A 72,089-nucleotide genomic window follows, 5' to 3' on the forward strand; every position below is an offset into this window, starting at 1 on the left:
TGCAGATTAAGACAGGGAAAGAAAAGGCTTCTGACATCGTTTCAGAGTTGCAAGAGATTAAAGATTTACTGGCAAAGCCGCGTGCATCAAACTTGGCTACCGTTCAATCATCTTTTTCTACTTTGTGTGCAGAGGCCGATATTGTCACCAGAAAAATTGCAGAATGTATAAAGATGGATTGTGATGAGGATCAAAGGCGTTTAAGTATGTGCTTTCATGAGCTTGCTGCCCCGTTGCAGCCGCTCCCGTAGGAAATTGCAAGTTCTTGATTTACCTTGTACTTACAAAGAGGTCTTGATTGCCAACTCTTGGTGCCATACTGTTCTTAAGTTTGGTGACATTGCATTGCTTGTATTGGTTTTTCATTAATCAATTTAGTTTTTGCTCTTCTGTTTAAGTGAGGTTATGTTCAAGCAATTGAAAGTGTCATCAAACTTTCTTGTTGTTTGAAATCAGTGTCAAGGTTTTTTTATTGATTTGGTTTACAAATTTTGACACATGATATAAAAACTCTCTTTTACTTTTATTACTTCGCATGATGGAACTCAAATCTCAAACTGTGACAACCCTCACTAAACCAGGTATCCGTACGACTTAATTAATAATTAATTACTGCTTGATTACTGTGCTTAACTGAATTTACTGATGAACTGCTACTTGATTCCTGATATTTGTACATATCTGCATCATACTTTGATTTCCGTCACTACATTATTTACATACTGAACTCTAGTGACAAACATGATCCACAAAAGCACATTAGCACTATGAACGGATAACCTATTGAACATGCTGATAAAGCCAGCATCAGGCAGATAATGCCTCTAAGGCCTGTATGAGCCAAAAAGATTTTACTACACCCATAGTGAGTGTAGGGATACAAGGGTTGTAGAACTGCGTCTCTAGGAATAAGTTACAATGACTGGATGTGCCTAAAACGTACACTAAGCACAAAAACACAGCACTTTAATGAACAATTCAGCCTCTGGCTAGCTAATAAAGTGCCAAAATGATGTGTGTAAAATGCAACATATAAAACACATCAATTAAGGCATAAAACTAACCCTTTTTAAGTACTAATGTTGGAAAAAGAGTGTTTTTGTCTTCCTTTTGTATTTTCAGGATGAAATGAGCTCAAAATCACAAAAGAAGCAAAAAGACCACTAATTCTACCATAAATACAAGAAAAGGAACAAAAGAAAACTGCCCGGACCCTCAACGGCACCTCCCAAGACAAAGAGAAGAGAACAGAGCCTGAACACGCCCCGTGTCCAGTGAACACGGGGGCGTGCCCAGGAAGCAGCAGAAAAGACAAACCAGTAGAAGCTTCCATTGCTCACCACGGGGCCGTGCCCAGCGGACACGGGGGCGTGTTGAAAGTACAGCAGGCGCATTAATTGTAATTCGCAATTACAATTAATGAAGAGAGAGAATGTCAGACGGACACGGGGCCGTGTCCAGCGGACACGGGGCCGTGTCCAGCGTTCTGTCCAGCCTATAAATAGAGGAGCTTGGCTTCATTCTCTCTCATCCCTTGGCACACCACCTCTCTCACACTTCATCCACCACCCACCACCACCATAACACCATCATCCACCACCATCATCCATTGTCCATCATAGAGTGTGTGAGTCGTCTCGGGATCCAAGATTGATCGTAAGAGTTCTTGACAATCAAGGCCATGTTTGCCTAAGTCTCTTACATCACTTGGTGAAGACAAGTGTTTAGTATAATACTTTTTATTTTTAATCTTTTGCACTTTTTATTTGGTTTTGTATTAATGACTTTAATAACTAGTTACTTATGTTGAAGGTGATCTTTCCTTATCGTTTGTCCGTGGTGTCTTGGCATTATTTTACTGTCTATATAAAATAAAAGATTTTCACCATTCATATCTCCACGGTCTATATGGAGGTATGTTGGCTACCTGGTCGGGGGTTAAGGGAACGGTTTGGTAAAGGTCTTGCCCTTGTTCAGCGTTTAGAGGTCCTGCTTGGGACCTGGGTCAAATTTAGTAGGATCTCCTTCAATGCCCATAGGTATTGGATGGCGGGGATCCAAACTCTTTGACCCCCTCATAAGCTAACTACTATTAATACTATAACCCGGCTATTTAGGACTGTATCCCTGCTGACTCAGACTACTTAGCCGAGGGTAACGTCACCGCCAAAAGCGGGGCCTACCATAATTTGCATTAATAACTTAATTCATTATCTTTCAATAATCCGACCCTTTAGGATTGTATCCTTGCTGACTCAAACTACTGGGTTGAGGGTAACGTCGCCTTCGAAAAAGGGGCCTACTACAATAACTAAGATAATCTCTTAAACAAGTGCAAAAGTGCGAAAATAATCAAAGGTTATACTAATACACGTGTCGGATCCAAGTGATTCATCTTGTCTATCTGTTTTTATTTTATTTTTATTTTTCAGCATTTAGTTAGTTTTTATTTTTCTTAGTTTAAAACATTTTTCTAACTTTCTGATTTGATTAGACGTTGAGGATAAACCGGTATTAAAAGCTCTTGTGTCCTTGGACGACCTCGGTATCTTACCAACACTATACTACGTCCACGATGGGTGCACTTGCCCATATGTGTGTTTAGTGTTAGTAAATATCGTGTTTTATAAATTTAAAACTTGGCTAAAAGTGTAAAAAGGGCTTAAATATATATCTAAAAATATAACACACTTCACGCACATCAAGTTTTTGGCGCCGTTGCCGGGGACACAAGGATTTTAAGAAAGTTAGGAATCAACGGCCTAATCATCTTTTTTATTTTTCTTTAATTTTTAGGATTTTTTAGATTTTTTTCAGCTTCTGCAGAGCTCAGCACGGGGCCGTGCCTGGTCGGACACGGGCCGTGCTCAGCAACGTCACTGGCAGTTTTTGTTTTTCAAGTTAACAGGAGGCTGACCACGGGGCCGTGTCGGTGCAACACGGGGTCGTGTCCAACTTCCAGTAACTGGGATCTGAAAAACAACCACTGTATCTCCGACCACGGGGCCGTGTTCGCTCGACACGGGGCCGTGGTGAACCTTCTGACCAACATTCTTTTCTGTTTTTATTGCAGGACTTGGAACCCGACGCCAACCTCGCGTAGTGTATGAGCTCCAGTTCCAATAAAGACATAAAGGAACCATTAGAAGAACCCGAACGCTTTCTCAGAAAAAGGTTAAAAGCCAAAAACCAAGAGAAAGTTTCGGGTGACCCAACCCCAATGGCGGACCAACGTACCCTTATGGATTACTTACGGCCCACCGTAGGTAATCTCGGCGCCGCTATCAATGCCCCGAATGTCGAAGCCAATAACTTCGAACTTCGACCGCACCTGATACAAATGCTCCAAAACTCCGCAACCTTTCACGGGCTCGCGGACGAGGATCCCCATCTACATATAACTAATTTCTTAGAAATATGTGATACATTTCGGATCAATGGAGCATCAAACGACGCCATCCGCCTTCGTATGTTTCCATTCTCACTAAAAGACCGAGCGAAAGCTTGGCTCAACACCCTCCCAGCTGGATCGGTAAACACCTGGGATGAACTAGCCCAAAAATTTCTATATAAGTATTTCCCTCCTTCTAAAACTGCTAAATTAATGGCTGAAATTAACACATACTCACAAGAGGACGGGGAATCCTTATATGAAACTTGGGAAAGGTTCAAGGAGCTATTACGCAAATGTCCCCATCACGGCCTCGCAATATGGCAACAAGTATCCACTTTCTACAATGGGTTGTTGCCACATACTAGGCAGACACTTGATTCTAGCTCCGGGGGACTTTTAGGTAATCGACGCCCACACGAAATATATAATCAAATTGAGGAAATTGCTCAAACCAATTTTCAATGGCACACTCCCCGGGGAAATAAAACTATCGCCCCGGGCGCCCATAAGGTAGACGAAAGCACCTCTTTACAAGCCCAAATCGAGGCCCTTTCTTCAAAAATAAAAAAATTAGAAATGACAAAAACAGTCTCGGTTATGGCTTGTGAGGGGTGTGGTGGGTCACATGAAAATTGGAGTTGCATGAAAGAAACGGACGATCAACAAGAAATGGTAAACTACATTGATAATAGACCTAGGCCGTCGGGTCCTCCAACGGGGACCTTCAACCAAGGATGGCGAAACCACCCAAACCTTGGTTGGAGGGAGCCCGGCAATAGTAGTAACCAACAACCACAACGAACAAACTTTCAGCAATCAAGAAATGAGTCACAAAATTTCACTCAACAACAAAGTGGAAGAGAAAGGCTCGAAGATACTATATCTCGCCTCGTCTCTGACACTGACAAGAAAAATTCGGAAAGATTCCTACAATTAGAATCTAACTTTAGGAATCAACAGGCTAGCATTCAAAACATAGAAAAACAAATAAATCAACTAGCTCAAAATTTTTCCGAAAGACCACAAGGCGCATTACCCAGCAATACCGAAACCAACCCGAAGGCGCAAGTTCACCTCATCACGCTACGAAACCGGACCGTAGGGCCTGCAGAAGTACCTCCAGCCGCGGAAGAATCAACACCAACAAATCTGCAAGAGAAGGACCCTCCCCCATCAACAGAGCCTACCAAGGCTCCTCGGGTTCCGTACCCCGGTAGGTTAATTCGTCAGAAAACCAACGAGCAATTCGCAAAATTCGAAAGTCTGCTAAAACAATTGCATGTCAATATTCCTTTTATCGAAGTCCTAACCCAAATGCCCAAATACTCTAGATTTATGAGGGACTTCCTTACACATAAAAAGAAAATTGAAAATTTGCAATTAGTTAATTTAGGCGAAGAATGCTCTGCCCTCGTACTCAATAAACTACCCCAAAAAAAGATCGATCCCGGAAGTTTCACAATTCCGTGCTCAATAGGGGAATCTCCCGTTCGCAATGCCTTGGCCGACCTAGGAGCTAGCATTAATCTCATGCCCTCTTCAATGTTCAAAAGGCTTGGCTTGGGAACCACAAGCCCCACAAAAATAAGCATACAACTCGCGGATCGATCGGTCAAGTTCCCGCAAGGTGTCATCGAAAATGTCTTGGTAAGGGTAAGCAGATTCGTTTATCCTGTTGACTTTGTCATACTCGACATGGAGGAAGACACCGAGGTCCCTCTTATTCTAGGGAGACCTTTCCTTGCCACCGCACAAGCAGTAGTGGACATGAATGACGGGACACTAACTTTGAGATATGGGGACGATGAGGTAAAGTTCGGAGTTGGGAAAAGAATAGAGGATGGCGACCCGGTCCACTACATGAAGGTTATCGACTCAAGCTTGGATGCCGCTCTCCGACGGTGTAACTTGGGAGGCAAGGCACCCCAATCAAAGGACGTGTAACCGGGAATTGGGTCTAGCCAAGGACCCTTATAAACGTGGCGCACCACGGAGGCATTCCGCGGACCTATCCTTAGTTTAGTTTAATCTTTTAGTTTTTGCAGAATAAAACACACTCATGGTGGTAATGGATGAAAAAGGGAACGAGAAAAAATGGAACCATGCAGAAGAACAGAACAAACCGACAAAAATCTCCATAACAGAAGGCTCCACACGGGCCGTGCCCAACCAACACGGCCCCGTGCTGAGCCCCCTGCAAGAAATCACCCAGTTCAGGTAACTGGACACGGGCCGTGTTCAGCGAACACGCCCCCGTGTCCAGGCTTCTGTTTCAATTCTATAATTTTTGTTACTGGCACTTGACCACGGGGCCGTGCCCGGTCAACACGGGGCCGTGTCCAGAGCGCCAGTAACACAAATCTTTGTTTTTAAACACGATTTTACATATTCAAATCAACCAAAAACTTTATTTTTGGACACATTGAGGACAATGTGTAATTTAAGTGTGGGGGGGATGCTAAAACCTTGGAATTTTGCAAAATCCTAAAACAAGCCTTACACAAAACTCTATTGGAACCGCTAAACACCCCAAATTTTTTCAAAAACTTTTTCAATTTTTTTTTTATTTACTTGTCTTAGTTTAAGTTGGGAATAACAAGTTATAAAAGGGTTATATTTTTACAAACTTACAACCGATAGCGTCGTGATAAAAAGAACTAACATAAGAAAATTATGAAACGGTATAACAAGTCTAGCTAAAATTCGATTATATATGCTTGGTCACATTAAAAACCCATTCCCACAAAAAGTGAGTTTTGAGCCTTTATTGAGCATAAAAATACACATATCTAGATTAAATGCTCATTTTTCGTTTCTTGTGTGAATAGCCGCTCGGTCTTTACAAATCTAGAACTTGCCACGACGATACATTCCCGGTCCTTACCAACTTAAACCCAAGTAAGTAAATGATGGAGGCATTAGGACTAACTATTTTTCTTTCAAACCATTATTTTCAATTTTTTTACCTACCCAAAATCCCCCTAGAAAACCCCTTTGAGCCTAAAACTTTCATTTCATTACCCCCAAAACAATTTTTTTTACCCACCAAAAACTTTTTTCATTTTTTCACCTTTATTTTAGTAACAAACTCGGTTTTTCATAAACATACCCTTTACGTGACGAAAAAAAAAAAAAAAAAAAATGAAGTCAAAAACAAACATAAGCTACAAAAAGCTTGTTTGGAGAAATACTTCAAAAATAAATGTCACCAAAAATAAGGTATTTCACGAAAACCGACACTTGTTACGATTTTCGCCCTTTTTACTAACCACTAACCAACCACCCACCTTTAAACCCAAGCCTTCAACCCAAAAGACCTCTTAATATTTACAAAGGTAAAAAGTTAAAAAGGAGGAGGATTGATCGCTTGGCAAGCATATGGAGAATGTAAATCCGTGCCGCTCTCGAGCGATTCACTTAAATATACACCCTCGGCCGAGTGATTGAGTGATCTCCCGTGAGGTATGTGAACTTGTATATAAATGGAATTTTAATAAGGCATGCTATGCCAAATTAAGTAGTTTATCTTATGAAAAGTTCAAAATAAACCATGACGAATAAGATTGTAAATAAGGTAAAAATAGAACCTATACAAACCTTGGATTCCCGACACTCTAGGACAAGTTAAAAAAACTTCTCTTCTACCTATTCCATTTGGGAGTGTAAGCCACATTAAAAGAGTTTTGCTTGAGGACAAGCAAAAGTTCAAGTGTGGGGGTATTTGATGTGTGTAAAATGCAACATATAAAACACATCAATTAAGGCATAAAACTAACCCTTTTTAAGTACTAATGTTGGAAAAAGAGTGTTTTTGTCTTCCTTTTGTATTTTCAGGATGAAATGAGCTCAAAATCACAAAAGAAGCAAAAAGACCACTAATTCTACCATAAATACAAGAAAAGGAACAAAAGAAAACTGCCCGGACCCTCAACGGCACCTCCCAAGACAAAGAGAAGAGAACAGAGCCTGAACACGCCCCGTGTCCAGTGAACACGGGGGCGTGCCCAGGAAGCAGCAGAAAAGACAAACCAGTAGAAGCTTCCATTGCTCACCACGGGGCCGTGCCCAGCGGACACGGGGGCGTGTTGAAAGTACAGCAGGCGCATTAATTGTAATTCGCAATTACAATTAATGAAGAGAGAGAATGTCAGACGGACACGGGGCCGTGTCCAGCGGACACGGGGCCGTGTCCAGCGTTCTGTTCAGCCTATAAATAGAGGAGCTTGGCTTCATTCTCTCTCATCCCTTGGCACACCACCTCTCTCACACTTCATCCACCACCCACCACCACCATAACACCATCATCCACCACCATCATCCATTGTCCATCATAGAGTGTGTGAGTCGTCTCGGGATCCAAGATTGATCGTAAGAGTTCTTGACAATCAAGGCCATGTTTGCCTAAGTCTCTTACATCACTTGGTGAAGACAAGTGTTTAGTATAATACTTTTTATTTTTAATCTTTTGCACTTTTTATTTGGTTTTGTATTAATGACTTTAATAACTAGTTACTTATGTTGAAGGTGATCTTTCCTTATCGTTTGTCCGTGGTGTCTTGGCATTATTTTACTGTCTATATAAAATAAAAGATTTTCACCATTCATATCTCCACGGTCTATATGGAGGTATGTTGGCTACCTGGTCGGGGGTTAAGGGAACGGTTTGGTAAAGGTCTTGCCCTTGTTCAGCGTTTAGAGGTCCTGCTTGGGACCTGGGTCAAATTTAGTAGGATCTCCTTCAATGCCCATAGGTATTGGATGGCGGGGATCCAAACTCTTTGACCCCCTCATAAGCTAACTACTATTAATACTATAACCCGGCTATTTAGGACTGTATCCCTGCTGACTCAGACTACTTAGCCGAGGGTAACGTCACCGCCAAAAGCGGGGCCTACCATAATTTGCATTAATAACTTAATTCATTATCTTTCAATAATCCGACCCTTTAGGATTGTATCCTTGCTGACTCAAACTACTGGGTTGAGGGTAACGTCGCCTTCGAAAAAGGGGCCTACTACAATAACTAAGATAATCTCTTAAACAAGTGCAAAAGTGCGAAAATAATCAAAGGTTATACTAATACACGTGTCGGATCCAAGTGATTCATCTTGTCTATCTGTTTTTATTTTATTTTTATTTTTCAGCATTTAGTTAGTTTTTATTTTTCTTAGTTTAAAACATTTTTCTAACTTTCTGATTTGATTAGACGTTGAGGATAAACCGGTATTAAAAGCTCTTGTGTCCTTGGACGACCTCGGTATCTTACCAACACTATACTACGTCCACGATGGGTGCACTTGCCCATATGTGTGTTTAGTGTTAGTAAATATCGTGTTTTATAAATTTAAAACTTGGCTAAAAGTGTAAAAAGGGCTTAAATATATATCTAAAAATATAACACACTTCACGCACATCACAAAACGTGAGAAAAATATTACTAGACACTTTCCAAAGTGTCGGGAATAAGTTGTGTCACTAAAAATGGTATTAACGACACTTAAAAGCTTTGTTAAGCGCTTTAACGGATTACTATCCAACCGAACAACCGGACTATACCCGGAACATGAAAATATTGCCATTATCAGTATTGATCTTTTTCTGAGCCAGTTAGGGTCCCTGAATACCCTAACACCCGCCCTAAAACACTACACACAACTAACCGAGTTAATACTTAACTTAACTATATTAACCTAACTTTATCTAACTAAGTTGGTTGAAAATGAACTAGAAACCCCCCCCCCCCTTGGGCCGATTTCGGTCACTATGTGACCAAGACTTGTACCATTTTTGAATTTTAAATTCTTGTGTGTCCCATATCAAGGTGACACAAGAACTCTTGGACATTAAGCACACCTTTGTCTATAAATACTTGACCTTTACACACAAGATCATACATCACTAAACTCTCAACAAATTACTCTCTCTTTCCCTCTCTATATCTCGGCCGAACACCCCCCTCCCCCTACATCCATTGTTCGAGTTTGATCATCCAATTCCAAGCATACACAAGTGTTAAGGATCTCGTATTAGGAAGCTTGGTGCAAACGGAAGGCGAAGGACCTCTTTCTCTAGCTTTTATCCACCTCATTTGCGCTTAGATTCTTCCCTAGCCTCGAGCTAGTGGTATGTCACTTAATACACCTTCTTGAACTAATCTAGAGTGGTTAATATGATGTGTAACGATTAAAACTCGAAATCTTGCAATTTGAAGCTTTAAAGTCTACTAAAAAGCATGTAAAAGATGGATAAAAGATCATGTAATGTGTAAAAGTTGTAGTAATTGAAATTTGTGATTATTTAGACCCGATCTATGTTGTGGTAGCTCGGATCATCATTTAACCCGGGTTGGTCATGATCACGAATCATGACATAAGGTTCTTTTGAATGGAACAAGGGTTAAAAAGTGAAACTCTACCACACACGAATCATGAACTTGTGTAAAAGTGTTTTACTTGTGAAATAGTATTTAAAACTAGCAGATCTACGTATCTGCAGGTGGTATTTTCAAAGAACCACGCATCACAGAAATCATGTTTTCTAAAAACGGATCTTACACTTACAAGTATGATTTTTAGAACACACAAGTGTGTAAGCACTTGTGTAACACAAAAGTTTCGACAAAATAACAATTTTTGTAAAAATGACGAGAAGTTGTAAAGACGGATTTTCTCTAAAAACGAGGTTTTTACGAGATCGAATTACTTTATATGAAGATCCACTAAATATAAGGGGATCTACACTATAATTTTAGAAAACTACAAGTTCATGAAATTTCTACAAATTACATACTTGGTAACTAGTTTGTTGCGTTGAAAATTGTTTTGATCGAATGAAGAAGTTGTTGAATTGTTTTGTAAAAAAAAAAATGATACGCTTGAAAGCGTGGCCACCTCCAGTTACAGAGGAAACTCTGGCGAAATTTTTCCAAAAACCTAACACTTAGAAATATTTTCACTACAAGTGTTAGAAATACTTTTTGACATGTGTTCGAAATATAAGTTTCGCCACGACTTTATTTACAAATATCGGAGGTGCGATTTTCACAAAATTAAACGTGATAAATATATATTTATTTAGTAAATATATTTTCTCACAACATTATTTGTCACTATTTTGTGAAGTGTATAAATATTATTTTTAGAGTAAAAATAATATTTACGAACGTTAACGAATCCAAAATAATACGAACGCTTTCACAATAAATATATAAGTTACATCGGTAATTATTATTACCACTCGATCGTTAAAACGTAACTTACGCATTTTACGGAAATATTTATGAGCGCGTATTTTGTCAACGTATTATTTTTGGGGAAAAATTATGTGAGATGAAAATATAATATTTTTGAGAAAAATATTTATATTTTGGAATTAGAAGTAAATATATATTAAGTAAGACTTAATATATTTCGTACACACATGTATTAAATCCCCCATCCTTGGGAAGGAAAATAATTACCAAGTATATACGGAATGTAAACACGAAATAGTTGTCTAACTATTTCCCAAAAACTTAAACCCTAAAGCTAAGGCACGGCCGTCCGTCTAATAGAGTTAGTACATGTAGGTCGTTGCACAGCTGCTTGATTTGGAGTATACTTGGTAGAGACGCACCGGCTGTGGGTTCATATCCCCCTTTTCTCTTAACTGTTTTCAGTTTTCTAAACTGCGGGGGTGAAATACATGTTACTTTGATTATGAATACTTTATACATGGTATGGTTAGCGTAAGGAGGGTTACTATTTAGATCATGTGAATGGGTAGGCGGAAACTTGAGGTCATTAATCCTCAGGGTAGGACCGAGGGGCAGGAGCGATAGATCTATTTGGGTGTAGCGAGCCCAGTCCCAGGCCCAGCATAACGGACCTCGGGATGACTTTGTACCCGGCGCATAAATCTGCTAGGTTTGAGCCTTCCTACTTGCATTTCACACATATCAATGGCCTTGCAAACCATTGGTGATCTCTTTTTCCTTATTTGCTACATACCAGGATTTTGATAAATACAAAGGTTTATTTACTCACTTACACATGAACTCGCTCAACATTATTGTTGATTTTTCAACTTACATGTATTTCAGGGAATTAAAGGATCTGGCATGGTATGGCACGTTTTCCCGCTGCACTAGTACGAGGTCATCCGGGTTTAGGGAATGTGACTCTTTCCTGGACAAGTCACAGTCCTTAAACTGTGTTTATGTTATTATTGTTGTTGAACAATGTTTATGTTTTAGGGTGTGTTCCCGCTGATACAATGTTATTGTACTTGGTTTTTAAAACTAAATTAATGGATGATCTTGCATGGTTTTTAAATTCATATAGCTTGTTATGGTTAAGCTATGGTATTAAGAAGTCACACCAAATTAACCACGGTTCCGCAAAGCCAGGGTGTGACACAAACATGATATATACAAGAATATCAAATGAAGATATTCAAGGTGAGATACGGTCTGGTTTATGGTTTACCTTGAAAGAGCTTGAAATACGGTCTGGTTCATGTAGAATATTATGCTTGAGACCAGGGAAAAGTAGAGGGAACAATAAACCGGTTTGGGAATCGGAACCGGTTTTTAACCCATATAGAAACCGATAGTGAAACTGCTTCGGAACTAACCCGGACGGTGGATTGCAAACCTATATGTTGAAACCGGTCAAACCCGAACTAAACTATTTCAAAAGAGATATTTACGAAAATGGCCATTGACCAATATCATTTTCCAAAATAGCCAGCTCATGCGTCATTGAAACAGTGCATCACCCCTCTTATGCGTCCTTCTTTCTTAAATGGACACGTGTATGGATCCAACCAAAATTATGTGAAACATGTGGAACCCTACTGATTAAAGTACATCTTGGAAAGAAACATGAGGACCCACCATCTATCACCCCACCCTAGCCCCTACACCCCCATGCTCACACTTATGTGAATTTCCATAAAAACAACAAATCTCAATGGATGAAGCAGCAACTTCTTCATCTTTCACACTCACACACATCTGTAACACTGAGACACAGAGAGAGAAGCGAGAGAAGGCGGAGATGGAGGGTGGCTGGTCGACCGACCACGTCGGTGGCACGACGGATCTCCACTACCATGAACGACCACCATGTTTTCCGGCTGTCATTGTGTCCATCCGTTCAGGTTACCGGGAAAACGATCCACAGATCTCCACCCTCAAATCCCAACCGCCGCCATGGTTGCCGGAGACGGAGTTGGAGGCGTCTGCAACTCGCCGGAGATGGAGCCGGAGGCGTCTGCAACTCGCCAGAGATGGAGCCGGAGATGACTGCAACTTTCAAACGCATCCCGGTACTTTCAGACGCCTCCCGACACTTCCAGACGCATCCCGGTACGAGACACGGACGCATGGGATGAGTCACGGACGCATGGGATGATGAGACACGTGTCACTTCTGCATTGACGGAAGCATGAATGAGCCCTACAGACGCAAAAGGTGTCTCGTAATCGGTGATGCGCTTCTCCACAGACGCATGAGATGACCATTTTCGTAAGTCAACAATATTTCTGGTCATTTTCGTAAATTTCTCATTTCAAAAACCGCTAATTGACCAATCTAAACCGGTTTGGGCTTAGAACCCGATGATTGATTTGTGTTGAACAAGGAATATTTAAGAAAAAACAAATGCGGACCGGAACATTAGGGCTTATTAGTTATTTCATTTATATCTCTTCTATAAGCATTAGATCGCCTCCGTCCGTCTGGCCTTCGATTTGCTGGTAATTTGAGGTGAGGGAGCATCTCATACATAAATTGTTGTTCCTTGTAGTTTTCTTACTATAATAATCCTTTCTTGGTTTGTTTCATGGTTGATTTTTTCTTTTTTAATTTCATCAAGAATCGTTTTTTTTTAGGCATAAAACCTAGTAAAGATTGAAATATTGTATGCAAAAATATCACCAGCCAGATATACCCATTTGGTTTCAATCTTTTTATCAAGTGACAATCACTGATCCAGGTCTTTTTTAAATGAAAAGTCATCACTTTAATGCTTGAAGCTTAATTAGCTTGCATTGAGGTCTTGTAAATCTCTTCCTTTGCATGCATGCACAGTGGCGGACCTAGGAATTTCTTTTCATGGGGGCGGAAATTCTTAGGGTTTCATGAGGAATGTTTTTTTTTTTTTTTTTTCAAGGGGTGCGCCCGCCCACCCTGAGATGGTAGTAGGTCCGCCCCTGTGCATGCATGCACAAGTAATCTTGTTGTCTTTGTGTCATGTTGGGTTGTTATTTTGTTAAAGATTAGCTATGCGTGATATCATAAAAACTTATTTGTTGTGTCTATCTAGTTTCTTGCAACACCAGTAAAAAGTCAAGGCATGCCCTTTTAAAGTATTTATTGAAACACGCCAGACCCAATTGGGCAAGAGGCAATACTTACAAACGCGCCCCAAACGGGCAAAAGCCAAAAATTTACAACATATACAAAGCTGAATTTTTAACATCTTTTAAATGATATAGATTTCTCTACGGAAAATCGACCTGGTTTGGGGGCTTTCTTGCTAATTACTATTAACCTTTGTTGGCGTTTTTATGTAACCACTTGTATCAATAGTATTTTAACAATGGTGGATTCTATCATATTGAAGCTTTTGGAGAAGTCATGATGATTATGATGGTTTACTAAACATGCATGTGAATGTAACAGAAAAGGATCTAGCTTATATATGAATGCATATTTGTATCAAGGTAGAGAATGGATTCTAGCAATGGGAAAAAGAATGTAGAAGAAGATAGACTAAGCAGCTTGCCGGATGATCTTATCTACAAAATCCTCGCTTTTATTGGCATAGAATATGTTGTTCAAACGAGTGTTTTGTCATCTAGATGGAGGTTTATTTGGACTTCAATGCCTTATCTCAATTTCTCAAGGGAAAAAATCTATCACCCGCACAAGTTCTCCAAATTTATCACACATTTTTTCTCTAGCCGCAATAATCAAACAAAAGTGTCTTCTGTCAAACTTAGTTTTCATGGAGAGGATAATCAGGATGTCGATGTGTTTGTCCAACAGATTATGGAGTATGCATTCTCTCACAATATTCAACAATTGAATGTTGCATGCTTGTTTGACAAATATGGTGTTGAATTCCCTCATTTTCTCTCTAGTTCTCAGTCTCTTAAACATCTTAGTGTGACAAAGGAACACGTCTCAGCTACACCGTACCTTAGAACATATGTGGTTAAAGCACCATCTACTTGGGAGTTCCCAGCCTTAACAACTTTGTACCTCCATGATGTTCATTTGTGTTGTGATGAAACAACTGATAAGTGCATTGATCTTTTCTCCAAGTGTCCCAACTTAAAGAGTCTCACCATAAAAAGCTGCTATATGGGAGTCAAGGTTTTAAGTATTTGTCTTCCTCTACTCTCTAATCTTACACTTGAAAGTATTCGTGGGGGTGTAAAGGTCTTCAATATTGTTTCACCTCAACTCAAAAATCTCACTATGAAAAGCGACTCTCAGTATTATCCAAGGTATGCACGCGACCGTCAATATCGGATATCTGCACCTGACCTTGTGTTCTTGCTTTATAGAGGATATGATCACTTGCAACTTTATACAAATGGTTTCCTTTCTTTGGAGAAGGCAGATATTTGCGTATCCAGTCCAAAAGATGCTCATGAAGTTCTACATCTGCTTCCACAACTTCACAATGTCAAGTCTCTTACACTTAACTTGGAAATTGTTGAGGTAATTGGTAGTATTTATCTTGTGCATCTTATAATGGTTTTCAATCTAAGAAATATTTTAGTGTTTATTTTGTTCTGTCCAATGTTATGATGGTTCTCTAAATAAGTAAATTTGACTTATTAGCAGAAATTGGGATCCCTATTTTTTGTATGTACACATTTTACGTTAAAAATTTTTGTGCAGCAACTTTCTTCATCCGTGGAATTAATGTCACATCCACCTTCTCCATTTGCGAACTTAAGGAGTTTAAAGATATATCCAACAAGTGAACATTCGAGGGTGGAAAAACACAAAAGCGGAAAGATGTCTGCAGAACTCAAACGCTATCTCTTAGATGCTTCTCCAAGTGCCATCGTCACAATGATTTCACGTGAGGTATTTTATTACACTATGAACTCTGTTGTTATTTACCATGCATCATACTTGTTGCTCTATCGTATTAATTAAAAAGATGTAGCAAGCGATTTTATATATTTGTTTTAACAGTTTGTTTGTAAGTTGAATTTTGTAGTAGAAACTTTTATACACCTATCTTTCAGTTGAGAAACTTGCCATGCCTTCAGGTGTATGGATTTTTAAGAAAACAATACATTTCTATATGATATCAAATTTGGATATTTATGGCACAAACTGTGAGTATTGTATTGTTATGGTTTCATGAAAACACTGCAGGATGTTAGAACTATGAAAAACACCAGGTTGGCACAAAATCTTACTACAAGGTTAATGGCGTTGCTACAGCGGGTGAGATCTGACATAGAGACCATAATGGCAAAGATTTATGAACAAAGGAAGGCGCAAGTTGATAAAGTTATCGTTGCCGATTGGAATGTCCATTGGTGTTGGCAAATTTTGAGCGAGCGGATTGAGAAAAGGGAAGAAAAGCCTTCTGGCGTCATTTCAAAGTTGAACGAGATTTTAAAATTACTGAGAACGTTGCCTGCATCGAACAGGGCTACCATTCAACCATCAATTTCTACTTTGTGGGCAGAGGCTGACATTGTTATGAATCTAATGACTGATTTAATGAAGATGTATTTTGACGAGAAGCGAAGACATTTAAGTGTGTGCTGCCATGAACTTGCTACAACATTGTAGCTATCGTCTTAGGAGATCGTAAGTTCTTAATTAACCTTTTGAGTACACAAGTGATGACTATATTCTAATTGCTATTGCTCTTTTGTTTGGATATGTTTGCTTGCATAACTGAGATGCTGAAGTAATTTTGATTGTAAACATTATAAAAATGAAGCTTTCAATGACTTGATTTAAAAATTTAGATTTTAGAAACGGAGGGCAAAACACTACAATCCCAATAAACTATTTAGTTGGGTCACATATGCTAAGTTTTCGGCTCTAAAATATTAATGACTAAACCAAAAGCAATGAAACTTTATAGCAAGTTATATACACTAAAGTCTAAGAGGACCCGGGGCGCCCGACCCATTCTTCATGTGTTTTCCGTAGTGAAACACCGCCGCCAGCTCCAATGTTCACGCGTCGAGATGATGACGCTTGGTCATCATCACGCGTTGAATTTCAATATTTGACCGTTTGTTTTTTTATTTTGTTACATATATATACCAAACAATACAAGTGATGCGCATTCCCACTAAAATCCATCACTAGTGATGGAATGAAGTACGATGACGTGGCGGAACTTGATTGGATGTTGTGGGTGATGGAATTCCATCACTAGTGGAGCGCCCCTACCCCCTAAGGGGGGTGGGGGTGGTCACTAGTGATAGAATTACATCACTCACAAGCACTCAATCAAGTTCCGCCATGTCATCAACCATTTTCCATCACTCACAACCTTTTTTGATGGCAATGGTCATCACTCACAACACCCAACAATAAACCCCCACACCCCCTCACACCCATTTATCATGCTAACCCCATAACGCGTTGATTTTATCACGGAATCTACAATATCACGCGTGAAAAACTTGGTGACGGTGGGAATTTTTGTTTTCCACGCGTTGAAAACGGGTATCACGCAACTATAACGTTGCCACCCCCACCTCCTTAATAATTGGTAGAGTTTAATAGCAACTTATTTTAAACTTTATTCATGTATAGTTCTTATTGCCCCGCTTGTGGTGTGCGCATATAATGTATATATGTGTGGGTGGGCGCTCACGGGACAAAAGTGAAATGGTACTAAGTTTAACGTTATTTTACTAATTTCGTGAAAATAATGTTAAAAGCGGCGATGGTTAATCATGCATCATGTGGTGGCATTACTAAAAGACACGGGGGTACATGCACCAATCAGTCTCTGTCCCGATTGTTTGAGTGTTATGTGTCTTAGGTCCAAGGCTTGATACAAAACTACAATCGAACCGGGGGTTTCACTGGAATCAACCTCTCTATTCCTACGGGGTAGAGGTAAGGCTGTCTACATCTACCCTCCTGAAACCTTGCCTTAGCTTTGTTATCGGTGGGATTTACTAAGTATGATGATTGATTCATTCATTTAAAGTTCAATTGCCTAACCTATTTTTTTATTGATCCATATATTTTCATTGATGAATATTTGTTATTATTGTTAAATAAATGACACTTAACACTTCAAGTCACACATTAAATAGAATTATATGTTATAAACATATGTGTGGTGTCTATAGAATTATGCCTGCGAGCATGTACATTGATGAAAAAAAAGAGTAAACTTTTAAGGTTTAACCCATTATTAACCAATTTTAGTATCTTACAAGTTTTCGATAACTTTTTCCCTTCCATTGTATAGTGGCTTGGCGCCACATCCAGGGGCGGACTTACCTTGTAACAAGGGGTTACCCCCATTGCCCCTTAACGCTTTGAAAGTACTATAAATTTTGAAAAAAAAAATTGACTTTTTTTTTATTTCGTTACTTTTTTTTTCTTTTTAAACGTTGCTTCTATAAAAAACTTTTACACACATCACCCCAAGGGTAGGCTAAAACACAATACATCAGGAGTTCGGTTATAACGGTTTGAGTGTCGTAATGAAAAAGGGTGGCATAGACTTAAAGTTGAATGAATTTAATTTGAGTGTGTTTAACTGGTTTGGGGTCAAAAAACGTTGACTGAAAATTCCACAAGCAACAACGTCAAACAGGTTTTATCAATATTTTCAATTTTATATGATTAGTGTAGGCCGTAGGGGCGCTCATCACTCACAACATCTAATCAATTTCTGCCATGCCATCGAGCATTATTCCATCACTAGTGATGTGATGGATTTTAGTGGAAATGTCCATCACTCATCACACACTATCAAAATCATTCAAAAAAAAATTGAATTGCATCAAGTTTTCAACACATGAAACGTTCAACGTGTTTTATGATCCACGCGTGATCATCACCGGCAACGACGGTGTTCCACGCTTATAACACATGATCGATCACCCCATAACGGGACGTCACGTCCCCCCTTACTATTTATCTAAGACAATTGTTTTTATGTATCCTATATTTAATCCAGATGTGTCTTTATCGCGAACTGATTTTAAATTTTAAACTATTAATTAATAAACACATCTATCAATTTTTGAGTTTCGATAACTAAAGTTTATTTTAATTGTGTAATTCAAAACTACTAGTTTAAGTTTTTACGTTTTAAAATAACCACTTTATTAAAAAAAAAAAAAAAAAAAAACCTTTCATGAGACTACTAAAATCTTTATTTTAAATTCCTATAATTTTTGTACCACATCGGTTTTAAGAACTTTTTCAATTTCCTTGATTTGCTTGCGTTTCTGTTTCTTCTCCCGTTCTTTCACAAGACGGGGATCTTGTTTCGGAGAAACTGATCGCTTTTGGTAATTTTGCTCACGGGGAATATCAACTTTAGCTTTTAACTTATGAAGATACGGACAATTTCGAATTACATGTCCAATTTCACCACACTCGAAACATGATCTTCGTTCAACAAACCCCGAAGTATCATGTTGATGTCTTGTTGATGAACTTTGTGATTTTGAAGTACTTGGTCCTAAATTGCTTTGACCATCTCTTTGCAAAATTTTAACTTGCTTAACATAATCTATGTTAGATTTGTTTTCAAATGTTTCAGTTTTATCAGTTCCCTTCGACTTCACAAAGTTCACCTTCTTGTTCTTTCTTTGGTTTTGTTCCTTTCGACCCTGAGCTGTTGATTTTCCCTTTGGTTTGGTGTGATTTTGCTAAAATTTCTCTGTTGGTAATTTTTGATTGCCATATTGTTTTCGAATTTCAGCTTTTGGAATCGGAGGACATTGTGTTACCACAACTCGTGAACTCGACTTTCCCAAAAACTTACTTGTCGAATCTTCAAAAACTTTACAGATTAGTGATTGATTGACATTTTTAATCGGAAAATCTTTGTTTGAATAAACTTTATCATCACCAACCAGAGTGTATAGCAAATTCACACTCTCAGATTCTCATGCAGAAGTGGACTCAACCTGAACAGTCTTAGCCGGTTTTGCAGGAGGATCACACAGAATGTGATTCTCGAGAGGTGTGTCCTCTTCTTTGATAACTGCTTCAGACTGTGCAGAGTCAGTATCATCGACTGGAGGATCCTGATTTTGTTCAGCAGTTGAAACTTTCGTATCTGCTGACCCATCCGAATCTGATGACACTTCCTTTGTGGAACCAAGTCCAGCTGCAAATTCCTCAACACTTAAAGGAACAGATGGCTCAAATTGGGGTTTATCTTCCTCATCAGGCATGGCAGTGTAATTGTGTCTAACAGGTGGAGGACACTTCTTATAACCAATGCACGTGACATCCCTTTTCTCCTTCTGTATGTCAATGATGTGATCCAGTACATACCTAGAGTTTGAGTAACTATTTAACCTAAGCTGGATCGCCTCATTTTCACATTTGACACAGGCCAACTCCTTTTGCGCTTCCTCGAGCCTAGTGATGTAATTGTTTATAGTAGTTTGTTTTCTTGAAACTGTTTTTACTAGCTCGGTTTTATCTTCCTTTAATGTGTCAATTACTTTCTTAAATTCTTTTTCATGATTTTTATGGAACAAGTTGGCCTCTGTGCATTTCGCGAGATCCACAATCAAACTTTGATTGTGGATAAATGTCACGTCATACTTGCTTTGCAAATCATCATATTTTCTTTGCAAATCAGACAATTTCCCACCCAAATCAATACAATTATCACATTTATCAGATTTAGATTCATCGACACATACCTGACTTGACGAACTGCCAACATTAGCCATAAAGGCTGAATGATGAGAAGACAAAGAAGAAGAATAAGCAGCTTGATCCACCAGAATAGATCTTCTGTCATTTCCTGCTTTAGCTTCCCTTAAGAGCTCCTCAACATCTGCATCAATGGACTCAGGTGACACTTCATCCGTGTCGTCTTCTCCTGAACTTAAGGTTTCCTCATCTGAGCTTCCACTATAACCAGAACTGTCTTCATCAGAAGATTCTCCACCACACGCGTGTTTTAGATCCTTTACAACTTCAGCAAAACAGGCTGTACCACCCTGATCACCACCACCCAGTTGAATCGACCAGTCACAACCTTCATCAACTTGCACCACAAGAGCTCGGTTGTTGTTTGATGGACCTGCTTGATGAGTATTGTTTGCAGGCATTAAGGCACACTCATTATTCCTGGTTTGAGTCTGATTCTGTTGATTGCCTTGATTTCTAAACGGATTCTGGTTCCCATGCTGAGCTGGCTTCGTACATTCCCGTTTGAAATGACCCCGTTCACCACAATTGAAACACTTGACCGCTTGTTTATTGAACCCATACTTGGTGTCCTTCTTGCTTTCCAAGCTGGTTCTACCAGTTCTTTCCATGAAGTCTTTTGCTCGCCTCACAGCACTAGCAAATGCCCACTTGATATCCATCAAATCCATTTCATCCTTGTCTATCTGTTGATAATCTTCCTGAGTCAAATTGATGTTCCTAATTTGCCCTGCTACCAACCCACAGTAGGCACTCACCAAAGTGTTTAACAGCTCCATATGTTCCTTTGCCACCTCAACACTCACTTTCGAGAAACTTGAAGTGTCTAGCCGAACTGTGTTTGAATTAGTTGGTTGACCAGCGTTGACTGTTGATGAAGCGTTTCCATAGCAGGCTTGTTGTTGACTTTTGTAGTTTAGATCAAGAAATGATGGTACTCCAGTAGACTGATAGCTTTGCTCTGGGGCAGCTGGTTTTGGTGTTCCATTCATATCGGTGCTCGAGACAAAAGCCGTTTGAAGTTGAGCATGTTGAGCAGGTTTTGTAACTGTGTTGGTCCCTCCACAGTTTCCATAGTACATCTCGGGATTTTGTGGAACCGGCACTCTTTTTGCCTTCCTGATTTCCTCTTGATCTTTGTTCTCCAAGAGTTGAATGAAATCATGGATGTTGGTTGTAGCCAACGTGCCATTATACTTCAAAATCTCCAAGAAACCATTCCATTGAACTGGCAATGCGTCGGCAAACTTAGTGACAACCTCTTCCGGTGTTACCACTACCCCAAAATTACCCATTTCACTCAGAAGATGATAATATCGACTTGTAAGGTCTCCCAGCGACTCCCTTTCCATACACGTGAAGCCGTCGAATTCCTTTTTGAGCAGATCATGCCTCAGTTTGCGCGACGATGCATTTCCGTGACCTCTCGCCTTCAATCCATCCCATAGACCTTTTGTCGTTTTGAATCTCACAAACTGATGATAAATATCTTTGTTTAAGGCTTGAGTTAGAATTGAATATGATTTCTTTTCTAAATCATATGCCTTTTTATCTTCGGCAGAAAGATCTCCAAACGTTGCAGCATTTGAACCGGCTTCTTCAAGTGCTTGATCGAATTCCGTAGTGAAAGATAACCATAACTCCGTGTTTTGCCCAAGACCATACGTATGAAATCTTTCTTCCCAACCGGGATACTCGTTCATATGCATTAGTTTCGGTGGACGATTGTTACTACCGGTTTCATTTTCGCTCAAAAGAAGACTTTGTATACTTTGATTCTGGTTGGTAACCAATGCCCATTGATTTTGTAATGCCCATAAATTTAAAATCATTATTCTAGAAATAAAAAAGAATAATAGTAATTATAAACCACTAGAAAACCCAGATTAAGATCCCCAGGTGATTCTACACTAACCCTAAAATTTTCGAAACAATCGGAATCAGGATCAGGGCCCCTAAAACTCAAGGGGGTTAAACCCTAGTGGATATTTATCTTCTAATTTTGCTGTAGAATTGGAAATTATTCGTACATTTACTCAGCAAAGCTATGTAGGACACGAAACAACCTAGGCTAGGAAGTAGACCCGTCGCGCCACGCGACGGGTACACATATCTCTTTCGCATGGCGCGAGGGGGAGCATTTTCCAGCTATAAATAGGGGGCAGTGGCACTTGAATTTTGGTATTACTTCGACGGAAAAATTCACAATATTCACTGAGATATAATTCGATTACTACACAACACACACTAATCATCTCGAAACGCTGCCGCAATCAGGGTAATAACTCGATCGCTATTACGATTCAACGTCCGATCGATTATAACTATCCAACGATTGTCCGAGTGCTGCTCAAATTGAGCTTGTACTTTGATTATTCGTCGTGATTGCAACTTCAATATTTGAGTGCTGTTCGAATTCGGACTATGCTCTGTTATTCGTTGTGAATCCGATTGAATTGTTAAGTATTGCACTTGTTAATCATTGTGAGGGTTTAATCTCGTGAATTGACGTAAATGCTGTATTAAGTTACTAACCTAGTTTGTGTGCATGTTATTTAAATTAGGTTAAAAGATTAATCAGTAGTCTAAACTCTACCCGTATAAATCTAAAATATTAGTACAAGGTAGCTTCACTTTGGAGTTATTAAGGTACGGATCCTTACCCCACTCTTTATTGTTTCATGTTCAAGTTGTTATAAACCACTAAATTACTATATCTGTTAAAAACTCCTCACGTCTTTGATTATCGATTCATTTGACAGTCCGTTCGATTCCTATCCTAATCATTTGATTTAGCTTTCATGTCATGCGATAGTATTATGTTATACTCATTATCGCATGTTCCAATATATGTTCCGTTTTGTTATGAAAATAAGTTTTATAAGTTATGTGAATAAGACCATTTGTACTCTGATACCCTGAGTATCGCTTCTCGTGGAGTGTCCCACGAGCATGTTGTTGTGGCATCAACATCATGTGCTCCATCCGTGACGGAAAGATCAATTCACGGCGTCTCTTAAGTACAAGTGTGGTACATAAGGCTATTAGGAGGCGTATGGATCGATCCTAGGATTTAAGTATAAGGAGGTGGATAACGGGTATGCCAATTCGCTATCTCATGTGATAATTATGTAGGAGTAGCTACCTGTGTATTATCACGTTTTAAGTTTGCTCATGGGTACATCCGTAAGATATGATTATGAAATTATGTTCTTGCATCATATCATTTTCGCATAAAGTTCCATCCGGATAAGATTTCATATAAAGCATTATCTGTTATTTGAGCCTAAAATTCCGTACTGAGCATTCGGCTCATTCCGTAAACTTTTTGTATATACAGGTCCGCAGGTTACTTTGGGAGGGGAAAAAAGAGAAGAATAAAGCCTAGGAATAAATCTGAAGATGTTAGTTAATTAAGATGAATGTCTCCGCTCGTATATTAATCTTAATTTTTAATAGTCGTGTGGTTGTATCCTTATCAAATAAATAAATGGAATTATGACTTTTGTTTATGTTACCGTTATTGTGACACGTCAGCCCTTCCGGGTTGGGGTGTTACAGCTATGGTATCAGAGCAAAGGCTCTTTCCTGTAGAAAACTTAAAGATAGTAATTAAGACCTGTGAGGAATGGGTAGATATCTATGATAGGATTCAACTTGATCTCTTATTTGGTTTAACTCCTATGTCTATTCTTATAGATGCCTCCTCATCGTCCGCCACGTAGGAATACTCGTACTAACCATGAACGTAACAACACTTCTTCGAATGAGACTCCAGTTGATCCAAACATAATTAATGCTATCAACCAGGCTGTTGCTGGGTTGCTTCCAAACCTTGTTGCCCAAACAGCTGAGGCCGTTATTCAACAAACTCGTCATCCAGAACGCACTAATCCAACCTCTGGTGGTGAAACTCGTGAGAATACCACCAACAATATTACTTATAGTATAGACATATGGATTAGTAAATTCCAAAAACAAAAGCCGAAATCCTTTAGTCACGGTACTAATCCAGTCGAAGCAAGAAACTGGATAGCTCATGTTGAAAAGATCTTCGGAGTTCTTGGAGTTCCGGAGCAATACAAAGTTAGACTGGCTACCTACAAATTTGAAGATGACGCACAAACTTGGTGGGAAGGATATAAGCAAGTCAAAGGAGGAGATGATTTTGACGCTAATCTTTCATGGGTCGACTTTCGTAATATCTTTTACGACAAGTATTTTTCGACCGCTGATAAATTAGCTTATATCAGGGAGTATGCAATAATTCGACAGGGGAGTGATGAACCAGCCTCTGAGTTCATTACTCGATTTTCAAGGTTGGCTAGTATTGTAGGAGATGTTGCAGGATCAGCAGAAGTCCAGGCAGAAAAATGCAAGTGGGCAGTTAATGATCGGATTCGGAAATCGATCATGTATATGAAATTTAAGGATATCACCGAAGTTGCTGATGCAATCAAAACTTTTGAATTCGAAAGGAAAGAATTCCTATCTCGAACTGGGGATAATAAGAAGAGAAATAGGGAAGGCCAATTTAAACAAGAAATCGGCCAATCATCCACTACGCCACAGCATCAAGATCGTAAAGTGCAAGGAAATCAAAACTCTGGAAATCAAGCACGTCCATGGCAACCTAGACTTCAAAACCCGAGGCCTGCTCAAAACCAGATTCAGTTGTATGCAGAACCTATTAGAGCTCAACCACTGAATCAACAAGTAAACCCGAATCAGATTACATATCCTCTATGTAATATTTGTGGTAAGAGACATCAGGGCGTATGTCACCGAAGTACAGGAGCATGCTTTAGATGTGGCCAAACTGGACACATGATCAAGGAATGTCCTAAGAAAGATACTAAGAAGAATAATCAACCCAATGTTGGAGGAAGAGTTTTCGCACTTTCTGCTACTGATGCTGCTAATGTTCCAGGTACTGTATCTGGAACCCTTCAGATTGGTAAACGTAGTATCTATGTGTTATTCGATACAGGAGCGACCCATTCTTTAGTATCCCACTCATTTACTAAGTATCTTCCGATAAGACCAACTCTCTTAGATCATACTTTAACCATTTCCACTCCCATGGAAACTTCATCCGTAATCACTTACGTATATAAAGATTGTCCGATCTGTCTTGAATCTATTGTGTGTAAGGCAGACCTATTTCCAATACATATGTGTGACTTTGATGTTATTCTAGGAATAGATTGGTTATCTCGACACCACGTAACTATAGATTGTCATTCTCGCCGTGTTATTTCGGTGATCTTCATCATCCTGATATTATATATCAGGGAACTCAAGCTCATAAATCTCTTAAAATTATCTCTGCGCTCAAGGCTCGAAAATCCATATCAAACGGCTGTGCTGGATTCCTAGCATCGATTAAGGATACTTCTGCTAGTATTAAGAGTATCGATAGCCACTCCGTTGTTCGTGAGTATCCTGATGTATTTCCGGATGAACTCCCGGGATTACCACCCGACCGTCAGTTAGAATTCACCATCGACTTGATCCCTGGTGTCGAACCTATTTCTAAAGCTCCATACCGTATGGCCCCGATGGAACTGAAGTAGTTGAAGGAACAATTGCAAGAATTGTTAGATTTAGGATTCATAAGACCCAGTGTTTCACCTTGGGGTGCTCCGGTCTTATTTGTGAAGAAGAAAGACGGTAGTATGCGTTTATGTATTGACTACCGAGAGCTGAACAAGATTACTATTCGTAATCAGTATCCTCTGCCTCGCATTGATGATCTCTTTGATCAACTTCAGGGGGCTCAGTTCTTCTCAAAAATCGACCTGAGGTCTGGGTACCATCAGCTAAAGGTCAAGAATGATGATGTTCCCAAGACCGCTTTTCGTACTCGATATGGTCATTACGAATTTTTGGTTATGCCCTTTGGGCTAACTAATGCACCCGCAGTCTTCATGGATTTGATGAATCGCGTATTTCACCAATTCCTAGACAAATTCGTTATTGTCTTTATCGATGACATTCTGGTGTATTCTAAAAGTCGCGAAGAGCATGAAGTACATCTACATATAGTACTTGGAACCTTGCGGCATGAGAAGTTGTACGCGAAGTTTTCCAAATGTGACTTTTGGCTTAGCCAAGTGTCATTTCTAGGTCATGTCATATCAGCAGAGGGAATTATGGTAGACCCAACAAAGGTTGAAGCTATTACAAAATGGCCAAGACCCACTTCTGTTACCGAAATACGAAGTTTCTTGGGTCTTGCTGGCTATTACCGAAGATTTGTTGAAAGATTCTCGGTAATTGCTTTACCACTCACAAAACTCCTAAGGAAATGGGTGAAGTACTCATGGAATGAGGAACAAGAGAGAAGCTTTGAAGAATTAAAGAAACAACTCGTATCCTCTCCGATACTCGCTCTCCCTTCTGGATCAGGAGGTTACCAAGTCTACAGTGATGCCTCAAAGAAAGGATTAGGTTGTGTGCTAATGCAACATGGGAAGGTTATCGCTTATGCCTCCCGTCAGTTGAAGCCTTATGAAGTTAACTATCCTACACATGATTTAGAACTAGCCGCAGTCGTCTTTGCACTTAAGATTTGGCGACATTGTCTGTATGGTGAAAGTTGTGACATCTTTACCGACCACAAGAGCCTCAAGTATATATTTACGCAGAAGGAGCTAAATATGAGGCAAAGAAGGTGGTTAGAACTTTTAAAAGATTATGACGCAAATATTCAATACCATCCAGGCAAAGCCAATGTTGTAGCTGACGCATTAAGCCGAAAGAATTCCGGGACTATATCTTGCCTACAAATTCAACCTCATATTAGGAGGGATCTTGAAAGGATGAACATTTGGCTTCAGTTTAGTAAATCTGATGGATATCTAGCTAGAATGCAGATTGAACCCGACCTCATATCCCGGATCAAAGATGCACAAAAGCAAGATGGAGAACTTTGGGCAATTGTGCAAAATCTCGAGGTGGGTAAGCAATCTGAATTTAGTATAGACCATCAGGGGGTGATTTAGTGCGGCAAAAGACTTTGTGTACCCGATGACTCCACCCTTCGTGAGTCATTGTTAGCCGAAGCTCACACCTCACCATTTTCGATTCACCCAGGATCTACCAAGATGTATAGAGATTTAAGACAGAACTTCTGGTGGAATGGCATGAAGGAAGACGTTGCTCGATACGTAAGTAAATGCCTCACTTGCCAACAAGTGAAAATTGAACACAAACGAGCAAGCGGTCTGTTGCAGCCATTGGATATTCCCATATGGAAGTGGGATGAGATCACAATGGATTTTGTTACTGGTTTACCTAAGACATTCAAGAAGAATGATGTTGTATGGGTTGTTGTCGATAGATTATCAAAGTCAGCACATTTTCTACCAATTCAGCAAGGATTTTCGGTTAATAAGTTATCCGAAATAATTCTTCAAGAAATTATTCGACTCCATGGCACACCATCTTCCATTGTTTCCGATAGAGACCCACGTTTCACCTCACGATTTTGGAAAGGTTTTCAGGCAGCTTGGGGGACACGACTAAAGTTTAGTACGGCTTTCCATCCACATACAGATGGGCAGTCAGAACGTACGATTCAGACCTTGGAAGACATGCTCCGAGCATGCGCACTTGAATGGTCTGGAAACTGGGATGAATATTTATGTCTTGTTGAGTTCGCTTACAACAATAGTTGGCAAGCAAGTATTGGCATGGCACCTTTTGAGCTTTTGTACGGTCGGAAATGTCGCGCACCATTATGCTGGGATGAAGTCGGAGAAAAGATTATTGAAGGGCCAGAATTAGTTCAGATTACAAATGAAAAGTCACTACGGCCCGAGAAAAACTGAAAGAAGCTCAGAGTAGACAAAAGAGCTATGCAGATCAAGATAGACGACCCCTCAAATTTAAAATTGGTGATCACATATTCTTAAAGGTATCACCTTGGCGTGGCGTTCGTAGATTTGGAATTAAAGGGAAACTTAGTCCCCGTTTCATCGGTCCGTTTGAAATCCTTGAAAGAATTGGAGAAGTGTCATATCGACTGGCTTTACCGCCTCAACTCTCTCACGTTCATAACGTTTTTCATGTATCCTCTATAAGAGGATATAATTATCATCCACTCTATGTCATTAGTTATCCGTTACTTACAATTCACGAAGATTTGTCCTACGAAGAGGAACCAGAAGCCATCTTAGATCGACAAGAAAGGGTTTTGCGTAGGAAAGTAATTCCGTTTGTTAAAGTCCTTTGGAAAAATCACTCTGAACACGAAGCAACATGGGAATCAGAAGAATTAATTCGTTCTCTATACCCTAATCTATTCTCGCAATAGAATTTTAGTCAAGTAACGGTAAATCTTGCTCTTTGATATATGTTCATTTGTTTCTGTTTACGGTCATTTACGCTTTACCTTGATACACATGTGTGGTTAGGAGATTCTGGTTATATAAGTTAGTAACTCTGCTATGAAAGTTTCGTTTCTGTTACTTATACAATAGGTTATATCCTTATTTGAAAAAATTCGAGGACGAAATTTCTTTTAAGGGGGTAATAGTTGTAATGCCCATAAATTTAAAATCATTATTCTAGAAATAAAAAGAATAATAGTAATTATAAACCACTAGAAAACCCAGATTAAGATCCCCAGGTGATTCTGCACTAACCCTAAAATTTTCGAAACAATCGGAATCAGGATCAGGGCCCCTAAAACTCAAGGGGGTTAAACCCTAGTGGATATTTATCTTCTAATTTTGCTGTAGAATTGGAAATTATTCGTACATTTACTCAGCAAAGCTATGTAGGACACGAAACAACCTAGGCTAGGAAGTAGACCCGTCGCGCCACGCGACGGGTACACATATCTCTTTTGCGTGGCGCGAGGGGTAGCATTTTCCAGCTATAAATAGGGGGCAGTGGCACTTGAATTTTGGTATTACTTCGACGGAAAAATTCACAATATTCACTGAGATATAATTCGATTAACTACACAACACACACTAATCATCTCGAAACGCTGCCGCAATCAGGGTAATAACTCGATCGCTATTACGATTCAACGTCCGATCGATTATAACTATCCAACGATTGTCCGAGTGCTGCTCAAATTGAGCTTGTACTTTGATTATTCGTCGTGATTGCAACTTGAATATTTGAGTGCTGTTCGAATTCGGACTATGCTCTGTTATTCGTTGTGAATCTGATTGAATTGTTAAGTATTGCACTTGTTAATCATTGTGAGGGTTTAATCTCGTGAATTGACGTAAATGTTGTATTAAGTTACTAACCTAGTTTGTGTGCATGTTATTTAAATTAGGTTAAAAGATTAATCAGTAGTCTAAACTCTGCCCGTATAAATCTAAAATATTAGCACAAGGTAGCTTCACTTTGGAGTTATTAAGGTACGGATCCTTACCCCACTCTTTATTGTTTCATATTCAAGTTGTTATAAACCACTAAATTACTATATCTGTTAAAAACTCCTCACGTCTTTGATTATCGATTCATTTGACAGTCCGTTCGATTCCTATCCTAATCATTTGATTTAGCTTTCATGTCATGCGATAGTATTATGTTATACTCATTATCGCATGTTCCAATTATGTTCCGTTTTGTTATGAAAATAAGTTTTATAAGTTATATGAATAAGACCATTTGTACTCTGATACCCTGAGTATCGCTTCTCGTGGAGTGTCCCACGAGCATGTTGTTGTGGCATCAACATCATGTGCTCCACCCGTGACGGAGAGATCAGTTCACGGCGTCTCTTAAGTACAAGTGTGGTACATAAGGCTATTAGGAGGCGTATGGATCGATCCTAGGATTTAAGTATAAGGAGGTGGATAACGGGTATGCCAATTCGCCATCTCATGTGATAATTATGCAGGAGTAGCTACCTGTGTATTGTCACGTTTTAAGTTTGCTCATGGGTACATCCGTAAGATATGATTATGAAATTATGTTCTTGCATCATATCATTTTCGCATAAAGTTCCATCCGGATAAGATTTCATATAAAGCATTATCTGTTATTTGAGCCTAAAATTCCGTACTGAGCATTCGGCTCATTCCGTAAACTTTTTATATATACAGGTCCGCATGTTACTTTGGGAGGGGAAAAGAGAGAAGAATAAAGCCTAGGAATAAATCTGAAGATGTTAGTTAATTAAGATGAATGTCTCCGCTCGTATATTAATCTTAATTTTTAATAGTCGTGTGGTTGTATCCTTATCAAATAAATAAATGGAATTATGACTTTTGTTTATGTTACCGTTATTGTGACACGTCAGCCCTTCCGGGTTGGGGTGTTACAGATTTGCCGTAATAGGAGTCGTTCCTGCTGATGAAGAGGTTGTGGGAGACTGAGCCCATGAAGGTACTAAACCTTTACCCGTATACATATCTGCATTAGGATCCCGTTTCCAACCCCACCAGTGGGAAGTCGTATTGTATGAAATTTCACAACAAAAACGACAAAAACTACAAATATTGTTGGGCCACGATGAATCAGTATTCTACAAAAAACTTGACTACTGGGCCCAATCAAAAATTAATCTGAAGCCCAAAGATCACGAAAACCGTTTAAATACCACGAACACTTGGTGTTGACTAGACCCAAAATTTTTTAATTAAAGTTATAAGGCCCAATGATTCACTTCATGTAGATATGGGCCGATGAAGACTGGATAATCAATGGACCAATTAAAAGTTTGATGACTTGCTTGAAGTCCACGAAGACTAGAAATGACAATTTAAAAAGATTCCCATGAACAGTGAGTCTATGAATCCTTTATGTTAAAATCAACTCCAAAGAACAGTGAGTTTTCGTCAAACTCACTTTGTGCAGTAGACTCAGTAGTGGTAGGTAAACCTTTTTCTTTTTATAGCAAACACCCAGATTTTCAAAAATCTTTGACTGTTTTTCCAGAAAAGATAAACTTTTGTTTCAAGCTTTCAAGAACAAATATGGGAAAAACACATGAAAATCTACTCGAACACAAGAACAACACTCGGTTTTAACAAGGAGAAGAGTCGAGGCTCTGATACCACTTGTAGGTCCAACTAGCGGAGGATCTAGTAACATATGTGTGGTGTCTATAGAATTATACCTGCGAGCATGTACATTGATGAAAAAAAAAAGAGTAAACTTTTAAGGTTTAACCCATATTAACCAATTTTAGTATCTTACAAGTTTTCGATAACTTTTTCCCTTCCATTGTATAGTGGCTTGGCGCCACATCCAGGGGCGGACTTACCTTGTAACAAGGGGTTACCCTCATTGCCCCTTAACGCTTTGAAAGTACTATAAATTTTGAAAAAAAAATGACTTTTTTTTTATTTCGTTACTCTTTTTTTTCTTTTTAAACGTTGCTCCTATAAATATTTTCTACACATCACCCCAAGGGTAGGCTAAAACACAATACATCAGGAGTTTGGTTATAACGGTTTGAGTGTCGTAATGAAAAAGGGTGGCATAGACTTAAAGTTGAATGAATTTAATTTGAGTGTGTTTAACTGGTTTGGGGTCAAAAACACGTTGACTGAAAATTCCACTAGCAACAACGTCAAACAGGTTTTATCAAAATTTTCAATTTTATATGATTAGTGTAGGGGCGCTCATCACTCAAAACATCCAATCAATTTCTGTCATGCCATCGAGCATTATTCCATCACTAGTGATGTGATGGATTTTAGTGGAAATGTCCATCACTCATCACACACTATCAAAATCATTCAAAAAAAAATTGAATTGCATCAAGTTTTCAACGCGTGATCATCACCGACAGCGACGGTGTTCCACGCTTATAACACATGGTCGATCAACCCATAACGGGGCGCCATGTCCCCCCTTACTATTTATCTAACACAATTGTTTTTATGTATCCTATATTTAATCCAGGTGTGTCTTTATCGCGAACTGATTTTAAATTTTAAATTTTAAACTATTAATTAATAAACACCTCTATCAATTTTTGAGTTTCGATAATTAAAATTTATTTTAATTGTGTAATTCAAAACTACTAGTTTAAGTTTTTACGTTTTAAAATAACCAATTTATTTTAAAAAAAAAAAAAACCCTTTCATGAGACTACTAAAATCTTTTTTTTTTTTAAATCCTATAATTTTCATTGTGCCATTTTTTTAAACTCTTTTTAAAGCTTTTTTTAAAGGAAACTTTCATTAGAAAACATCAACCTACGAAACGGGACGGCCACACAACAAGACACAAGAACTCTACATGAATACAAAATTACACCACTCGGTCCAAGACACAGACCTAGCTTTTAGTCTACTTCTACTAGCCCAAAGAAACTCCACCGACTTAATTTCGCTAATAATATCTTCCACCCGAACTTGATTATTGCAGAATTTAAACCCATTCCTAGCACGCCAAATGCTCCAGCGCCCGATTGTGACAATCGCATGGAAAATCTCTTTAGCCACTCCTTTCAGCCCGACATGATCATGAAGCTCTAGCAACTCTCTAATAGTGTAAGCCGCAAAAGAGGCCGCTCTACACCATCTCGAAATGTGTTGCTAGACCCTGCTCGCCACCAAGCAAGATGTGAAGAGATGGATGCTCGTCTCGTCTACATGTAATTCTAAGTGTAAATCCTTGTTGTTTAATCAGTGTTGAGTGTGAAGCCAAACCACTTGACAACTTGTTCAGCTGATGTCACAATGCTGATCAAGTTGATAAGAGGATAAGGGGAAGGGGTGAACCAATAATGCTTGTAACCCATTTCACATGATAATGTTTTGGTTCATTATTCTCTTTCTTCAATCTCTATATAAGAGATTCATTTGTATTGTAAACTTTGTACCTCGCCAAGAAATAAAAACTCCTAGTTACCACCGTGGACGTAGGTCAGTTTAGACCGAACCACGTAAATCCTTGTGTTCTTGATTGTGGCAGAGTGTGAGAGAGCAGAGTGTGTGTGTGGTCCAAGTTCGTGTGTGAGAGTCCGATCCTAACAACTGGTATCAGAGCTCAGGGCTCTTGATCGACTCACACGAACAGAAGAAGGAGGTAATACTGACCTGTGATACCAGAACTAGGGTTCCGGTCAGAGCCACCGCCGTCAGAATCGCCGACCACCGCCATCAGAAATTGAACACATCGAACAGAAACCGAACAGAACGAACAGAAACCGAACAGAAAATACCGGTTTGTTCTCGTCAGCAGTTTTTCTCTTCGAGTTCCGATCAGAACCGCCTCCAACCCCATCAGAACCGACGCCACCGCCGTCAGAATCGTCGTGGTTCCTCCGACCAACCGGCATCGTAGCCGTTGAACCCAGCCATTGATCGAAGTTTGTGAAGGTTGTCACCTGCTTGTTACTTGATCGATTGAGCAGAGAGTTTTTTTTGTCTTGGTCTTGTGGAAGAAGAAAGAAAGGCAGGTGGCCTTATTTATTCTACCCTTTTGACCAAAGAAAAGAAATAAAAAAAGATGGGAAAAGAAGGCACGTGAAGAAAGAAAAGGAAAAGGAAAAAGGTTGTCATCCTTTTGACTTTTGTGGCCTTTATCTGTTGGGTTTAAAGAAAAAAAAGGTGACAAATTTCAAGATCAGTTTTTTGACCAGGTTAAACCGGCAAATTTTCAGAGTATCGTTTCGTTGAAGATCGAAGAAATAGAACGTAGACCAGTGCTTGTTTCGGTTGTTTCAGTTTGATTTTCGGTTTATTTTTTCGATTTCAGTTTCGTTTAGTCGTGTTTGAGTTATCATGGCAGAAGACGGGAAGGTGCAAACCGACAAGTTTAACGGTACAGATTTTAGCTGGTGGAAGATGCAAATTGAGGCATTATTGGTTCAAAAAGATCTTGATATTGTGTTATCAGGAGTTAGACCAGAAAGGGTAGAACCAGCAGATTGGGAATCAAAAGACAGGAAAGCCAGGGCAGTTATTACATTGGCGTTATCAAAGACTGTGGCATTCAACATCATAAAAGAAACCACAAGTAGTGGCATGATGTTAGCCCTATCTAACATGTACGAAAAGCCTTCGGTAGCTAATAAGGTCTTTCTGATTCGAGAGCTGGTGAATACTAGGATGAGGGAAGGCAGTTCAGTCACAGAGCACATCAACAAGTTGAATTCGATTTTGGCCAGACTTGCGTCAGTGGGCATCAAATTCGAAGATGAAGTTCAAGCTTTGCTACTGTTATCTTCTTTGCCAGACAGTTGGTCCGGAACTGTTACCGCGATTTCCAGTTCATCATGTACCAGCGGATTCACTTTTGAAGGGATTCGTGATCTTATTCTGAGCAAGGACGTCAGAAGGAGAAGTTCGAGTGGATCATCGAGTGAATTACTGAATGTTGGCAGGGGAAGGAAGAATAACAAAGATTGGAGCAGGAACAGAAATAGGAGTCAATCTAGGGCTCGAGGTGATGTAACCTGTTGGAATTGCAAAGAGGTAGGACATTTTAGGAATCAATGTCCAAATGAGAAGAAAAAAGTTAACCCTACAGTAGCCCACTCAGATGATGATGTTTTGATATGTAGTGTGGAGAGCAGTGTGGATTCCTGGGTTATGGATTCAGGTGCTTCATTTCATGCTACCCACAGCAGTGAAGCACTGCGAAATCTGAAAGAAAGTGATTTTGGTAAGGTAAGACTGGCAAACGATGAGGTTCTTGATGTGACGAGCATGGGTAACTTAGATCTGAAGACTCCAGTCGGTTCATGGACTTTGAAGGATGTCAGGGTGATTCCAAACTTAAAGAAACAGTTAATTTCTGTTGGGCAGTTGGATGAACAGGGGCACGAGGTTAAGTTCAAGAACAGGAAGTGGAAGGTTCTAAAGGGAAATCTAGTCGTAGCTCGAGGAAAGAAAAGGGGTTCGCTGTGTATGGTCAGTTTACCGTCTGAGGGAGTAACCGTCCCAGTTCAGAAGAAGACCAAGATCCGATTCACAGGATCTCATGGGCAGAAGAAGGTTTGCTTTGCAGATGGCAAACCCAGAGCCACAGGTCAGATTCAAGATGAACGTGCTGGAAAAGGTTTAGTAAAACCAGTCAGGGGCATTCGTGGCAGTGGGAGCACGAGACGTGCTTCAATCAGAATGACCAGACGACAGTGGGTTAAGAGAACCAGTATTCTAGCTGTCAAAGTCTCTCCAGTTGATAATCTGCTGTATTCGGAGAGTGTTTGTTCTCAGGTTGTACCAGGATCGGGCAGTTCATGTTAGTGGGAGCCGATAGGAACAGAGAATGGGTCAGTGACAGACTTAGCCATGACTGATGTGTTGGAGCTAACGGAAGCTTCAACGGGCCTTCAGGATAATTGAAGAGAAGGCCGGGTAACTAGGAAGGAGCTAAGATCAAAAGGTTTTTACAGAAATGCAGATGCACAGTTGAAGCACAGGTGAAGATTATCCCGTGGATTCAAGTGGGAGATTGTTGAGTGTGAAGCCAAACCACTTGACAACTTGTTCAGCTGATGTCACAATGTTGATCAAGTTGATAAGAGGATAAGGGGGTAGGGGTGAACCAATAATGCCTGTAACCCATTTCACAGGATAATGTTTTGGTTCATTCTTCTCTTTCTTCAATCTCTATATAAGAGATTCATTTGTATTGTAAACTTTGTACCTCACCAAGAAATAAAAACTCCTAGTTACCACCGTGGACGTAGGTCAGTTTAGACCGAACCACGTAAATCCTTGTGTTCTTGATTGTGGCAGAGTGTATGAGAGCAGAGTGTGTGTGTGGTCTGAGTTCGTGTGTGAGAGTCCGATCCTAACAATCAGATCAACATGTAATTCTAAATGACAAAATAAAACAACCACAAACAAGCGTAAATCAAGCAACTAAAGTTGTTCCTTTTTGCGCCAAGTAGCTATAAACCGAACAGGTCAAACAGGACAATCACACAAAAAGCAACTTTGGTCTTGATTGCTCACACTCGCTTTAAGATCTCCATCTTTTCTTCCGGCCGTCTTGATTTCATGATCTTCAACTTTTCGTCTCGTTTTTTTTTTTAATTTACAATAAATTTGATAAAACCTATTCCATTACAATGGCTTCCAAAACAACCTAAAAGTACAATATTTAAAACCATACAAGAAACCATTAGTTCACGGAACAAGACAATCATCACAAAATGCAAAGTATTGGATCAATGTTAAAACAAAAGTAATCTTTATTAATCTTTGTTAGAAGTCTTAGAATTTTAAATACTTAAACAATTTTAAGCACGCACTAAGTTATCGATATGGAAAAATCAATTTCTCTTTACAAATGGGGTGGTGATCTATTGGGAATTCCAAACTGTTAAGGGATGTCTTGGTTCAAATCGAGTAAAATGCACGGATAGTCCCCGTGGTTTTATAAAATAACACTTATAGTCCCTAACTTTTGGAAATTACACCCGTGGTCCCAATGGTTTGACAATTTGTTACTCGGATAGTCCCTGTAGTGAATGGAAGTTAGTTTTCTCAGTTAAGTTCATTTGAAATTACAAAATTACCCTTGCTTTTAATAAAATAACAACAACAACAACCACCATACCCAGTAAATCCCACAAATAGGAAAGCTACTTATAGAGTCTGGGGAGGATGGGATGCAGACAAACCTTGCCTCTATCCATAGGGATAGAGAGGCTGCTTTTATTAAAATATAACAAAAAAATATTCACACACATCATCTGCCATCACTACCAACCTAAACCACCACTAGCCACCAGCACCCGCCATTACCAAAGCACTTCTACACATCATTAACGACATATTTTGAGCCTCCTAATCACGATTCCGACGACGATTGAGATGATTGGGCTCTCCTGTTGACGGAAACAGTGGCGTTTAGGTTGTAGTCGGCTGCTACCGCGAACGGTCGTTTGGGCTGTAGCGGCTACGGGCGGTGGTCTCGTGGTGTTCATATCCGGCAGCTCGTTATATCTAGAGCGTTATGGTAGTTGGAGAACAACGGTAAGGATCTAGGGTTTCAAAAACGATATTATGTGTTCCAAATAACATTAACAACGGTAAGAATTATCATTATATCAGTTAAAGGTGGAAACGACGAAGACATTATTTGTTCGATTCGTTGAATGTTGAAATGGTTGTAGAAGATATCAAGTTTAGTTTCGTGCTAATTAAGGAAATTTATGTTGAAATGACTAGTCTTAAACCCCCGCGTTGCGGTGCAGGGGGCGTAAGCGTGATACCAACGTTGGAGGTTGGACGGGCGTAAAACCATGCTAAGTAGCAACCGAACGACGATCAAAACTGGGGAAAAAATAAAAAAATGAATTTCTAATAGCAAGTAACTCACGTGACGTAAAACGTACACGGAGTTGAATTTGTACCAACACGTATTAGAACCCGAGTGGCCAAATGTGTCCACCAAACAACGTGCTAAGTAACAACCAAACAAAAAAAACATAAAGGATCAAATGTAACAATCAAATATCGGGCTAAGTAGGAAACGAACGACGGCCAAATCTATAGAAAATCGCAAAACAAAAACTAATAAACATAACTAAACTAAACGAACTTGGTCTAGTGGTAAATTGGTCTGCCATCCCTAGTGGAGGCGCAGGTTTGATTCTTGCTTGGGTCATTTTCAAGGGACATATGGGTGAAAGGACGAATCGAGGCTTTATCCCCGGTTTGGAACCTGATGGGGGCGAGGGTTTACGTATTCCATTCGGTTCCCGCGCATCAGGGGGCATAGTCTCATGGCGGTCGAGGAGTCGACTTTGGACATAGCCCGAGCAGGGTGTGTTTACATGTGAGATTTCTTGCCGTTAAAAAAAAAAACTAAACTAATTTAACTTTTGTAGTAAAATTAAAGTATAAAAACAAAGTTTGTAACAAAAAGATCTTGAAATTTACTATGATTTTTTTTTTTTTTTTACATAAGACCTTCCAATGTTATGAGCTATATAAGGTAGTATCAATATAATTATGTTTATATTTGATTTACGTTGCTAAGGTAATATGCTCTTTTAAGAAGTAGAAAAATAATAACGGGTTTTAAATTATAGATCAACTATACATTTTTTTAATAATAAATTTGAATTAGATATTGATTGTTAATTAATTAATAATTTATTATAAAGTTTATATTAATATTAATAAATTGATGGAGATAATGCCATTTGGCATTATATGGAGTCTTTTATTAGTATTAGATTAGTGCACTTTAGTGCTGCTTGGGAATTTAGGATTAATTCAATGAAGTTTTGATTTGAAAACATCATGGCATGTGGTGGTGTGGGGTAGGTGGTTGCAGGTGGTGGTACTGGTGGTGGTAGGTGGCGACAGGTGTGTGTGAATATTTTTTTTATATTTTAATAAAAGCAAGGGTAATTTTGTAATTTCAAATGGACTTAATTGAGAAAACTAACGTCCATCCACTCCAGAGACTATCCGAGTAACAAATTATCAAACCACAGGAACCACGGGTATAATTTCCAAAAGTTTGGGACTATAGATATTATTTTATAAAATCACAGGGACTATCCGGCATTTTACTCAATCATATAGAAAATATGAATAAAAAAATTGCAGTTAAAAAAAAAAGAAAGAATAAATTAAATATATATTTTTTGAATTAAAAAAACAAGTTTATTACTGGCGCCATACGCATTTTGACCTAACCTCAATCATCTCCTCCACTCCTGCCAATCGCCTCCGCCTGCCTCCGTCGCACCGTCGTATCGCCTCCATCTGACTACCGATCATTAAAAAACGACAGGGAGTAAGTCAAAACCTGTTGCTTCTAGTCTTTTTTCTTCTTCTTCTTATTATTATAGTAACAATTTCTTTATTTGTTTCACGGTTGTAAATGTTTTTTTTTTTTTTTTAATCAAGAGTCGTTTTCTTAGCCGTAAATATCACTTTAATGTTTATATCCATGAAGCTTAATACCCTACATTGAGGCTTTATAAAATCTTTTCCTTTGCATATTGTGGGACCATTAAGGTATGCAGAAGTAACCTTATTGTGTGTGTGTGTTTCATACATGTTGGCTTGTTGACTTTATGTGAAGATACTGAAGCATGCAGGTCAATAAAGAGTTAAACTTTGAGATTAGACTTGGACACAATATTATAAAAAAATTTAAACAAAAAAGATTTCACCAAATTAAACATTTGAAGCGTCTAAATTTAGGCGTTTTTGTGTAGGGAAAATGACGAGAATAAACATTGACCAAATCAATTATACCAAAATAAACATTTGAATCGTCTAAATTTAGGGAACAAATGAAAATCCATTCACTTCAGAACCGAACCTGACACTTATAGAGTCTAAATTAAGATGGATCAACAAATATAGAGTCTTTAAACACATGGCTCTTTACTATTGGATCTCAGTGTGGGTCCACCATAATTTAGGAGTATATTATTTAGACGCTTGTCCCAAGTGTTAGGTTTTGAAGTGAATAAATTTTCACGTGTTATCTAAATTTAGACGCTTCAGATGTTTATTTTGGTGAAATTGGTTTGGTCAATGTTTATTCTCGTTGTTTTCTCTTTTGATAGTTTTTTTAACATGCACTGGTTGTTGCAATTTATGAAATTGCAGCTTTTGGAGTCAATGGAGAAGTCGTGATGATGGTGGTTGTTTATAAAACATGTGTATGAACGTAACAAGACGACAAACACAAACAAACAAGAATGCTAAAAGTGTGGATGGATCCATCGAAAAGGATCTAGCATATATATGAATGCGTGTTTGTATCAAGGTTGAGTGGGGAAAGAATGGATTCTAGCCATGGTAAAAAGAGAATGAATGTAGAAGACGACGATAGACTAAGCAGCTTGCAAGATGAGCTTATCCATAAAATTCTTTCTTTTATTGGTATCAAACATGCTATTCAAACGAGTGTTTTGTCTTCGAGATGGAGGTTTATTTGGACTTCAATGCCTTATCTCAATTTCTCATGGGACGATTTCTATGAGTTACCCAAGTTCTCCGAATTTGTCACTCGTGTTCTCTCTGGCCGCAATAATCAAACAGAAGTGTCTTCAGTCAAGCTTAGTAATTTGTGTGGAACGGATAGCGATGTGATTGCCGAACAAATCATGAAGTATGCATTCTCTCACAATATCCAACAACTGGATGTTGCATGCTTGCCTCGGAATAATGTTGAATTCCCTCCTTTTCTCTTTAGTTCTCGGTCTCTTAAACATCTTAGTTTGACAAAGGAAAATTTCACAGCATTCGAAAGGAGACGTTCTTGTTCATATGTGTTTAAAGCAACATCTACTTGGGAGCTCCCTGTCTTAACAACACTGTATCTCGATGGTGTCACTTTGTGTTGCGATGACAATACTGATAAGTGCATTGGTTTTTTCTCCAAGTGTGCAAACTTGAAGAATCTTACCTTAAAAAGTTGCTATACGGAGGGATTTAAGGGTTTAAGTATATGTCTTCCTCTACTTTCCAATCTTACAGTTGAAGATGTTTATGGTAGTGTGGAGGATTACAATATTGTTGCACCTGAACTCAAGAACCTCAATATGAGTGGTGTCTTTACGCAAGACCGTCAGTATCTGATTTCTGCGCCCGCCCTTGTATCCTTGCTTTATAAAGGGTTTTATGATTTGTCACTTTCTACAGACGATTTCCCCTCTTTGGAGAAGGCGGATATTTGTGTATCTTATCCAAGAGATGCTCGTAAAGCTCTACGACTGCTTCAACAACTTCACAATGTCAAGTTTCTTACACTTAACTTGGAAATTGTTGAGGTAATTGGTGGTGTTTATCTTATGCATCTTACAATGATTTTCAGTCTGAAATATTCTCAAAATTCTGAAGACAAATTAAAACAGACAAGGTTATTTTTTTTTATTTTTTTTTTTTGGTAAGAAAGGAACATTCCGTTTTACTACTCTGTATTCAGAAACGGCGTTGCTTTCTTTAAGTTATAGCAAATATCAGAATATCTTTTCTTTAACAATCTGGTGGGTGGTCAAACTAGATTAGATGCAAGCTTTGATAATTACAATAGCTGTTGGTCATTGGCTATTTCTTTCTTTTTCGCACCACTTCTGCAAACGAGCTGAGCCAAACCCGCGCTCGAGCTTGGCTCGGTTTGAGCTTCGTTTTCAAAGCTCGAGCTCGGCTCGTTGGTAGTTTCTCAAGCTCGAGCTTGGCTCGTTTATTATCTATTGATTAATATATTAAATAAAACTAATATAAATAATAGACACGTTTATGCTCCCGAGCTCGATAAGTGAAGCTCGGGTTCGTATACTATACAAACTTATTTTTAGGTTCGAGCTTGGCTCAGCACGGCTGGGCTGGTAAACAAGTTTAAATAAGCTCGGCTCGGCTTATTCACTAGACAACTTTAAATAAGAGCTAAATGTTAATAAATTTTTAACCAAAACTAATATTACACTGAGGCTCCAAAATAAGCGGTAAATGTTATTAAAATTTTAATCAAAACTAATATTACACTGAGGTTCCATAACGCTTGACGAGCAGCTTGGCTCGGCTCGTTTCAGGCTTTTTCTTGAGCCGATCTCGAGCAGCACACAGGCCGCTCGGCTCGTTTGCACCCCTACCGAACATGTACTGAAGATAAAGTAATTTTATAACAAAGTTATGGTGCATACATTTATAAATATGTACTAATCATTATGATGATTGTGCAGCTTCTAAATAAATCCGTGGATTTAATGTCGTATCAACCTTCTCCGTTTGTTAACTTAAAGAGTTTAAAGATTCATCCTGTAAGAGAACTTTCAGAAGTTCGAGAACACAATAGAGGAAAGATGTATGCAGAAGTCAAAAGCTATTTGCTAGATGGTTCTACAGGTGCCACCTTAATAATGGTGTCACGTGAGGTATCATATTTCATTATGAACTATATTATTAATATTAATTACCATACATCATATATATTTCTCGAGTTATGAAGAATATTATGGCAAGCAATTGACATAATGTTTAGATCCTTGTGTTCTGAACATTTCTATATGATATTAATTTAGCTATGCGTTAAATTTTGTAAAATTGCGAGTATAATGTCATGGAAACACTGCAGGATATTAGAGCTATTAAAAACACCAAGTTTGCACAAGAATTTGTTTCAGAGTTATGGGAAATGTTGGAGCAGGAGAAAGCTAGAATAGAGGCCAAAATGACAAAGACGCGTGAGCAAGGGAGGCCACATTTTAGTGAACATATCTATAAGTGTAACGATATGTGTTGGGAATATACGAGTGTGCAGGTTAAAGAAGGGAAAGAAAAGACTTCTGACATTATCTCAATGTTGCAAAATATTAAAGGATTACTGGCAAAGCTGCCTGCATCAAACCAGGCTACCATTCAACCATCTTTTTCTACTTTGTGTGCTGAGGCCGCCATTGTGACGAATAAAATAACAGAATGCATAAAGATGGACTGTGATGAGAATCAAAAGCGTTTAAATGTGTGCTTGCATGAACTTGCTACCACGTTGCAGCCGTCTTCTTAGCTAGGTGCAAGTTCTTGAGTTACCTTGTACTCACTAGTGATGACTCTAATCAACAGGTAAACTTTGTCGTTACATTGTTCTTTTGTTTGGATATGTTTTTTTTTTCTACCAAAAAATCTTGACTGCTAACTCTTGGTGCCGTATTGCTCTTAATGTCATTGCTGCCTCATTATTTATGTAGGTTGCTTTATCTAATCGATTAAAAGTTCGTTTATCTTTATTATTTGAGTTTTTTGTTTATATTTTGTTCTTTCCGTGTATCATCTGAGGTTCTGTTCAAGCAATTTAAAGTGTCATCAACCTTTTTGTTGTTCGAAATAAGTGTCAAAGCTTTTTATTAACTAGTGGAATTCACCCGCGCTGCACAGAGGGAACACGATTAGTATCAGTTCTGTTCATTACGATATATCGGCCCTCGCCATAGCAACCGAAAGAGAAAATCCAAAAAAAAAAAATCAAATTTGAGATATGCGCTAATGAAATATCGATATTAGGTACCCAGTATAGTTTGCAATACCTAATAATATGTTGTTTTGAATACAACATTGTTTTAAAAAAAAATCCAGTAACTTTGTTATGATCGTCTTTCTAAAGTCTTTTCAAATTGTATTGCAAGTTATTGTTACTGTTAATTCATAATTCATGTTGTTATATAATAAAATGCGATAAAATAATATTTCCAACTATCCATAAAATGTAATTTATAACTAAAGAGTTTTGATTTTTTGATATAATCTAATTAAAATAACAACTACTTGTTCAGCAATCCATCACGAGCCAATTTGCTAAAAGGAAAATTTGATTAATCTAATTATTAATTATTAATATTATTATTATTACATCTATTAATGATAGAAGTGAAATGAATAGTGTTGTATGTTGTGTCGGTTATATTTGTTAGGCAAATTGGATTTAAATAATCCCAACTCACTGTTATTGGCCAATAATAATCCCAATTCATTTAATCACCAATAATAATCCGAACTATTCACTTTTGTTTGTAAAATACTCTCAGTTAAAAAAACACTAACTAGGTTAAAAAATTGCTGATGTGGCTTGCCACGTCACCTGCCACATCAGTTGCCACGTAATCGAAAAATGCCACGTAGACTGCCACATCAGCTGCCACGTAATCGAAAAATGCCACGTAGATTGCCACATCAGCTGCCATGTCATCAAAAAATGCCACATCAACTGCCATGTCATATGACACATCAGCTAAAAGGGCCACATCAGATGCCACATCAGCAATTTTCTAACTTAGTTAGTGTTTTTTTAACTGGGAGTATTTTACAAACAAAAGTGAATAGTTCGGATTATTATTGGTGATTAAATGAGTTGGGATTATTATTGGCCAATAACAGTGAGTTGGGATTATTTAAATTCAATTTGCCTATTTGTTATGCTGGATGCTTAACCTTATGAGAGCATTCACATCAATTCCATCATATTTTCACTCTAAATTACACTAAAAAGCACTACATTTTCTCTCATCTTTTCAATTAAATAATACTTTTTATATCCTTATCATTACATTTTGTTTCTCTTTCATTCACAACCACTTTCAAAATATATTAAAAAATTATACGGGTTGAACAGTGTCCCCCCCAAGTACACAGATGAACAGTAACATTTTATCTCTCCTCCACCCACAACCACATTTTATACTCTTTATATTATAAAAACTCTACACACATAATTTGATGGCATGGATGTGAATGCTCTAACACCTTACTTTTTTCTTGGGTTTTTAAACCTCATCCATCATCTTTTTTATTTATCTATTACCACTTATATCTTTCTCTCTCCATCATCTTCTTTATCCACCACCGGTTCACCACTGCCATATCTCTCTCATATTTCGCCGATGTCCGGCGACCTGAGGTGACTTTTGCTTCATTCTGGTGGTGCTGATAAGCACAAATATTTCGTCACTCCATCTTTCCGTTCCAAACGGCGGCATCTTCGGTGCTGACGACGGTGGACGGTGTCGATGACGGCATCTCCGGTTTAAACCTTGGTTGTTGATTGTTGTGACGGTGACCAATTGCAGGTGGTTACTTTTAAAGTTTTGCCATCGGTTTTTTCTTGGCTGTGATAGTTTAAAATATTTTCTGAAAATTGATGGGGATGGCGTGGCAAGGATGGTGGAGGGTAGGTTTTGACCTGTAACCCGTCTTGCAGCCATGGTTTTTGGGAACTTTGAGCCAAACCCGGGTTTTAAGATCCATTGTGGTTTTGATTTTTGTTGTTGGTTTTTATATTCGGTCAATGATGATAAGTATTAACTCATCTAAGACATCCATCCATGAGTTCTTCTGATTTTGGTTGAGTTTATTGTTAAGATTCTGGTTTTAAGATCCATTGTGGTTTTGAAATTTTTTTGTTGGTTTTTACATTCGGTCAATGATGATTTGTATTAACTCATCTGAGACATCTATCCATGACTCCTGATTTTGGTTGAGTTTGCTGTTAAGATTCTGGTTTTAAGATCCACTGTGGTTTTGATTTTTGTTGTGGTTTTTACATTTGGTCAATGATGTTGAGTATTAACTCATCTGAGACATCCATCTATGAGTCATGATTTTGGTTGAGTTTGTTGTTAAAATTCTAAAATTTCGTAAACCCGGAATCGGGTCGGGTTGGAGTTGGGTCGGACTGAAAAGGGTTTTAGCCGGAAAAAATGGTGGGGTGTTGTTGGATGGGGTTTTTTTTTTTTTTTACATTTGTAGAGATTTGGGTTTTATTCAAGTTCTTTCCATGGCATTAACTCCTGGTTTGCCAAACGACTTATTGTAATTTTTTCAAATATTCTTGAGCTTTTCTTCAGTATATCGAGGGGTGGGAAAGGCATTTGAGTAAGGTTTGTAAAAGGATGATTAATTGCGTTTTATTTGGTATACGAATGCAACATATTTGGAAAGAGGATCATGATTTGATGGTAGTGGAAAGAAAAGAATTGAGGGTGGGAATTCATGGAAATTCACAATAGGGAGACGGCACATTTCTCATTATTCATTTGTTTTTTTGGATTCATATACATAAAAAAACAAATTAATAATTGCCATTTAAAAATTATTAATTATTTAGTTTTAATATGTAATTTTAGTAGAACTTTGATATACATTAAGGGTTTGACACGTGAGTGGTTGTGACGGTGGCTGAATCTATGATGAGTGTGTGGTTGTGACGGTGGATGAATCTATGATGAGTTTATTCTTCTTGGAATCGTCTCTAAAGGTGTTTTAACAACAAAGTTTATAACTCTAATTGAAATTAAAATTGAATCTTGAAAAAATTGGTTAGGAGGAAATAAAATTCGATGTCTTTTTTAACCAAAGATTCTTGAAAAACATTTCTTAAAAAACACGAATTAAAACAATGGACTCTTGAACAAATCAATCAAACACATAACCATGTGAATTGCAAAGATGCAATGATTATAATACAAATCAGAATCCATTGTTGGGTAAAAATTCGTGAGTTGTATTGTGATGATTCGATTTAGTACGATCGTGTTATGTTTTGTAATGTAAAACGTATATGGTATCACACAAAAACGTATATGATTCACGCCGCAACGCGTATGGTAAAATTACTATTTGTAATAGCCAATCACGTGTTGCCACATGTCACCCTCCATTTTTTTCTTTTGTTTTTTAAGGTATTTATATTTTACTTTTAAACCCCTAACTTTTGTAATACACATGTTTAGTTGCCTACTTCAATAAAGTTTTCATTTTCTTAGTTAACTTTTTTTTATATACATGTTTAGTCCTTTACTTTAACTTTGGTAATATGCATGTTTAGTCCCTATATTTCTTATTCCTTTCATTATTACGAATTTTAGTGTTTATTTTCTTACTAACGTAATCAACCAACCCGGCTTCCAGCGTAACGCACGTGGTTAAATTACTAGTAATTAAATAAATAACATATAAAAATATCAAAAAATAATACATACAATATTTTTAACATGCCACTCTATCTTTGAAATATTAGAAAAAACAAAAATATTACATAAGTCTATGTTAAATTTTTATGAGTGAATTACAAGTTTTATTCTTTATCTTTATACCCATTTCAGACCCTGTTATTTTTCTTTAAAATTAAATAATTTTGTACTCATTGTTAGAGGGGCACAAAAAACCCGAACCCGACCTGATGAAACAATGGTTAACCGGGCAGGATTAACTCACTGGTCTCGTCAAGAAGGGTTAATCCCTTCCTCCCGAGGATCGCTGGCTGGATCACCGGTGGGTTGATCTCCTGCACAAGGAAACAAACCGTGACTCGTAACAAGGAGGATGGGGTGGGGGGTGCCCCTTGTTACCACTCTCCGGCGTGAGAATCAGTAGTTTGCATGGGAAGCAAAGTAAGATAGTAGTAGTAGTGAGAGAGTTGTGAAGAGATACCTCAAACCTGGTTTGGGGTTGGTATTTATAGCCGAGGAGTGAAGGAGGAGGTGGATGGATAGACTGACGACATGTTGCACCTTTGCAGGTGTGTCAGACATGTCGGCCGTTGAGACGACGCCACGTCAGTCTGTCGCTTCCGTAGATCTGACAGGTGACTGCCATTGGTTCCACTTGCACTGTGGTGTCAGTCCCACTTGTTGAGCGTATAGGATGCGGTGCTAGCCGCATCGCTGTCTGCGATAACATCTGATGTTATCGCGTCTCTTGCTAGTGATCAAGAAATACGTGAGATGCGGTGCTGGCCGCATCGTCGCCTGTGGTGACTGTTGCTGTTATCCAGCTTCCTTGTATTGATAGAAGTGTTCACTGGACGCGGTGCGAGGCCGCATCGCTGTGAATACTTCCGTTTTCATACACCAGATGTGATGCTATGTAACACCCCGTGTTTTCCAATAGTCAAAGTCAAAGTCAAGTGTTGACTGTTATTGGAATTAAAGATTAATAAAGATTAATTTCATTTTAGTTTCATTTTGATTTTTGTATTATTTGGAGTAAGTGTTGTATAATCAAGCTAATCGACCGATAATCGAACTGTGAATCAACGACCGACTGTGAATGATAGGAAGTAACAACGCAATAAAGCTAATCAAACAATAACCAAGGTGAATCAAATCAATCATCGAACTCAAGTGTGGGGATTTTAATGCTTTTCTACGTGTGTGTGTGCCTTACGTGTTACTTGTGCATGTTTACTTTTATGTTAAAGTGTGTGGTGAATCAATCAAATCAATCAAGGCTCGAAGGTGAATCAAACTCAATCGAAATCGAATCCAAATCATGGTTGTAAGGATGCTTGTATGTTAGATATAGTAGTTGGAACTAAAAGTAATTTGATTAGGAATTCTATCGTCCTCAAATCATCGTTCATCGAAGTCGAAATATCAAAAATCGTCGCGAAATCCTCAAAACAAGGCAAGCCGATCGAACAGGGCAACCTGATCGAACAGGCTAGCCGATCGAACAGGGCAACCTGATCGAACAGGCTAGCCAATCGAACAGGGCAACCTGATCGAACAGGCTAGCCGATCGAACAGGCTGTTCGATCAGACGGCTGTTCGATCAAGGATGCTGTTCGATCAGCTGACCCTTTCCTCTTTTGGAAGCCTATAAATAGGGCTGTCTTTGTCAACCTTTCCACTTTTGGAAAAGCTCTGACCGACCAGCCTCTTCTTCTCACTAAATCTCAGATTTCTCTCAAACCGGTAAGTATTTCACTCTAATCTTTGTACGTTTTTGTTCATTAATCGATTCTCCATCTTTCTATCTTTCAAAATCTGAATTTCATCCATGAAATCACCAAGATCTAGGTGTTCTTGAGTGATGTCATCATGGTGTTCTTGGTGTTCATCAAGAACTTCATGTTCTTGACTTCATTCAACCATGAATAAGCTAGATCTAACCGATTTCCACATAAATAACCTAAAATCTTCCAAAGATCTTAACATTTCACGGTGAAAAAGGATTAAAAGATGGGTTTTCATCTATCTTTCAACTCTTTTACACTCAAAAAGGGTGAAAACGGGACTTGAACCGATTTACAATCGATCTAAACAAACACATGGTTCAAGATTCGGGTTCTACCGAGAGATGTACCGATTCCGGGTTAAACGTTAAACTTGGGTTCCAAACCGTCTCTGACCGGGTTTGGGTGATTCCTGCTCGAGTCGGTAGATTAATTAGGGACTTCAGTTTTGTGGTTCAACTCGTAGTCAAAACATCTCTAAAACATCAACAATTAACGGGAATAACCAAGTGTTAAGTGAAAGGTTAACCGAATCGAGAAGCTGGCCGAACGGCTAGGCTGTTCGATCGAACAGCCCAACCGAACGACTATGCCAGCCGATCGGCTAGGCTAACCGATCGACTAGCACTTAGGCCCTCAAACTCAAAAGTGTATTATTGACAAAGTGATGTTCGATCGACTACGCCAGCCGATCGGCTAGGCTAACCGATCGACTAGCACTTAGACCCACCAACTCACAAAGTGTAGTATTGACGAGGTACTGTTCGATCGACTACACCACTCGATTGTAATCATTACTACTCGAATCATGAAATACTATACTTCAAAACACTTAGACTTTTCGAAACATTGGAATGTCACCCGATCGAACATGCCAGCCGATCGAGTGACATATTTGAAAACATTGCAATGCTAACCGATCGGTTGGACTAACCGATCGAACAGCTGTTCGATCGGCCAACTTGAAAGGTAGTGCAAACCATCATACACAAACACATCCTTCACATCAAAGGAAGAAACAATCCACTTGAAGGAACCAGCCGATCGAGCCAGCCAGCCGATCGAATGGATGTTCGAACGGACTTCCAAACCAATCGAACAGCCCACTCGATCGAACTGCTGCCCGATCGAATGGCCTACTCGATTCAAGTACATTGTTTACTTTTTCCGCGTTACTCATCGTTGTGTTATCGAACTATTCAGGCTAACCTATTCTCAGTGCTCCCTTCAATCCACAATCAACCAACTGTGAGTATACTCGATCCCTTTTTGCTTTCAGCACTTTTGGGTGTTACATACGTAATCTATCAAATTCACAAACAACGCAAACTATTTGAACGCTAACCTACTTGCATGTATTACTTGTCTAAATGATTGCTGTTTATTATGTTTACACGTGGAGTGCTATCTGCCTGCTTTAGCAACGTAGTACTATAGTTTGGACTCAGCACCCGTTCCCACGGGGGTTGCTAAGGACAATTACTTGCATGGATTACGGTGGTAATCATGTATTGCGAACTGTCTCGGACAGTCAACTCGAAGTCATTGGTATCGATGGTCCCATGTTGATAATTTACATGCATCGTTGGCCCTTGTGTACGTGCTTGGTTATGCGTAAACTATTCGAACTCTATATGCTATATCAAACTTGTGTACTCACCTTTACATTATATGTATTGACTTTTATTTTAACGTATGTGACAGGTGTTTAAGCTACTAGCGTGCTAGGGAAACGAGGCGATAATAAGCTTCTAGGAGCCTGTGACCTTAGGACAGTGTCCACGTATCTGTTCCAGGGCCATAATTATCTGTAGATCTTGTACTGGCACCTGTAGTCAGTAAGATTTACGGATAGTCGTCTAGAGGTCTTAAAACAATATTTACATTTGGTCTGTAATAATCTAGAATTTGAGTTGTCGGAACAGTTCCCATATTGTTTAGTTGATTTCTATGATAACTTGTTATTATTTGGGACACGGTATGGGACGTGTTATATAACTGAATCGTATGATAGTTGTTGTGGAAACTTCTGAACAATCTGTTTCGCTCAGTGCCGCGCCCCGATGATTCCGCCATCGGTTGGGGTGTGACAGATTGGTATCAGAGCCATAACTATAGGGAATTAGGTTAGACACGATCTAGTCCGGATCGCTGTCTTAGAGACCTAGACTATAGCTAGGAACCAAGAGACCAAGTTTATGTGCTTACTTTATGTTGTTTCCTTCTATTCTATCATTACATCCGAACTCCGAGCCAAATTTTGTAATTTGGACGGGATTAGGAGTGAAAACCCGCAAATTCCTGCCTAAATTATAAAATTTTTGCCAATTATTTTGTACAATTTTCCATTAACAAACGGGGGAAAATTATACCAAATCAGGGCTGAAACCCATAATTTGATGAAAATTTCCTCTAAATTTTCTTAAAACAAGGAAGAAATTGCTAAGCTAGGGGTGAAACCCTAACCTTGGCAGTTATTCCAACTTTATTTCATCTCGCCAAGGCAATTGACGAACTCCAACGACCTGAACTCACGAGTATGGCCTAGAATGCGCATGCATGATGCCCAAGAATCGAGGCAGAAACATGTCCCCTAGAGTCGAAAGTGACGACAAGTCAACTGTGAATAGTTAAATTGCCATGGTTAGTCAAAGTCTAGTAGCCGCAGACAATCCATTTTCCGATTTTGAGTGTTGTTTCGTTGATTTACCTGTTTACGTGTTTTAAAATTCGTTGGTTACACCATTTGTTATCAATCTGCGTGACCTTTGTTGCTATCCTATCTCGATTCAAATCCCTGTTGATGTGATCTAAACGAAGCCAGTGTGCTATGCTAAGCTATACAACTAAGTTAGACGATACAATGTGATGCTACCCGATATGCAAAACGAACGACGCTCGACTTATGGTTATAGGTTTCTGTTTTCTGACATCCTCTGTGATAAAAGTGCGTATGTGTTTAGGAAATTAAGTGCTCTATTTGCTTACTTGCTTATGTGCTCTAATTGCTTCTGTGCTTATGTGCCTCTATGATCATGTGCTTATGTGTTTATATGTGTTACGTGACGAGAGATGCGACGTGATTCTAAGCTTTAGTAAACTAGGACGTGCGAGACTCGAATTCGTTGTGTTGAGCCTGTGACGATGTCTATTGCAGACCATGTCGTCATCTGGACAACCTAGATCACACTCGCGTCTTACCCGTCAGGAGAAAAGAGATCGACGTTTGGCTGCTATCATCTCTAAGACCGTGGCGAAAGCCGTCAGTGATGTGTTCGAGAACGCAAGCAAGTCATCTGAGGAATCCCGAACCCTCACGCCCAAAGACTCCAACAAAGCTACTTTTAGCTTCAAACAATTCAAGGCATGTGGGCCAAAAGAGTTTACCGGTGAAGATGGCCCTACGGCTCTGTTTCATTGGTTTGACTCGGTAGAAGTCACCCTTCGTCAAAGCGGATGCCCAGATCATCTCCGTACTCTCAATGCTACCGGTGTCTTCCAGTCGCGAGCTTTGGACTGGTGGACCGCAGAAAGGAACAAGCGCGGGAACGACGCTGCATACGAGCTGACGTGGAAGGAATTGAAAGCGATCATGATGGACGAGTTCTGTCCTCCCCACGAACGCCAAAAGTTGGAGGATGAGTTCTGGACCATCAAGCAGAAGGAGGGCGACAACGCTGGTCTCACTGCCCGTTTCAAGCAACTGAGCATTATCTGTCCAGATCAGGTCAAGACTCCCGAAATGACCATCAAGAAATACATCCGTGCTCTTCCGGATTGTATTGCAGATTATGTGTTCGCCGCCAAACCCGCATCAATCGAAGAAACCTACCTACTCGCTGCTGAGATTAATGATAAGCGAGTTAAGTCTGGTGTCTGGGATAAGCCATCCAAGTCGTTGCATCAAGTTACTGCCGCATCAACCGACAACCCTACTGCTCAAACCTCCAAGTCCTCAAGAAGAAGAAAGAAGAACAAAAGTTGCGCTGCCGCAACCACGGCTGCTCCACTACAGTCTGTACCAGCCCAGCAGCAACAACCACAGCGTTCAGCGCCAGTGATCAATGCGCCGCCAGCGAAGCGTGCGTACACCGGCCCCCACCCACTCTGTGCTACATGTTCTTATCATCACCCGGTGGGTGTGGCCTGCCGATTCTGTGCCCACTGCAACGTTTACGGGCATTTCACTGCGAGTTGCCGCTATGGTCCTCGTCAAACGCAAGCTCAAGCCGCTGTTAACCAGGCTCTACTCCCTGCTCCTCAAGCTCCTCAAGCTGCACAGGCCCCAGCAAACAATGTTCGGACCTGCTTTGCATGTGGTGACCCTAACCACTTCGCGAACCGGTGCCCGAACAGGGTGGTGAAACAAGAAGCTCAACAACCCCAGCAACAACAACAACAGCCTCAACAACAAGCCGCTCACGCCAGAACTTTCAACATCAATGCACGCCAGGCTCAAGCTGACAACAACGTGGTCAATGGTACGTTCCTTGTGAATGGTATATATGCATCATGTTTGTTTGATACTGGAGCCGATAACTGCTTTGTGTCATTTGAATTTGAGAAGCTTCTTAGACGTAAGCGCTCTTATCTTTCGACACCCTTCGAAGTAGAAGTCGCTACCGGAAGAACCATTGCTGTCAATTCTGTACTCCGTGATTGTACTCTCGAGCTCAACAATCATATATTCCCGATTAATCTCATTCCGATGCAGCTCGGAAGTTTCGATGTCATAGTAGGCATGGACTTTCTTCGTGAAAACCGTGCTGAAGTTGTGTGTGCCGACAAAATGATTCGTTTTGTGTTAGCTAGTGGTGATATTCTATGTGTTTATGGTGAAACTACTGCGAAAGATCTCAAGCTCATGTCCTGTCTTCAAGCTCGCAAATATCTCCGCAAGGAATATCGAGCCTTTTTGGCCAACATTGTTGTAGCTGAGACGGACAAGAAAAGGAAAGTTGAAGTCAATGATGTTCCAGTTGTCCGAGAATTTCCTCAGGTGTTCCCTGATGATCTTCCTGGATTACCCCCAAGTCGTGATATCGACTTTCGAATCGACCTTATTCCAGGAGCCAACCCAGTGGCCAAAGCTCCGTATCGACTCGCTCCATCTGAAATGCGAGAACTCTCAAACCAACTTCAAGAGTTACTTGAAAAAGGCTTCATTCGCCCGAGCACTTCTCCATGGGGCGCACCAGTCCTTTTCGTCAAAAAGAAGGACGGGTCGTTCCGAATGTGCATCGATTACCGGGAATTGAACAAGCTGACCATCAAGAACCGATACCCCTTACCAAGAATCGATGACCTGTTTGACCAACTACAAGGTGCTCAGTGTTTCTCCAAGATTGATCTACGTTCAGGCTACCATCAGTTGCGGATTCAAGAGGAAGACATACCCAAAACCGCTTTTCGAACCCGATACGGCCACTACGAATTTGTTGTCATGCCTTTTGGTTTGACCAACGCACCCGCGGTCTTTATGGATCTGATGAATCGCGTGTGTAAACCGTTCTTAGATCGTTTCGTCATTGTATTTATCGACGATGTCCTGATCTATTCCAGATCGAGGGCCGAACATGCGCAGCATTTGCGATTGGTTCTCGAGTTACTTCAGGGAAACCAACTCTACGCCAAATTCTCCAAGTGTGAGTTCTGGTTGGAGGAGGTTCAATTTCTGGGTCACATTGTGAATAGTCGGGGTATACACGTTGATCCTGCAAAGATTGAGGCAGTCAAGGGATGGGTTACGCCAAAGAATCCGTCAGAAGTTCGCTCTTTTCTCGGATTAGCTGGTTATTACCGGCGATTCATCGAAGGATTCTCCAAGATTGCTGTACCGCTTACCTCCCTTACTCATAAAGACAAGCCTTTTGTGTGGGGAACCGCGCAGGAGACTGCTTTCCAAACCCTCAAACACATGCTGTGCCATGCACCAATTCTTACACTGCCGGACGGAAGCGATGACTTCGTTGTCTATTGTGATGCTTCAAACCTTGGACTTGGCTGTGTTCTCATGCAACGAGACAAGGTTATAGCTTACGCATCTCGACAGCTCAAAATCCACGAGAAGAACTATACAACCCATGACCTCGAGCTAGGCGCAGTTGTCTTTGCCTTAAAGATTTGGCGACACTACCTGTATGGTACAAAGTGTACGATCTTCACCGATCACAAGAGCTTACAACATATCTTTAACCAGAGAGAACTCAATATGCGTCAACGCCGATGGGTAGAACTTCTCAACGATTACGACTGTGAGATCCGTTATCACCCAGGCAAGGCGAATGTAGTTGCAGACGCCCTCAGCAGAAAGAATTACGTGATAGGTGTTCGAAACATCCAGGCTCAGTATAATCTCGAAGCTCTCATCCGTGAAGCACAACACGCTTGCTTTAACGAGCGTACCTTGAAGAAAGAACGAATCTATCACGATGGAACTCAGCTCGTGAGCAAAGCTAATGGGATATTCTATTATCTGGACCGAATCTGGGTCCCGAGGAGAACAGATTTGCGAAAGATTATAATGAACGAAGCCCACAAATCCCGATATTCCATTCATCCCGGTGCGGACAAAATGTACCAGGACCTTCGCTACAAGTACTGGTGGCCTGGGATGAAAAGGGATATTGCTCTATATGTTGGTAGCTGTTTAACTTGTGCAAGAGTCAAGGCTGAACACCAAAGACCGTCAAGCTTACTCGAACAACCGCCGATACCCGTATGGAAGTGGGAAAGCATAGCTATGGATTTCATAACTAAGCTTCCGACCACGCCATCAGGTCACGACAGTATCTGGGTTATAGTCGACCGTCTAACCAAATCAGCCCACTTTTTGCCAATACGAGAAGACTACAAGGTGGCCAAGCTAGCCCAAATCTACACCGACGAGATCATTAAGAATCATGGTACGCCTCGAGACATCATTTCGGATCGCGACGCTCGGTTTACATCGAGATTGTGGGAAACTTTTCAAGCAGCTCTCGGTACGACGCTGAATTTGAGTACCGCATTCCACCCGCAAACCGACGGGCAGACTGAAAGAACGATTCGTACTATTGAGGACATGCTCCGTGCGTGTGTTATCGATTTTGGTGGTAGTTGGAGCAAACACCTACCATTGGTCGAATTTTCGTACAATAATAGCTATCACTCCAGCATCGAAATGGCACCTTTCGAAGCCTTGTATGGTAGGAGATGTCGCTCGCCTATTGTATGGCACGAGGTCGGTCATTCACAATTGACTGGGCCCGAGATTCTGCAAGAAACGACTGACAAGATCCACCAGATAAGGGAAAATTTGGTAAAGGCCCGGGACAGACAAAAGATGTACGCCGATAAACGACGCAGGCCCCGCGAACTTGCAGTTGGCGACTACGTGCTCCTAAAGGTATCACCTTGGAAGGGAGTAGTCCGATTCGGCAAAAGAGGGAAACTTGCGCCTCGATTTGTTGGACCTTTTAAGATTCTGGAAAGGATCGGTAAAGTTGCCTACAAACTCGAATTACCGGAGGAACTCAGCAATGTCCACCCGACTTTCCATATTTCAAACCTTCGAAAATGTGTAGCCGACCACGACGCAATAATACCACTTGACGATCTTCAGGTCAATGAGACTCTACACTTCGTGGAAAAGCCTGTCGAAATCATGGACCGACAGACCAAGCAACTCAGACGCTCTCGCATTCCTATTGTAAAAGTACGATGGGAAGGCAAACGAGGCGCGGAGTTCACTTGGGAACTCGAAAGTGACATGAAGGCCAAGTACCCGCAGTTGTTCAGATAGATCTGAAGCATCAAATAGGTAAAATCACACGGCGATGTACGGTTCTCGGCCTAATTTCGGGACGAAATTCCCTAAAGGAGGGGAGACTGTAACACCCCGTGTTTTCCAATAGTCAAAGTCAAAGTCAAGTGTTGACTGTTATTGGAATTAAAGATTAATAAAGATTAATTTCATTTTAGTTTCATTTTGATTTTTGTATTATTTGGAGTAAGTGTTGTATAATCAAGCTAATCGACCGATAATCGAACTGTGAATCAACGACCGACTGTGAATGATAGGAAGTAACAACGCAATAAAGCTAATCAAACAATAACCAAGGTGAATCAAATCAATCATCGAACTCAAGTGTGGGGATTTTAATGCTTTTCTACGTGTGTGTGTGCCTTACGTGTTACTTGTGCATGTTTACTTTTATGTTAAAGTGTGTGGTGAATCAATCAAATCAATCAAGGCTCGAAGGTGAATCAAACTCAATCGAAATCGAATCCAAATCATGGTTGTAAGGATGCTTGTATGTTAGATATAGTAGTTGGAACTAAAAGTAATTTGATTAGGAATTCTATCGTCCTCAAATCATCGTTCATCGAAGTCGAAATATCAAAAATCGTCGCGAAATCCTCAAAACAAGGCAAGCCGATCGAACAGGGCAACCTGATCGAACAGGCTAGCCGATCGAACAGGGCAACCTGATCGAACAGGCTAGCCAATCGAACAGGGCAACCTGATCGAACAGGCTAGCCGATCGAACAGGCTGTTCGATCAGACGGCTGTTCGATCAAGGATGCTGTTCGATCAGCTGACCCTTTCCTCTTTTGGAAGCCTATAAATAGGGCTGTCTTTGTCAACCTTTCCACTTTTGGAAAAGCTCTTACCGACCAGCCTCTTCTTCTCACTAAATCTCAGATTTCTCTCAAACCGGTAAGTATTTCACTCTAATCTTTGTACGTTTTTGTTCATTAATCGATTCTCCATCTTTCTATCTTTCAAAATCTGAATTTCATCCATGAAATCACCAAGATCTAGGTGTTCTTGAGTGATGTCATCATGGTGTTCTTGGTGTTCATCAAGAACTTCATGTTCTTGACTTCATTCAACCATGAATAAGCTAGATCTAACCGATTTCCACATAAATAACCTAAAATCTTCCAAAGATCTTAACATTTCACGGTGAAAAAGGATTAAAAGATGGGTTTTCATCTATCTTTCAACTCTTTTACACTCAAAAAGGGTGAAAACGGGACTTGAACCGATTTACAATCGATCTAAACAAACACATGGTTCAAGATTCGGGTTCTACCGAGAGATGTACCGATTCCGGGTTAAACGTTAAACTTGGGTTCCAAACCGTCTCTGACCGGGTTTGGGTGATTCCTGCTCGAGTCGGTAGATTAATTAGGGACTTCAGTTTTGTGGTTCAACTCGTAGTCAAAACATCTCTAAAACATCAACAATTAACGGGAATAACCAAGTGTTAAGTGAAAGGTTAACCGAATCGAGAAGCTGGCCGAACGGCTAGGCTGTTCGATCGAACAGCCCAACCGAACGACTATGCCAGCCGATCGGCTAGGCTAACCGATCGACTAGCACTTAGGCCCTCAAACTCAAAAGTGTATTATTGACAAAGTGATGTTCGATCGACTACGCCAGCCGATCGGCTAGGCTAACCGATCGACTAGCACTTAGACCCACCAACTCACAAAGTGTAGTATTGACGAGGTACTGTTCGATCGACTACACCACTCGATTGTAATCATTACTACTCGAATCATGAAATACTATACTTCAAAACACTTAGACTTTTCGAAACATTGGAATGTCACCCGATCGAACATGCCAGCCGATCGAGTGACATATTTGAAAACATTGCAATGCTAACCGATCGGTTGGACTAACCGATCGAACAGCTGTTCGATCGGCCAACTTGAAAGGTAGTGCAAACCATCATACACAAACACATCCTTCACATCAAAGGAAGAAACAATCCACTTGAAGGAACCAGCCGATCGAGCCAGCCAGCCGATCGAATGGATGTTCGAACGGACTTCCAAACCAATCGAACAGCCCACTCGATCGAACTGCTGCCCGATCGAATGGCCTACTCGATTCAAGTACATTGTTTACTTTTTCCGCGTTACTCATCGTTGTGTTATCGAACTATTCAGGCTAACCTATTCTCAGTGCTCCCTTCAATCCACAATCAACCAACTGTGAGTATACTCGATCCCTTTTTGCTTTCAGCACTTTTGGGTGTTACATACGTAATCTATCAAATTCACAAACAACGCAAACTATTTGAACGCTAACCTACTTGCATGTATTACTTGTCTAAATGATTGCTGTTTATTATGTTTACACGTGGAGTGCTATCTGCCTGCTTTAGCAACGTAGTACTATAGTTTGGACTCAGCACCCGTTCCCACGGGGGTTGCTAAGGACAATTACTTGCATGGATTACGGTGGTAATCATGTATTGCGAACTGTCTCGGACAGTCAACTCGAAGTCATTGGTATCGATGGTCCCATGTTGATAATTTACATGCATCGTTGGCCCTTGTGTACGTGCTTGGTTATGCGTAAACTATTCGAACTCTATATGCTATATCAAACTTGTGTACTCACCTTTACATTATATGTATTGACTTTTATTTTAACGTATGTGACAGGTGTTTAAGCTACTAGCGTGCTAGGGAAACGAGGCGATAATAAGCTTCTAGGAGCCTGTGACCTTAGGACAGTGTCCACGTATCTGTTCCAGGGCCATAATTATCTGTAGATCTTGTACTGGCACCTGTAGTCAGTAAGATTTACGGATAGTCGTCTAGAGGTCTTAAAACAATATTTACATTTGGTCTGTAATAATCTAGAATTTGAGTTGTCGGAACAGTTCCCATATTGTTTAGTTGATTTCTATGATAACTTGTTATTATTTGGGACACGGTATGGGACGTGTTATATAACTGAATCGTATGATAGTTGTTGTGGAAACTTCTGAACAATCTGTTTCGCTCAGTGCCGCGCCCCGATGATTCCGCCATCGGTTGGGGTGTGACATGCTATGTCGCATCACTCTACCGTTCTCATGTTCCATGTAAGTCCTCCTTCGTTACTAGATAGATTGGATTCACCCCTTGTGTCGATGCGTTCTCGCATGGGCACAAGTAGGTTGTTAACTGGTGGGGGTTTTGATAAGGGTAATGGTCACTCGCGGTCGATGCTGACGCGAGATCTGGGACCATACCCCTTCAAGTCCCCCCAGTCTAGTGTTGCTGCCACATACAAGTTGTATGTGGGAGGAGTACTGGACTATGGTGTTTAGAAGGTAGTTTGGAGTCTGGAGAAGATCCTAGACCATGTGGATGGTCTTTTCTGTTTGTAGATCAAGCTGGAGGTCTGGAAGGGTCATTTGACGCCTCTTCCGTACCGGTGAAAATGTTTCGTCTGATGCGAAATTCTCAGCCTTTGGCTGGTTGCCACCTGTTGGTGTGCCGAACCAACTGTAGGAATTAGTTGGAGGAAGTGTACAAACTTCGAACCAATCTTTGAGATGTGGTTGAAGGTGTGCACAAACTTCGACCCAACCTTTGAAGTGGTGAATGAAGAAGAGAGCATGTTGTTCCCATGATTGGATATCTAATGATGATTCCGTTCGTGGGGTGTTCATGTTCTTCCCATTAGCTCTCAAGTAACCGCACGTCTTTTGCGGTTACCTCGTTGCTTGACATTGTTGGCCATGGTTGTGGGAGCAACGTTGGGTACTTGCGTCATTGTTGGCCATGTTTGGTCGAACAATGTGATTCTGGATAATGGTCAAATAAACATGATCATAGGCATGGTAATGCCCCTCATTGTTTATTCTATCCAACGTACAAGTAGGGTAACAAAGTCATAAGCAGACTTGTTACCGCTTGTTCGACCGCTTGTTGTTCGACAAGGGCTCGTGTGATTATTGTGGATTTCGTCCGCATCTCTTCCTTAGGCACCTTCCTTCCCGCTCCAATACCGAGGAGTTTTCCTTGGAGTAGTTTCATCCCTCGATGTAGAGTTAGTTGTGGCTCCACCGTAGCAACCATTTCCGGAAGCTATGGTTATGTCCGCAGTGACTCATGAGTGTCTGCGGTTTTGCATTCCCATATTCGCTCGAAACGGGTATGTTGCTCGGATGTGGCTCTTGAAGGTTCAGGAGTCAGGGTTGCTGATGTGCGCGTGCGTACATTCCCTTCCTTCTTCAAGTTAAAGAAGGTGTTCATGTACCCTCTGCGGTTGTGAACCAGACAGGAGGGATTTGAAGCTTGAAGAGAATGAAGGCAATGCGATTTACCTATTTCTGAGATGCGGTTCAGTCCAAAGAACAACGCTGGTTCTGAGTATCTGACACACCTGAACGGGCTCGTGTGTGTCATTTCCGCATATTCCACGTGTGCTCGTGGGTAGTGCGGAAAGGTATTATACCCCCTTACAGTGTGAAGACATATATTTTTGCCTATTTTTAGGGGTATGTAAAAAAAACGATATGCGGTATGGGTTATGGTGCGGTACACCAGAGAAACCGCATGCCGCTTGTAATTGGATAAGGTAGTCGCTTTTTGTTGCATACGTGGCTGATCTCACGTGTGAGTTGGTGGAAGTTGGTGAGATCTTTCTGGCATGTGCTGAAATGAAAGGACGTTTGCACTGCCCGAGGCATTAAATGCACTGTAGCAAAGAGTGTAAACGTCTCTTATGTCAGGCGCGTGGGCGGCCACGCGCGCGTGATAACCGTCAGCGAAAACGGCGCTTGACACGTGGTGTCGCGCAATTCGTTCTTTTTGAACGTGATGATTCGTTTTCTTCCTCCGCATTAATTGCGATGGGTATATAAGGGGAAACCGTTCGTGGTTTCCCCTCACTTGTTCGAAATTTCAAAAATTTGCCGGTGAGAGAAACCTTTCCTTTGTCTTCTCCGACGATATTTGTTGAAAATTCCGGTGAGGTTGTTAGTGTTCATCTTTTATATTCTTGATGGCTGAACCGTCAAATCCACATAATGTGGAGGGTGAAAACCCTGAACAACATGTAGTGGATACTGATGAAGATGACGAGGACGACGTGGATGTTGCCGGTGGTGGCTTACCGGTGTTGAAGTGGTCGAAAGGTGGTTTTAAAACCCTGATGACCACTGTTCAGATGGCCGACGAGTGGGATGCCACCTACCCACAAGAGGGGGATACCGGTGCCGATGCTCCGGCCGGTTATATAACTTTGTGGGCTGATTTTTTCAACGACGGCAACCTTAGGTTGCCGGTGACGGTGTTCGTTGCGGAGGTGTTGGAGTATTATCATCTCCATATCTCCCAACTTAGTCCCTTTGTAATGTTCCGAATCAGGAACTTTGAATATACATTCCGTGCCCATGGCTTGCCCATTACAGTTGAAAATTTCCGGCGATTCTACCAGTTGACGGTGAACACTGGTTTTTCTCGTTTACTCAACGGCATGGGAGCTTGAAGTTGATGACGCCTCCTAAGGGTGTGACAGGCTGGAAGAAGAAATTCTTCTATGTTAAAGCCTGTGCGGTCTATGCCAGCATGTCTTTCAGGAATGTCAACGTTGGAGTTTCTGATGAAGATATTCCTGTTGCCACCGCAAAGACTGTGGATTGGTTCTCTAGGCTGCGGCCTATTGAACTCAAGAAGTTGGATAACAATCAGCTGTGGGTGTTGCGGATGATGCTCACTAGACCGGATAGGAAGGCAAGGCCCGTTTTGCGGGAAAAGAGTGGTGGTAAGTTTGTTACTCTTTGTTGTTTTTCTTATTTCCAAAGCCTTGTAGTAACCTGCATGCATGTGTTGTATCAGTGGATGCGGTTGGCTTGTGGAGAATGTTCGAGCCCGATTTCGAGGGCCGGGTTGAGCTTATTGCGGTTGAGCTGAAGAAAGGCTTCAACCTAGAAATTGTTAGCAACTTCCGCGTACCGACGCGCGCAATGCTGGAAGCCCCTGTGCCGGGAGACGCAAGAGGTATGTCGTAAGTTGCATCTGTTTGTCCAGTTTATCTTTTTGACTGGTTTTCTTGATTGTTTCAATGCAGCTGTCCTTGCGGATTTGGGGAAGTTTGAGAAGCGCATCCCCAAAAAGCATGCGGAGAAAAAACCGGTGAAGAAGACCACGCGGGGTCGTGGCAAGGGGAGGGCTGAAGGCTCAGTTGCCCCTTCTTCAGTTTCTGAAGCCGCAGGTACCTATCGATCTTGTTATCGCGGATATACCGATTACGTGGTAGTATCTGACACCCTTGAGGGTTTGGGTGTTATAGGTAGTGCTGCGGCTGCGGGTGGAACTGCTGCGGTTCCCCCCATTGTTGGTGAGAAAAGAGGACCAGAGCAGAAGGCTGCTGGTGATGTTGAACCAAAGCGTCGGAGACTGCAGACCAAAAGGGCTGCTCCGGCGCAAAAGAAACCTGCGGTTGCTGCTGGTAAGTATATCCCTTTTCATTGTTTTGCATGTACAATATGTTGGATTAACAATTGTTGCTCTTTGTGTTGCAGAATCCCAAGATGCAGGTTATTCTTTCTTTGACTTCCCTACGTCTCCCCTGCATACCGCTACTGCGGGTGCGGGTGTACCGAAGGAGCCTGTTGTGCCCAAGGAGCCTGCGGCCCCTTTTGTTGGGCCGGTTCGCGATCCCACCGTGGAGAGGACGGTGGAAAAGACTGCTGACCAGATATTCGACACTGTGGATTCCTTTGACAATCTGATCTCTCCTAATGAGGGTGATGGATTGGACTTGAGATTTTCAGATGGTGGTAAGCAGAAATCTGATGCTGAGGTGCGGCAGCATGATGCTGAGCCGAAGAAGTCTTCTGCTGGTGAGAAGGGTACCGGTTCGTCTGCCGGTGGTGTGGGGTATGATGGGCCTCCAATTCAGCCTGGGGAGTCTGAATTGGAGTATTATTACCGCACCTATACCCAGGGTCGAAGTACTGTTTATCACCGACCCCCCTGGACTGTTATGCAGGGGGATGATATTTCCAACGACCCTTCTGCGTGTAAGGAGATTCTGGGTGGTTTGGGCACCCCCTTTGAAGTGGAACGTGCCCGTGCCGCCCCCCGTGAGTTGCGCATCAATCAACTCTCCACCTTGCTAGTAGGAAGTTCCATAGTGGCTAACGCCATTTTGGAAGACTACAAGGTGTTAGGCCGCAGAGAGGATGAAGCTGCTCGCCTGCGGGCCGAAGCGGAAGAGTTGATCAAGGCTGCTCGTGAGGGTGCGGAGCAGCTTGAGAAGGATAGAGCTGCGTTTGAGAAGCAGAAGCAGACCTCGGAATGGGCTGCCACTGCTCAGCTGAAACAGGTTCGTACTCTTGCCAAACTTCTTTCTGATGAACGCAAGAGTTGGAATGAAAAGTATTCCAATGAGCGCAAGAAGTGGAATGAATCTTGGGCGAAGCAGAATGACAATCTGTTTCGTGCTCGTCAGGAGTTGATGAATGCCAAGGCAGCGAACGTTGCCTTGGGCAAGGAGAAAGCTGCAGCTGAGGCAATTGCGGTTAAAGCGCAACAGGCAGAGGCCCTGGCTGTTAAAGTGCTGGAAGAGGCTAAGGAAACGGGGGCCCGTACTGCGAAGGCCCTGGAGGAGGCCAAAGAGAGGGAGAGCCGTTCGTCCAAGGCTCTTGAAGTGGCGAATGCTGAGCGCATTCGTTTGGATAAAGTTGTTGCCAGCCTTCAGGTATGACTTGTTACCTTTGTTTTATATTTCCCTGCTTTTCGAAAATGTTTACTGAGTAAACTGTTTTCTGCTCTTTGACAGGCTGAGGTTCAGACCCGGGAGGTCGCGGTCACTGACCTCACAGCCCGCATGACTGCAGCAGAAGAGCGAGCTAACACTGCTGTTGAGGCCAAGGATGCCTTGGCATCTTCTTTTAACCAGCTGGAGGCTGATCGCGAGTGGATGCGGAGTCATGGCATCGCGCGTGTAAGTATGTTGTGATGTTTGAGCCAAAGGTTGACCATATGCTGACTTTATTATCCTTGTGTTGCAGATTGTTCAGGCCATTATGGATGCTCCTGATACCGCAGCTGGTTTGGACTTGGTCAAGCAGCGTGCTCGTGACGCTGGCTTTAAAGCTGGTTATAATCGTTGCATTTCCCATATGAACGTCATGTCCATAGGCGGTGTCATCGAAGAGCGATCCGGTTTTCGGGACGTGGATACCGAAGGTCGCCTGAACGCGGCCGTAGCCTCCTTTTATGATACGTCCCTCTCTTGTGTGGAGAAGTTGGACGACTGTTTAGAGGCTGCGGACTACGTTGACCGGCTGCGGATGCTCTATGCCGATGCAAAAGAGGAAGATCCCGCTGGTGGTGCTGGAGATGACGCGGGTACCAGCGGTACGAAATAGGGTTTAGGTTGGCAAGTGCGCCCCCTTTTTGTTTTCCTCTTGTATATACTAGGAACTTTATGTAAATCCATTAAGCATCGCGTGGGTGCTTGAATTTTTTGAATATAAAGTTTTTTGTTCAGTTTGTACAAGTGTTTTTAATTCTTGCATGTTTGAACGTATGTATGCGGAACTATACCCATTTGTGAATGGGGTCAAGTATACTCCATACTTCTGTTGTATGAGTACGCGTCAATTCTGTTATTTACCCCGTTAGGGTTTTAGAATTGTGTAAGCTTTGTAAAAGCTTATATATCCGGAACTCTACCCATTTGTGAATGGGGTCAAGTATACTCCATACCTTTGTCGTATGAGTACGCGTCAATTCCATTGTTTGCCTTTTTGGGCTCAGGAATTGTGTTAAGTGTTAACAAAAAACTTGTTTATCCGGCCGGATAAATATGCAAGTCTTTTTGCCTTTTGCTGGCCTATTACAATATTTGTGTGTGGTTACCACTTTGTATGGGTATCGCGAATGAAGATTTTGCCAATCTGTTTTTGGGATACCGCAAAGTGGAACACGCATTTGTAATAGTAGTAACAAACAATAATGTATAAAATTGCTTATTTATTTATTTGCCAATGGCCTGCGGCCCGCTATGTTACATAGAAAATGTAGGAACATGGCTTACATATAACAGCGTCGAAGCTGTTGTGCGTTCCATGTTCGTGCGATAGGTTCGCCTTCTAACGTTTGTAATTTGTATGCGCCTTTTCCTAAGACCTCTTTGATGAGGTAGGGTCCTTCCCACTTGGGGGCAAGTTTGCCTGGGCGCTCAGCATTAGATGCTTCGTTGTCGCGTAGGACGTAGTCTCCTGGATTGAAAGTACAAACGCGGACTCGCGTGTTGTAGTACTTTTCAAGTTTGGATTTATATTTGGCCTCGTTGATGGCAGCGTTTTCGCGCCTTTCTTCCAAGAGGTCCAAATCGATCCTGCGTTCTGTGATGTTGTCTAGTTTTTCAATAGCCAACATTCTAGGAGAGGGGAGACCCACTTCCGCGGGGATCACCGCTTCTGAACCGTAGACTAGGCTGAAGGGTGTTTCCCCATTGCTTGTTTTTGGGCTAGTACGGTGAGCCCATAGGATACTTGGGAGTTTATCGACCCAGCCACGCCTGGCTGTTCCCAACCTTGTTTTGATGCCCTCGACTAGGCTTTTGTTGATACTCTCAACTTGGCCGTTTCCTTGCGGATGTGCCACGGATGAGAATATGTGTTCAACGTGTAGTTCTTTTAGCCATTTTTGAAATTCATCAGCAGCAAAGTTGGTGCCATTATCGGTGACAATGCACATTGGTAACCCGAAACGGCAGATGATGTGTTCCCAAATGAATTTTCTTGTTATCATAGAAGTGGTTGAGGCGAGCGGTTTTGCTTCTACCCATTTTGTGAAGTAATCAACCGCTACTATGATAAATTTGACCGCACCCGGAGCGTCAGGGAAAGGTCCCACAACGTCAATTGCCCATTTCTGAAAGGGCCATGCGGTTGTGACGGGGACTAAGTTGTTCTTTGGCCGCAAAGTTTTTGGAGCATAACGTTGACAGTCGATGCATTTGCGCAACTCTTTGACGGCGTCCAGGTGCATGCCGGGCCAGTAATACCCGGCATTCATGATTTTGGCCACTACCATGCGCGGTCCAGCATGTATGCCACATATGCCCTCGTGTATCTCTCGGATGAGGTATGTGGCATCCTGGGGGTTGACGCATCGTAGTAGTGGTCCTAGGTATGATTTGCGGTATAAGATACCGTCTCCCATTTGATAATGGCACGCTTTGTATTGTAACTTGCGTGCCTCTGATTTGCTTTCGGGGGTCACACCTGATTGCAGATATGCGATAATAGGTGTCATCCATGATGTTGTACCGTATTGAATGACGTTGACTTGGCGCAGGGGTACCGAAGGATTTTGCAGAATTTCGATGCGTATCTCCTTTGCCAAGTGCTGGAAGCTGGTGGATGCGAGTTTTGATAGTGCATCCGCGGACTTGTTTTCGCTTCGATTAATATGTCGGATATTGAACGAAGCGAATTTGGATGTTAGTTGCAGGGCTTGCTCGAGGTAGAGGATCATGATATCCCCCTTTGCGGCATAGTCGCCGCGTATTTGTCCTGCAACCAACAAAGAGTCGACGTGTGCTTACAGATGATGAACGCCGAGTTTGACTGCTAAACGTAGTCCTGCTAGTAGGGCTTCATATTCGGCCTCGTTATTTGTGCTTTTGAAATCGAGGCGGATGGCATATGTAAGTTCTTGGCCATCAGGGCTGACGAGTCGCAGACCTGCGCCCGCACCTTCCTCGTTGGAGGCACCGTCGGTAAATAGTGCCCAAGTTTCTGAGGAAGATGGCGTTGGTGCAGGGTTTTGTGCTTGTTCGCATTCTTGGATGCGATTCACCGGTACTTCGGCAGCGAAATCAGCTAAGATTTGGCCTTTTATCGCGGGGCGCGGTTTGTAGTTCAACGTGTGCGCGCCCAGCTCTATTGCCCATTTTGCTAATCTCCCAGAAATGTTAGGCTTGGATAGGATCGGGCTGATCCTGTAATTGGTTAGCACTGTGATGACGTGATTTGCGAAGTAGCGTCGCAACCGTCTTGAGGCGTGCACCAATGCTAGCACCAATTTTTCCATTATTGAGTACCTTGTTTCTGGGTCGTTGAGCATCTTGCTGATATAATAGATGGGTGTTTGAACCCCCTCCCGCTCCACTATCAATACCGCACCTACCGCGTTGTCCGCGGCAGATAGGTATAATATGAGTGGTTCCTCCTTGCGTGGTGCGGTTAAGGTTGGGAGTTGTATCAAACACTCCTTCATTTCCCGGAAGGCGTTTTCGGCCTCTGCGGTCCACTGGAATTGTTCTTTCTTTAAACAGTTCCGCAGGGTTTTGATGAAAGGGTAAGACTTAGCTGCATGGTTGGCTAAGAATCTGTTGAGTGTCGCTAGCCTGCCGGCTAGTCGTTGCATATCTTTCATCGATGAAGGCGATGGCATGCGCTCGATCGCCTGAACTTTCTCCGGGTTTACCTTGAATCCATCTTTTGTCACGATGAACCCAAGGAACTTGCCTTCTTCCATTCCAAACGAGCATTTCCCTGGATTGAGCTTTATGTTAACGCTTCGCAGAGTCTGGAATGTTCTTTCAATGTCTGTGAGCATGGTATCTTCCTCCATGCTCATGACGACTAGGTCGTCCATGCAGATTTCGACACTTTTGCTTATTTGGCCGCGGAAAGTGTCGTTCATCAGCTTTTGATAGGTTGCGCCCGCGTTGCGCAACTTAAACGGCATTTTTGTATAACAGTAATTCCCGGTGGGAGTGCAGAATGTCGTTTTGTCTTCATCCTCGATCGCCATTTGTACCTGATGGTACCCTTTGTAGCAATCGAGGAAACACTTCCATCTGAATGGTGCGAGATTATCGACCTTTTCGTTGATTTCCGGAAGTGCGTAACAATCCTTGGGGCAGGCTTTGTTAAGGTTTTTGTAATCGACGCACATGCGCCAGCCTCCGGATGGTTTTTCTACCATAACTGGGTTGGATAACCAAGTCTGGTATTTGACTACCCGCAGGATGCCTGCGGGGAGCAGTTCTTCGACTTGCTCTTGCATCGTCTGATTTTTATCGGACCCAAGGTGGCGTTGGCCTTGGATCACTGGCTTGATATCTGGTGAGGTATTCAAGTGGTGTTGCGCAATATCACGCGGGACCCCTGTCATGTCTGCGGGTGTCCATGCGAAAATGTCTTGGTTCCCGAAGAGAAGCTGCTTCAGGTGCGCTCTTGTGGTCGGGGACAAAGCGTGACCCAATGTAACCTTTTGTTCTGGGTATCTCGCGTTGAGAACCCATTTCTCTGGTTGGTTGTTGGGGGTAGGCCTTGCGACCTTGGTCGGACGTAGTTCGTCCGTCATCATGACGTCTTTTCGTGCGTAGATTATCGCGACCCCCGATTCGGTTGGAGAACCGACAGTAGAGTGGGGGACGGATGTAATCATATTGAAATCGCCTTGTGATTCTCTCCCAAGGAGTACGTCATATCTGGAGGTGTGAGGTAAAACCATGAAGTTTACCTCTTCTATTCTTGTGTGTCTGCCGCTGGTAGGACGCACAGGAAAAGTGATCTGGCCTAGGGGAAAGACAGTTTCCCCTGCGAACCCGGCCAATGGGTAATCTACTGCTTGCAACCGATCTTTGTCCTCCTGGTCGAACTGGTTGAAGCATTGTTCGTAGATTATGTCAGAAGTACTGCCCGGGTCGATGAATAGACGTTCGGTGCAGTAGTGTGCCAGTTAGCCTGTTATAACGACGGCGCGCCTGTCGCGCGGTCCGCCTCGGACTTTTGGAAAGACGACTTGCTCGTCTTTCCAGTCATTGTCCGGCCTTCTCGCCGCTTTTCGCGGCCTACCTTTGCCTCCGTTGATCATGTGGGTGGAAGCCACGTACATGGTTCTCTTTCCGGAGGAGGTACCTTCGCCATGAGGGGTGATGCGCTTGGTGGGTTTTTGCTCACCTGGCAAAAGGTGTTGCAGTTTCCCCTCTTTTAAAGCCCGCTCAATCTCCAGCCGGAGACTGATGCAGTTGTTGGTGGTGTGGCTCGAGTCCTTGTGATACTCACAGTAGAGTGTGAGGTCCTGATTTTTCTTGGACTTCATCGGTTGGGCCGGTCGCAAGAATTGCGGGTCCGCAAGAAGGACCTCGCTTGGCGACATGTTGATCTCGGTCCAGTTACGGTCCCGAGAATCTTTCTTTGGTGCCCGGTTGTCCCGTTGAGGGCTGCGTTTCCTCGGGTCAAACGGGTTGGTCCGCGGGACGTATGGTTTGGAAATATCGCTATTCCCTACGTCCCGGTTGCGTTTATTGTTACGCTTGAACCCGTGGTTGGAAGTTTCGGCCTGGGGTTCTGCCTTTGTCACATGCGGTTCGAGGGACCGCTATGTCTGGGCATATGTCTTGACTGCGGTCATGACATCTTCCCATTTTTTAGGCAGGCCTTCTTTGCCGGAGATGGTCATAACCATCTGCCTATCTTTCACGGCCCTGATGAAATGGTTCCGTGCCATTTGATCTGCCACGTCGCCTATTTCCAGGCACTCCTTATTGTATCGGACAACGAATGCTTCTAGGGATTCGTTGTCTCTGCGCCAGATATGCATGACGTCCAACGAGTCACGCGTGTGACGTCGTTGTTGGCTGAAATGAGCGAGAAACTTGGCATGAAAGTCCTCGAATGAGTCCAGTGATGCCACTGGTAAAGAATCGAACCAAGCCCTAGCCAGACCCGTAAGGGTCTGGGGGAAAAATTGCACCAAGTGGGTTCGTCCCACTGGCCGTTGCACCCTGCGCCTATGAAAATGTTCATGTGGTCATCCGGGTCGGATGAACCACTATATTTCCCAACGTTGAATGGGAATTTTGTTGTGGTGACATGGGCGTGGGCTATTCGCGGGGCGAATTTGGAGTTTTCGGCCGCAGCTTTCGGCCTATAGGGCTGGTTCTCAGGGCGTTTTGCAGCCCTGAGGTATGTACTGCGGGGGTGAGTGGGAGGAACATAGTTGCGTCCTCCCGGTCTGCTGCAGGTGTCATGTGAATCCCCACAATATGTACGGTCGTCCGGGTCGGTACGACCATACCCTTCGGTGTATGGTTGTGGGCCCAACCGGCTCTGAATTCCAGAGCCATGTCGGGATGCAGACCGTCGTCTGTCCTCAACATAAGGACCTAGGCGGGTATGCACTGGTCCCCTGGTGTAGGACTCGTATGCGGAATCATCCTCGTTGATTGTGTGGACCGAACAGTAAGATGATCTGCGGTCCTCACGTCTGCTTCTCGAAGCTGGACGTGAACGCGCCCTGCCTTCGTATTGTAAAATACGATCGGCAGGGGTGTTCGGTGCTGGGGTTGGCCCAGCTTGTATGTGCGCTTCCGCACAAGCGCGGTTGTATGTTGCGGCCAGCAGGGTGGCCTGTTGGTCATACCAGATGTGGGGGTATTTGATGTGTGTAAAATGCAACATATAAATCACATCAATTAAGGCATAAAACTAACCCTTTTTAAGTACTAATGTTGGAAAAAGAGTGTTTTTGTCTTCCTTTTGTATTTTCAGGATGAAATGAGCTCAAAATCACAAAAGAAGCAAAAAGACAACTAATTCTAGCATAAATACATGAAAAGGAATAAAAGTAGACTGCCTGGATCCTCAACGGCACCTCTCAAGGCAAAGAAGAGAAAACAGAAGACTGAACACGCCCCGTGTCCAGCGAACACGGGGCCGTGCTCAAGAAGCAGCAGAAAAGACAAACCAGTAGAAGCTTCCATTTCCCACCACGGGGCCGTGTCCAGCGGACACGGGGGCGTGGTGAAAGTACAGCAGGCGCATTAATTGTAATTGCGAATTACAATTAATGAAGAGAGAGAATGTCAGACGGGCACGGGGGCGTGTCCAGCGGACACGGGGCCGTGCCCAGCCTTCTGTTCAGCCTATAAATAGGGGTGCTTGGTTTCATTCCATCTCATCCCTTGGCACACTACCTCTCTCACACTTCATCCACCACCCACCACCACCATAACACCATCATCCACCACCATCATCCATTGTCCATCATAGAGTGTGTGAGTCGTCTCGGGATCCAAGATTGATCGTAAGAGTTCTTGACAATCAAGGCCATGTTTGCCTAAGTCTCTTACATCACTTGGTGAAGACAAGTGTTTAGTATAATACTTTTTATTTTTAATCTTTTGCACTTTTTATTTGGTTTTGTATTAATGACTTTAATAACTAGTTACTTATGTTGAAGGTGATCTTTCCTTATCGTTTGTCCGTGGTGTCTTGGCATTATTTTACTGTCTATATAAAATAAAAGATTTTCACCATTCATATCTCCACGGTCTATATGGAGGTATGTTGGCTACCTGGTCGGGGGTTAAGGGAACGGTTTGGTAAGGGTCTTGCCCTTGTTCAGCGTTTAGAGGTCCTGCTTGGGACCTGGGTCAAATTTAGTAGGATATCCTTCAATGCCCATAGGTATTGGATGGCGGGGATCCAAACTCTTTGACCCCCTCATAAGTTAACTACTATTAATACTATAACCCGGCTATTTAGGACTGTATCCCTGCTGACTCAGACTACTTAGCCGAGGGTAACGTCACCGCCGAAAGCGGGGCCTACCACAATTTGCATTAATAACTTAATTCATTATCTTTCAATAATCCGACCCTTTAGGATTGTATCCTTGCTGATTCAAACTACTGGGTTGAGGGTAACGTCGCCTTCAAAAGAGGGGCCTACTACAATAACTAAGATAATCTCTTAAACAAGTGCAAAAGTGCGAAAATAATCAAAGGTTATACTAACACACGTGTCGGATCCAAGTGATTCATCTTGTCTATCTGTTTTTTTTATTTTATTTTTCAGCATTTAGTTAGTTTTTATTTTTCTTAGT

At 41.3% G+C, this 72,089-nt stretch overlaps 2 protein-coding genes and 1 non-coding gene across 3 annotated transcripts; 2 read left to right on the forward strand and 1 right to left on the reverse strand.

Annotated features, from left to right (window-relative positions):
* Positions 1-3,598: 3,598 nt before the first annotated feature.
* LOC118489555 lies at positions 3,599-3,705 on the reverse strand. The gene has a single exon (XR_004887576.1). It is a non-coding gene; the product is annotated as a small nucleolar RNA R71 (small nucleolar RNA).
* Positions 3,706-14,108: 10,403 nt separating this feature from the next.
* On the forward strand, positions 14,109-16,205 carry LOC110923656 (putative F-box/LRR-repeat protein At5g02930). Its single transcript, XM_022167721.2, has 3 exons — positions 14,109-15,107; positions 15,291-15,482; positions 15,780-16,205. Exons 1-3 carry the CDS (start codon positions 14,109-14,111, stop codon positions 16,203-16,205), a joined length of 1,617 nt encoding a protein of 538 aa, XP_022023413.1.
* A 22,662-nt stretch (positions 16,206-38,867) lies between these two features.
* Positions 38,868-42,945, forward strand: LOC110922134 (F-box/FBD/LRR-repeat protein At5g56420). Its single transcript, XM_022166459.2, has 4 exons — positions 38,868-38,996; positions 39,824-40,989; positions 41,902-42,093; positions 42,294-42,945. The coding sequence occupies exons 2-4, from the start codon at positions 40,000-40,002 to the stop codon at positions 42,723-42,725; spliced, it is 1,614 nt and encodes a 537-aa protein (XP_022022151.2). The 5' UTR covers positions 38,868-38,996; positions 39,824-39,999; the 3' UTR covers positions 42,726-42,945.
* Positions 42,946-72,089: the final 29,144 nt, after the last annotated feature.

Source organism: Helianthus annuus, chromosome 17 (assembly GCF_002127325.2).
Source record: "Helianthus annuus cultivar XRQ/B chromosome 17, HanXRQr2.0-SUNRISE, whole genome shotgun sequence".
NCBI lineage: Eukaryota > Viridiplantae > Streptophyta > Magnoliopsida > Asterales > Asteraceae > Helianthus > Helianthus annuus.

Coding starts and splice junctions, on each gene's coding strand:
- LOC110922134 (XM_022166459.2), top strand. CDS start 40,000: ATGGATTCTAGCCATGGTAAAAAGAGAATGAATGTAGAAGACGACGAT. Junction 40,990..41,901: donor TTAACTTGGAAATTGTTGAG/GTAATTGGTGGT, acceptor ATGATTGTGCAG/CTTCTAAATAAATCCGTGGA. Junction 42,094..42,293: donor TAATAATGGTGTCACGTGAG/GTATCATATTTC, acceptor GAAACACTGCAG/GATATTAGAGCTATTAAAAA.
- LOC110923656 (XM_022167721.2), top strand. CDS start 14,109: ATGGATTCTAGCAATGGGAAAAAGAATGTAGAAGAAGATAGACTAAGC. Junction 15,108..15,290: donor TTAACTTGGAAATTGTTGAG/GTAATTGGTAGT, acceptor ATTTTTGTGCAG/CAACTTTCTTCATCCGTGGA. Junction 15,483..15,779: donor TCACAATGATTTCACGTGAG/GTATTTTATTAC, acceptor AAAACACTGCAG/GATGTTAGAACTATGAAAAA.